Raw genomic sequence first — 72089 nt, 5'->3', positions numbered from 1 at the left:
CTGAGCTTGCTTAAGCTGGTTCTTACAGCACAATAGAGATGCTTAACTTCTTATTTTTTATGACTTCAGAATTAATGTTAAACTGATGAGGGCAGTATGCGTTGTTCAGCAATGAGAAGAAATGTGATTTAAATTATGTTAGTGTTGGTGCAGTAATGTAAATACACTACTGGTGTCCTGGTCTGCTATGAATCAGCCTCTTAAGGTGTCATAGCTGCAAAGCAAGTGCCTGATATTGACAGACGATTGCTGAGATTACCCTGAGGATGACATCCAAGAATACTCAGTGCAAACATGCCACAGTGTTCCAAAACAGATGTACTCCGTAGCTTTTCCCATCTTTCTGTTAACACACTTGCACTTCTATCCCAGCTTGGTTGTCACAAGCAGCTTCTTGTTTGAACCTCTGGTAAATAATTTTCTTCCACGTTTGTACAATAAATTGCCCTGTAGTGAAGTTTCATGCAGTACTTCAACAAGAAAAACTTGTTAGGGTGTGCAAAACAATGCTTCTCTGGGCCAGTTCTGGCATACACTTGCTGTGTCCATAATGTCAATAAGGAGAAATTTCTTGCCTGCTACAAAGTACTCCAGTACAACTGTGATGCAAATGTAGAACGTCGAAGTTGACTCTGCCCATTGGTCAGCCTGTCCAAACTCAAATAACAACCCACTTTGCCATCCTGTAGCAGTAATTTAAGAAGATTAAATAACATTGACTTCAACAGGGCATGATTAACTCTGAAAAATATAAAAGCTAAAAGTTCATAAAAATGTGAGCTTACACTTAGTTATTATGTCTCACAAGTATTAGGTGCCTTGGAGAAAATTATTAAGAAGGTGTAAAGTGGAGTTATTTCAGCTTTTCTAAAAGCCTCAATCTGTCATCCCATTTAGTGTCCAAATGTTTTACTCGCATACAATGGCAGCATAACAGTTACTGAGATTTTCTGTTTCTGGCCGTACACATTTACAATGCCAACTGTAATTTATATCCTTGCATTTTGCATATTTAAGAGAAAATTAAGTTGACAAAGCCTATGAAAAAAAACTTCAAATTTCATTCCTATGTTGATAGAATAGCTCTTGAGGAGACAGAATGTTCCCAGAAGATGCTAAAACAAACATGCAAACAGAACTCTAAATTAGGACCAAGACAAGAGTTCAAGTGCTTTATTTTCCTTCTGAGACAGGCAGCTTAACTATTTGCTTCAAAGATACAGATCAAATAAATCTGGAATGTTATATTGACTTGATGAATCATTGTCTGAAAGGGTACACTAAATACATTGGAATACAAATAACTGAACACACTTGAAGTACCATTCAGAGTAACGTGGAGATGAAAGAGAAGGCTAACCCTTGTGTCTAAGCAGAAATAAACTGGAGAAGTTTCAGTATGGGAGAAAGAAGTGTCAATATTATCTGACACCAACTGGCATAGCTTCAGCTTTATTGATGTTAAGCCAATTTTTATTACCTAAGGATGACGGTATCATTTTAAATGATGTTGGCTGAGTTGGCTTTGCTGCAGCAGCTCTTGAAAATGCAGTTTCTGTACATTTTGCATGCGCATGTATGTACGCACGTGAGCACTTTAGAGAGAAGGGACTGTAGATTAAGTTCAACACAGAAGCAGTTTTCATGGCTTGGTTTAGAAATTAGGGATATACTAAATGGGGTTTAAATTGCTGCATAAATGTACATCTGAACTGAACGGCACCTTACAAGCTTTGCACATATATATGGGAAAAAAGGGTTTAAATAAAATTGAAAGTATTCCATCGGCCTGCAAGGTCTAATGCTGCTTATAAATAATAATCATCATCATCATAAGACAGCTGCTAGCACAATCACACTTGCTGTGTATGTCCAAAAGCATGTGCACGATGATTAATCCAGGTCAGAGTCAGGCTGTCTGCAGAAAGCAGAGGGCAGTTGGCTGACTTCAGGGAGGCTATTGCTCAACATCTGTGTTTTGTGCGCATCTTGTTGAGGGTCACATACTCCTTCCTGTCTTTCTCAATGCTACTTGTGATAGAATCAGCCTCAAACTGACCTAATTAAATATCTATGGTGGGAGGCTGCTACCTCTGAGATGTATTTAGAACAATATACAGGAGGAAATGATTAATCCTGACCCTTAGAAGGCTGCTGTAAAACGTAGACTGATTTGTCAGTGCATTCCTGTCACAACCTGTGCTTGCAGCATAGCTGAAGACATAACAGGAAGCTTCTGGAGAATATTGCTGTTGGACAGGAAGATGGCTACGATCAGTTCTGGTACTTCCTCCAGCAAAATCACTGGTGCTCCCAGATCACAACACTGTCTCTAAGAATAAATCTCTGTGCTGCCCAGGATGCCTACAGCTTAGCTGCAGTAATCACAAGCAGAAGGGTGGATGCTCAGAAAGAGAGTGTCTTCAGACTCCAAGCTTTGTCCATCAAAGCTCTCATACACAACTTCCAGACAAAAATAGGATACATAAAAAGCAGACTAAACATATCCGCCTGCTTTAAAGTGAAAATAAATATTACCAGAATATTAGAATTGATTAGATTTATTCTTGTTGATATTTGGGTGAATGCTCTCTATGGAAAATAATCCTGGTTCTTGTACTTTTTAGAAACACATACAGTAGCCATTGTTTATTCTTTAAAGTAAAGATTTACTAGAAGTTCTGACAGTTATCAAAGAGATAGAATGGTGCATGGTTGTCACCAGTGGCAGCAGACCAAACCATTCTTCCATTCCCTTTCACCTACTATTCTTGTAAATCCTGAATCAACAAATGGGGTAGAAAAGAAGAGCTTAAATGGGCACTTAGCCTAATAGCTCTGTGAAGAAGACATCTAAGACCTGGCATATAGAGCATGGTTGTCCAACCTTCTGGCTCACCTGCTTCATGGTGAGGTGGAATTAACTTGGGCCTTACACACAATGAATGTATATAAATAACAAAAGCTGTTTGTATGGCAACTGCTGAGTCACAGCCTGAACCACTGACTGAGTGCTTGGAGAGAAGATCCGGTCAGCCCTGGGAGCACAGGTGAAGGCAATTCACCTGTATGACCAGAAGCTCCACCCCCTCTTAGTCCTCATTTAAGGGCTGACTGCCACTGAGAAAGGGTCTCATGTTGGAGGTTCCTCCTTTGTGTTTTTCTCTGTAGGCCTTGATCCTTAGAGATGGGTAAGCCTTCCATTTTATTATTTCTTTGTTCTATCTTCTTGCTGCACTGGTTTTGTTGCTGTTATATCAGTATATTTGGTTGGTTTTTTTTTTAATTTTTTTTAAGCATTTTAAAAAAGAGGGCAACAAAAGCATAAAATGAGTGGGATATTTGGCCTTGTTTCATGAAGTGAATGCACTGATATCTGGTTTGATGTGAGTGGTTGCTATTCATAGTGAGTACTCAAAGTGTGCATTAGGGATTTTAAAGACTAATATATTGCAAATTATTTTATACTTTCTGTGAGGTTTTTTTTTGTGAGATATTGAAAATTATGGAATTTGTACTGCACAAGTATTTAGGGTATGTCTTCTGCAGAGTCGAACATTCCTTATGTGATGTCATTTTGTTCTTGAATTGCTGTGCTACTTAAGTGGCAATTCACTTTTTCAAGAAGGAGAAAGGAAAAACAAATTTACAGAGTTGGAGGAACCAAAGAAAAGAGCTAACGCTATTGTAGACGTTGAGGCACTTGTTGAATAGCATTTCCTAGGAAGACACCTGAGGATGTAGGTGTAGTTGAGGGTCACTAACTGCTTTTGTTGGGTGTAGCTTGTTCCCCTTCCTTCCTTCCTCTTTTTTTTATTCCTAATGTTTTCTCTTTTGAGATGGATTTGAGGGAGTTTTGCCTGGAAGTAAAGATAAGATTAATTTTTATTAAAATAATGCGTCAGTTAAATTAAACTTGTTTGTTTTGCATGTTGGTCATGTCGCTTTCCAGTTCAGCTCTTGAGCTTGGTTTGCAAGTCTCTATCTCATTCCTATTTCTGAAATGTTTTCATCCATCCTTTCTCCCTGAGCCCGTTTATTCCATTATGCTATATTTCTCGTGGACTGGAGTGAGGAAGCTGTTCCTAGCATTTTTCTCTCCAATGACTTTGCTCCTGCTCTGATGCATCCCATTCCTGATCTTGGGTTTCCTTTCTCCTCTGAGCCAAGTGTAGCAAGTTTCAGCCCTCTGAAGTAGCAGAAATCTTTTGCTCTGCCACACAGGTGGTGCAGTCTTACTGTGCAAAGGCCTACTCAGTGCCAAAGCAACTGCAAGTGAAGGTTGGTCAGGGACACCAATTGCTGTCTCTGTATACTACTGACTTAATCCATAGCTGACGAATTGCTGCATGCATCTGATTAACTTAGTTGTTTATTTCAGATGTGTTATGTGCATTCAGTGTGGTAAGCCAGTCATGAAAATCTTTCCCAAACATCCTGCTTACAAACTCTGTTTAGAAAAGATGAATACTGTATTATTTTTCTTCAGAAGCTTTAGAGATACATTAGGAAACATTCCTCTGGGGAGGAGGATTAGAAAAAGTCTTTTGTGATGAGTTGGAATGCGTTAGCAATATCATAATTTCAAAGGAAAATAAACCAATGAGCTTCATAAAAAGGATTTATCTGTGGGCATGATACACAGACAATATATAATTGCGAACTCCACTGACACTAATACATATCAGCTAAATATTTGTGCTGCATGGAAGTGTAAAACCCAAGAGTAAACTGCTAAACTCCTCGAATTCTTCACAAGTTTTGTGCAACAGCTATATATGGTATATTTCTAGCCAACTGCTTAATGCTAAATGTAATTCAACCTTTTGTGCTCTTTTTAGCCAGGCTTGTAAGAAGTGACTTACACTCCAAGCATGTGGTTAATAGAGAATCCTTCCAGTAGATTTCTTTGTCCTAATACAGCTTTTATATACACCTTAGTGGGTGGCCGTGAAGTATGTGTTTGTTAGAAGATAATGTAACATAAGTGTTTAATTTTGGAAGCTTCATAACTATTACTGAAAACAGTTGAAATTACTGGAGTCAACGTTATACGTAAGTGCTGGTTACAGTGGTGTAATGAGTATTATCAAAGACAGGTCATTAACAAAGGTAAGCAATACCAGTTCAAGTAACTGTATGCATGATAAAGGAGTCTGTATTTTTGTGCTTTGTGCTATTCTTACTGTTTCCGAAGGTTTTGGTTTTGTTTACACAGCTTGCTGAAGTTCTCATGAAGGTGAGACTTTTCTTTCAATGCAGAACTAAGAACTGCAGCTATGAGCCTATTTTCCCCTCTTCTCAACTGCTCATGACTCTCTAAATATGTCAATCAATTTATTTAGCTGTTTTTCTGTACCTTTAAAATGTGGTTAGTGTTTCTGAAGTACTGTAAAGCGTTGCACTGAAATACTGCAAAATATAATTAATTACTTTGTGCTTCTGGAGTTTAAAAATAAAAATATGAAAATTAAAATAAGAAAAAGATATAAAAAAGGGAACATCCCAATTAAAGAATTATACTTATGAGCAAAATTCCAATTCTTAAATACAGAAGATATCTAGTTTAAACTGCTTTGCTATGGGCAGGGACACCTTCCACTAATCCAGGAGGAAGGCTCAAAGATTCACCTAACCTAGCCTTGAGCACTTCCAGGGATGGGTCCCCCACAACTTCAGGACAAATTGTTTAAGTGCCTTGCCATCCTTATTTGTGAAGAATTTTTTTCTATTGTCTAATTATAAGCATATCAGACAGGTTGTGGAGTCTCCTTCTCTGGAGATGTTAAAGACCTGCTAGGATGCCTGCCTGTGCAACCTGGTCTAGGGACCCTGCTTTGGCAGGGGGGTTTGCACAGATGATCTCTAGAGTTCCTTTCCAACCCCTACAATTCTGGGATGCCCCTTGTCATGTCACTATATTCCCTGATGAGGGGTCACTCTCTGTATGTAAGTCTCCTTCAGATATTGGAAGGCTGCTATAAGATCTCTCCAGAGCCGTCTCTTCTCCAGGCTGAACAAGCCCATCTCCCTCAGTCTTTCTTCACGAGAGATGCTCCAGCTTTCTGAATCATCATTGCAGCTTCTTCTAGACCCACTCCACACCTTTCTCTTGCTGGATGTCCCAGGCCTGGATGAAGGACTTCAGATGGGTCTGCGTAAGGGTTGAGTAGAGAGGAACCCTCATCCGGCTGCCCAGCCTTCTTTTGATGCCACCCAGGGTACAGTTGATATTTTAGGCTGCAAGCACACATTTTTTGGCTCATCAACAAAAACCTTCTCCTCAGGGCTGCTCTCTATCTTTTCTCTGCCCAGCCTGAGTTTGTGCTTGGAATTGCTCAACCGAGGTGCAGCAGCTAGCACTTGGCTTTTTTGAACTTCATGAGGTTGTATCAGCCTACCTCTCCAGCTTGGAAAGGTCCTTCTTGGGTGGTATCCTTTTCCTGCAGCTTGATGTATGGTTTGTCAGGAAAAATCTCCATCATCTTATGACAATTCTACTAAAGCATTCTTCCTCCCATTCCAGATGTTAAACTGTTTTGTGAGTATTTACTCCCAATGCTCTATAAAAACAAATGAACAAATGCAGGCCAGCTGGCTAGCACTTAAACACCTGAAGTATTTCTCTTGACCTTCATAATTGTCATGACATGGCCACAAATCTACAGTTTTTGAGGACAGCCCCAAACTGTACTTTTTTCTTTTCAAACAGAACATGCAAACAGAGCTTAGTTGTGTTGATAAGATCAAACTCTTATTGACTGTTTGAAGAGGAGTTGGGTTCCTGGTCCATATTAGCAATACCTTACCTCCAAAGCAGGAGCTCCTGGCCCAGGATAGTTTTCTACTCCATTTTGGCATTAGAAATACTAAACATTACTCATTGGTGATGTTATTACTAATTCATACTGGTATCTCAGATGAATTACTGGTTTGCAGGGCATTTGACAAGGAAATTAGGGAAACATGGTAGTGTTTCTCTTTTATGCAATGTCATATGGTAAACCTAGATAGCTGGAAATGTCTTGAAGTGCTGTGATGTTGGAGTTATATGCTTATCTGTCAAGCTGTCTGTCAATATGTAGGAATACTAAACAACTCTGTTTATAAAGAGCTGACTTTCAACCCCAGAAACTTTGGGATAACAAGTGTCATATTGAATACTTACAGTTTACAAGGAGGTAGCATGCTTATGATTAATTTAATGCTGGCTTTAATGAGAGCTGGCTTGATATAAATGACAGTCTCTATGATGAGGTCTTTGAGATTATTATGGCAGACCAGTGCAGCCTGTGAATGATAGAATCCTGCTGTTTCAGAGAGGGCTGCTGTACTGCAGGTGATATTTAACCAACTCTAATAGACAGTTCTTTCAACAGCTTTCTTTAGTGAGTTTTCAGTTTATAAAGGATGATGGCAAATGACATGCATTTCTGCTTTTTCATGCTAAAAGGTGAGTTTCTGGTCATTTCTGATGACTGATGTAAAGAACGTAAAATGCACTTGTTCTGACTTTCTATTAAATCCATTGGAACAGACACCTTTCATTTGTGATTTGCCAAAACAGATTTTTGAGTTCACTGGAGAATGAACTTTTGAAGGCTTGTTTGGCACAAGCCTGGCGAGTAGGGCAGCAGAGAGCTGCTTTTTTGAGCTAGGTGTTACCCTGCCAGGATGAGTATGTGAATTGCTGCACACTCTGTGAGTTGCTCATCTGTAACTTCTGTAGCAGATATTTGTTTATAGATTCACTTGAGCACAGTAGAAGAGTGATTGTAATCTGATAGATTAGAAGTAGCCTTGTTTAGTTGTCTCGTTAGCCTTTGTGCTTCTCTATGTGTTATGTAATTGAAGAAAAGCTGCACAAGTAACCTTCATCCTTACTAGACGTGGTTACATGTAGTAAGGTCTGATGTTCTTCTGTACATGAACAAAGAAGGCAGTTCTTCTAAACTGTGTGGGTGCAAGTAATCTCTCCTAATGTTTCATGACACCAGGGTTACTGAGGACTGAGTTCACAACTGTGAGCGTGGCCATTAGATGAGGTAACCAGAGCCTCTTCAAGATTTTGTCTTACTTTATTTCTGCTGTGTACAGGACTAAAAATAATATGAAGGACTGCTTTTCTTAGATTCAGAGAAGGAAGAAAGAATGTACCTTTGTTTATGAATAAGTTTGTAACACAAGAAATCAATGCTCACACACAGTTACCTATTATATTTCCTTATCTTGTTAACTGGAGATACGTGGTAGCACAAAATTTCTCAATCAAATTAAAATAAAGCTAGACTTGATTAAAATGACTGTCTTCTACATAAACTCCACTGTATGTGGTTTAAGTGATGGAAAAACTAGGCATGCTGAAAATAAACCAATGATTTATAGGGAAAAATGCATTGAAAATTATGTACTTAATTAACTTTCCACCAGTGACTATTGTGACAACACAGCTGACAATGAAATGAAATAGTGCTGACAGTTAAAAGGGTGAAGTCCTTTGCTGTTTAGATACTCCTTACTAATTCTTTTTGCCAGAGATAACTGCCTTTGACACCTGATGCATGTGAAAATTATTTAAAGTGACTAAACTGCAACATAGTTTTAATGTAAAGAAGTTTTGCTGTTAATACCAATTGATTCATTAATGTTGTTTTCCTATATTTTCTCCCTTTCACTTTTTTCCTACTACATGTCACCTTAGAACCCTGTGTGCATTTTTAATATTCAGTATTTAGAGGAATTATACATACACTTCTGATTTAGTACTTGCAAAGATTATTCTGATTAGTAAAGCTAGATCCAGCTACAACAGACCTACCTTTTTTCTTGTCTTGTTGTGTCTGTATTTATTTTTCTATTACTGTGCCTTTCTTTAGTTGCTTATACCATAACCTTGCATTTTGGAAGTTTTCATCAGCTGTTGCTAGTTCTCCACATTAGTACCCACTGGTGATGCTGTTGAGGATGGTCTACCTCTATTTTATCTCTTCTTACCATAGAGTAAAACTAATGCTTCTCATTCTAGAAGTTCCTCCTGATATTCTCTGACAGTTACTTGCAACTGTTTCTGTTCTATGCAATTTTAAAACCACCACCTCCAGAGTGCTCAAGGCACGAAAAGAGTTCTCAGGGTTGGTTGGTTGGTTGTGTTTTTGGTTTGTTTTTTTTTCTACCAGAAGTAGATCATGACAATTCCACTCTAAGGAACCCAGAGCCCCTTTGGAGTTCTGTTGCCCCTGGGTCTATGGGTCCAGTAGCACCTCTGCAAACTCACTTCTGCACTGCTCCTCAGAAGAGAGCTGGTTTCTGTCAGGGACACCTTTGATACCATAGTGTTATTGATTAAAACAAAAAACAATGAATGAACTAAATGTTTTGCTTTGTTTACGCTTTTCTGTGAAAACAAATTGTTCAGAGTACTGCAGACAGGACAATGATTAACAGTTCTGCCTGTGTGCAGCCATGCTGGGAGTGGCTGTAAAGTGCCAGGATGTATGTAAATGCAGCCTTGAGCAGAGAGAGGCAATGATGGTCCTGTCCTATGAATGCCTACAGAAGGCGTTTCCTCTGGAAATGCTGTCTTGACAAATTGGTGACTGATTTGTACAAATTACCAATGCTCAGAAGATTAACTTGAGAAAATGTAAATCCCTAACCAAACCTGGATAGAGCAGTTGCTACTTCTAGATATTTCTGGTGAGTGTGCTCACTGCTGAGCTCTCTTAAAGAAGAGTGGTGATACATAAACTTCATTCTCTCAGGACTATATAGACCTGATGTACTCTGTAAAGTGCTTTGGAAGCTTGGCCGAGCTTTCACAGCTTTGGATATCAGTGGGACTCTGGCATTCCTGCCAGAGTGGTGAATGGTGTGACTTAGTATTGCTGGGAAGGTTTTAGGCTATCTTTTGGATAGTTTAGACCCTTTTCTACTCAGCCCAATAGCTTCTCTGAACCATGGTCTATGATTGTGCAGCCTCTCTGTGCTTCCCAAAAGGAAGCCTATCTTGATTTCTCAGGCAGTGAGGCTCTTATCACTTTGGTTGCTCTTTTCTAAACCTAGATTAGACATCTGGAGACAAATGCAATTTTCAGAGAATCACAGAATTGGGAGGTTTGGAAGGGACCTCCAGAGACTATCTAGTCCAACCCCCTGCTAATGTAAGTTCCTTATGGCAAGTTACACAGGAAAGCATCCAGGTGGGTCTTGAATACCTCCAGAGAAAGTGACTCCACAACTCTCTGGGCAGCTTGTTCCAGTGCTCTGTTGCCCTCAAAGTAAGTTCTTTTTCATGTTCAGACAGAACTTTGTGTTCCTGTTTGTGCTCACTGTCCCTTGTCCCTGCCACTAGGAAATGCAATTTCTTGTGGACCAGAAATGCAGCTGGCTGCTTCACCATCTGAGCAGAAGGGAAGAGAAACAGGAATCATGTTAAGCCTCAGTTTCTCTTTAATAGTTTTGGCAACGTTAAATTGCTGTTGTAGTCCATATTGTAGCTGAATTTCTACCCTTGACCATTTTTGTCATCCCAAACAACTTTAAGTTCAGCAGTTAAAACCAATAAGACATGTAAAAAATTGATAATAATGTTAAATTCTGCTAGAGTACCTTCTCAGCAGCAAGCAGACCTGTTCTGTGGGGAGTGGTGGAGGTAGCTGATGGGGGAGAGAAGCCGCTGAGGGCCGTGCACATCCCAAGTTTGCTTCTGAACGCAGCGTGAAACAAATCTGCAAAGCAATTAGCACAGCCAGCCTGCACCCACCCGGCCTCAAGAGTGAGGGCAGCTCGTTCGGGTCCCGGGCAGTGCTGGGGGAGCAAGGCCGGCTGCAGGAGCGGGGTTACAGGCGAGTGGCTGTAGACAAGAGCAGTGCCATCTAGTGGGGGCTGGCAGGACGGGCTCGTGGTCTCCTGTCTCTGTTGGGAAGGCAGCCGGCAGAAATCCTGCTAAATCCCTCTTTGGATAAACCTTGCGGGTTTGGATTGTTTTCAGAAAACGTATTAAACGAGAATAAAAGCGGCTAATCCTGGATAATTTCAGCTGGGTTTTTAATTTCACTGTGAACCCGGTGAGGAAATACTGGAGCTGGATCTGTCTCTGCAGCTCTCCAGCATATACTGGCACATGCGTACTCTTTATGTGAAAATGGCCCCCAGGGAGTTTTCTTATGGAAGCTCCTCCCTGTCACCTGTGTGGAGTGGGTTGTACATTGAGCCCTGTCCTGTGTTTGGGCCTCCTGGCACTGCCTGCTCTGTAGCTCCAAGCTGAGTGCCTTTCCAGAGGCAGAACCAGAGGGCCTTCATCTAAAGTTGCCCTTCTCTGACTGGTAGATATTTCCTTTTCACAGCTGAGGAGCTGGAATGTGCACCTATCCTAAAAAACTAACATGTATTTCACCAAGCCTTTTGCACAGGAAAGGCATGTCTATGATGTAACTCCTGGGTATTGATGGTATGCTGCAGATCTGCAAGGTTGGCAGTGTGCTTTCCAGCCCAATATATAGCATAGATACAATGTAATCTGTATGAATTATCCAGCAGCACAGAAGCAAATTGCAAAGTTAGCTCTCTGGATAATTCAATAATGCTGTCACAACTCTTCATTCTCTTCCTGTAGCCCCAGTATGGTCCACACATTTGTTTTTTCAGGAAACGTGTGCGGTTTGTTACTGCAGAAGAGATATAACTAAGCCAAGTGGATCTTTTTGGGAGTACCAGGACACGTTTCCATGAAATGAAGCTTCCTTTTTTGTTGTGAGTTAGGTTCTTAAGTCAAAATCAAGTGGAGAATCTGAACATCCCAGAGGAAAGGTTCACGTGTCTTCATTGACTGTTTTGATTTGAACAGTGGGCCTGGTGAAACTCATGAGGTTCAACAAATCCCAGTGCAAGGTCTTGCATGTGGGTTGAGGCAACCCCCATTACCAATACAAACTGAGGGATGGAAGGATTGAGAGCAGCCCTGCTGAAAAAGACCTGGGGGCAATGATGGATGGCAGCAACATGCCTCTGCAAATCAGGAAGCCAACCATATCCTGGGCTGCATCAAAAGATAGGTGATCAGGAGGTCAAGGGAGGTGATCCTGTCTCTGTGCTGGTGTGGCCTCACCCAGAGTACTGTGTCCAGATGAGTCCTCAGTACAGGAGAGACATAGACCTGTTGGAGCATGTCATGAGAAGGGCCACAAAAATGATCTGTAGAATGGACCACTTGTGAGGACAGGATGATAGAGCTGGGGATCTCCAGCCTGGAAAAGAGAAGGCTGCAAGGTGACTTGATAGCAGCCTTTCAGTATTTAAAGAAAAGCTACAGGAAAGAAGGGGATACCCTCTTTAGCAGGGTCTGTGGTGATAGAACATGGGGAACTGGCTTCAAGCTCAGGAAGGGTAGATTTACGTTAGATATAAGGAAAAAGTCTTTTGTAGTGAGGGTGGTGAGGTACTGGCATAGGTTGTCTAGTGATGTGCTTGATGCCCCATCCCTGGGGACTTTTGCAGTGATGCTGGTTAAGGCCCTGGGCAACCTGATCTAGCTGTGGATGTCCCTGTTTGTTGCAGGAGAGCTGGACTAGATGGCCCTCAGAGGTCCCTTCCACCTCTAAGGATTCTATGATTCCATCACCAGAAAATTAGGAACATGAAGAGTTAAAGAAATCCAAATGCTTAAAAACATTGAAATGTGAAATTCAGGTCACCCAGCTTAATGCTTCTCCAAGACCACGTGAGAACAGGCTGACTCCCAACAGGACTGGTGTCCTGAGTCTGGCCCTCCATCACGGGCTCACAGAGAACGTGTTGAGTTACCATTTATATTACAGATTTTATTATCAATTTCTCTATTACTTGAGGAAAGTACTATTCCTCATATTAACAACCTTTTATGGCCATCTGTTTTATACCCATACATTTGTTTGGTTATGTTTTGTTTTTAACGAATTAAGAACTTGTTCTCAAAAAAATGAGTCCATGGACTCTAAGGATGTGAAAAGTTGAGTGAGCATTAATGAGTGACTTGAGCAGGAGTTAAAGCTCTCGAGTGATGTGTCTGAAGCTCAAAAAGCTTTCTGTTCCTCGATTTTACCAGATAGCTTTCTGCTTGAGTCACTTCCTCAAGTGTTTGAGACTGTACTGTACTCCTTTGCTTGCAGGGCAAGTGATCTGGAATGAGTATTTTAACAGTAAGATCTCTACCTGTGCTCATTTTAGAGGCAGGGATTGAGTGTTTCTTCATTGCTCTAGCGTGATGTGTCCTCAAAGCCTCACATAGACTGTGGCAAAAGAGGGATTCAAGGCTCCCTTATTTCAGAAATGTGGTGATTAATGCAGCCTCTCTTATGCAGAAAGTAGTAGTTCAGGTAGCACTAAAAAAAATCTGCAGTGACTGAGTTGAGCACCTACATTCTTGAATATCTTACTACAGAGGGCAGTAAAAGACTTGAAGCAGAGGCACAAGATGATAAAATGAGGTACGACATTTTATCCAGGACAGAGGTGGCGTTTGTAAGGCATTGTGTTCAAGCTAATAGAGGTTGTCCATACACTGAATTAGGTTGCACTGAATAAATCTGGAATGTTATGTGACATATTTTCTTGTCATTGTGGATATTTATATGGCTGTGAAATTTTCCTGCCTGGTCTTGTCTTCAAGGAGCCTCAGTAAGGACTCAGGTGAAATGTACAGGATATGGGAAGGAACATGTAATGTGGAGTGAGAATTATCCTGAATAGGGGGTACTCCACACATTCCAGTAGTTCATTAAGAAGTTTTTTTTAATTATTTATTTAATTTTAAATTGTTCTTGCATCGTACCTCTCATCTTCTAATGCTTCTATGGTTGCACTGAGCCACTTCTACCACCAAGAGGGCCTGGGAAAACACTGGCTGGGAGAGTGAAAACTTCAGTTAAGCATGCATGTGCTAAGACACTGCAGAAAAGTTATACTCTGATTTGGCATCTGCTTCACTGACAAGGTCATAGCTTTCCCTCAGTCTTGGCTTACAAACCTTCTTCCAGAAAGCCAGGAGACAAGAGCAGAAGAAAAGGGAGGATGTCTAGGTTTCATCCTTCATGTGAGTTGTGGGTCTGGAGTGTTTGCCTCTGAAGCAAAGGAGACTCATATGTTGCCTGCAAAAGCATTTACTGAAAATATGCCTGGATTTTAAAAGCCCAGGGAAAGGCTGACAACTTCCTCTCATTACATGAACTTGTCTTAGACTGAAAATTGTGACATTCAGAAATATGGCTAGTGAAATGTCAGTTAGTGGTAATAAGACAGGGTTTTTCTGTGTACTTTAAGCATGCTCTTTCTGGGAGTTCTCTCAGGACTGGGAAATGATCAAAGAACTTAGACTTATACTTCAGACTTAAGCACTGTGAGTGGTAACAGGGCACCAACTTCACTCTTCAGAAGTTAGGTCTGAACAGCATCCTCCCTCCTGCTTCCCTGGGACAAAGGTGAGCGCAGCAGCATACGATCAGAGCAGGAGACACCACTGTGCCTTGGGATAATTTAGCTTAATTGTAACAAAAGCAGGTGGTTATCTTGGAGGTGGCAGCTTAATGTGTGGGGATAACTAGAGAAATCTGAAAATAAAAAACAGTACCATGTTAAAGAAAAGTGCAACATCTAACAATAATAATTGGCTTACAAAAATACATATATATAAATAAATCCCTCAAGCTTCCATCCTCTTAGGCTTATTAAACAAAACTGAATTGCACTGGAGCTTGTACCATGATTATCCTGCAGTAAATCAAATGTTAGCAGCAAGGAATGGATCTGACCATCTGGTTCATTTTCACAGTGATGTATCCCAGGCAATCATGTTATGCATGCTCTTTAAAATACTGATAAAACTTTAACACCGTAACTTTTCCCCACTTGGGTTCCTGGCTCTCCTGGAAGCCTTGCCATCACAAAGCAGCAGCCTTCTGGATTCCACTTTGTGGCCGTGAAAAATTTGCTTTCTTCTGTTTGTGAATCAAATGTAGTCTCTTGACTTAGAGCTGCTTTCTTACCTCCTCCATGATCTGCAAAGATATGAGCAGTTCATTCTTGTAGCCCTTCCTGGCTCCTATTCAAACTGGATTTCATCTATCACAAGTGTAGGTCAACTGAATTGTGCAGAATATTACTGTGTTTATGTTCAGACCTCTGTAGCTGGTGGCACTGACTAGGAAATACCAATCTGACATAACTTTTGTTCCAACTATTCATTGTTATCACATTTATTTCTTACTACTACTCTAAAGTGAAAACAGTTTCAGAATTGACTCTTGTGCATTTACTGCTGGAGAAATAAATAATTCAGTTGGTATTTCTAAATATATAATTAGTTGATGAGTCAGAGCAGAGTTTCATTTTCCTAAATGTTGAGGGGAGAAGATTGGGATTATTGTGATTGCCATGCCTGATCTATAACTATGTTGTGCTTTAAGGCTCTGTCTGGTAATTCTTGCATCACTTTGTAATTAAGCTAGAACACTGCTTAGGCAAGACTGAATAAAGGGCCTGAACCACATTGGCACAATTTGCTCAATGTTATTTCACACAACAAAAATAAAAGGTAAGCTCACAGACATGGCTGTATTTGGTGATCCATCATTTTCATTAGAAAAAAAATTAAGGATAGTTATTAGTGGGCTAATTTCTAATAGTTCAGTGCACATTTTTAGAGCATCATATGTAACTGTGGACTTCTATAAGTGTATGCATGTGGTCTCTCTCGACTCCTCTATTGTTATTTATTTCTATTTATGGGAATCCAAGTCTTACTAGGAACTTGTGTCAGCTATGTGCAATGTGGAAATAGAGCAGGAAGTTGCTGAGTTTAAGTGAAAGGGCAGAAATTAATTGAATTCCAAACTCTAATAAAATCTTTCAGAAAATAAGAAACTGAAAAAAAACAACCACATAGCAGAAGATTAATACTTTATTGATTGGGAAACAGACTGCTGTGTACTTACTGATTTTATGCCACTGACAAGCATAGGCAAGCCAGAGCTGCTTACAGGTTTTTGGTTTCCCCCCCTCCCCCCCTTTTCCACCTGAAGCAGCATCTACATAAGGCAGTACAAATAAAGCACTCTTAAGTCAGCCAAATAACTGTAAGCAGTCAATGTCATAGTCTAAAGGAGAATGACTTTCAAGCATGTGAGAGGAGGAATAAACCACTCTTAAGAGGCTCAGAACCATGGCACCCTACACCATGGCCTGGTAAATTTACTGTGGCATGAGTCAGGCTATTGTAACATACAGTCTACATATAGAGTTTCATAAGGAAAGAAACTAATACCTTGTACAACACATGAGCACTGCTTACCTTGTGATGGAAACATCACAAGTTCTTGGTACAATAATGGCAAATTTATGTGGCATGTGACAAAATGAAACAGGTATTACTCTGAACAGCTTGTAGCCTGCTATAGACAAGCAGACATTTACGAGAAAAGGAGTAGACTGCAAATCAAAGACTGCAGTGCAGGAATGGGGAAGCCATTAACAGCATTTTGATTGCTGGCAAATGCATGTTGAAGAGAGGAAAAAGGTAAGTTTAAAGGGACAACTGTGAGTTGGATCTCACTTCTAATAATAGAAACTATATTTTGAGTGCACTTGAAGATCTAGTGAAGGTAACAGAGACAGAGTTTTATGTCATATTAGCTATTGGAAACTATACATTACTACTATTTGACCTCTTACAGCAGACTTAAGAAAATAAAAATGGGTTTGTTCTAAAACATTTATACCTGAAATTAAAAAAAGCAATTTATTACTTTTGGGAAAGGACCTGTCATTCAGTTTTTTAGAGAAGTAAATTTACAGGAAATTTTATCTTTCTGAGGAACAATCTCAACCATTTCACTAAGGAGAGGAAGACAACCTTTTATCCCTTTCTCTGGCCTTGAAATTGGCTTCTCTGACTTGGTGTCTCTGCTACACATACCTTTACTCTCACTTGCAATGCAATGCCTCCTAATAAGTCATACATCACATAGACTCTCTATACACCACTTTGGTTCATGGGATATGAAAGGTAAAGTTTCTAACAGCAGAGTGCAGTGTGTTACTAGGAGAAACACTGCAGTTCTATTTAAAATACATACTGATCTTTTCTGCACTCTCTTCCGAGCCAGTATATGGCTATTCATTTATCTATTTTTATAACTAGCAGTTCAGAACTATGATGGAATTAAACTGCTGTTGCAAAGTTACTTGAAATACTAAATAGGCAATACACATTTTAGATATTTTCTTACTGTGGAGTAACAAAGTATGTAGTTGTATTGTGAGAATAATGCATGTTTTTAGCTCTCCACAGAACTATGAAGAACCACATTCATGGCAAAGGACTGCATCCTGCTTGGTGAGGAATCCTTGGCCCACCAGTGAGACAAAGCATCTTGCACAGTTAAAGCATTCCTCATGCCACTGACGCTCTTCAAATGAGACAAATTTGGCACCTCCTAGAGCTGAAAGAGATTATGAGATGTAAATCCAGTATTTCTGGACATGGTTCAGAAACACAACTACTTGTTTCCTGAAGTATGATCTTATTGTAATTTGTATAAATGAACAAAAATCCATATTGTGATGTGTCCTTTGTTAGCTGAACTAAAAAAATAAAAAGCACTTAAGGTATTGAGACAAAACACAAAAGATAATGAGAAATAATTTAACTAAAGCTACATGTGACTTACTTGGTTTCATACCCCATTATGGATTTGGAACAGAAAGGGTTTACCAGAATGCCCATTTAGGTTTGCAGACCTTCCCAAAATCTCTCATGAAAATTATTTACAATACACAGGTATACAGTCACGATATAGTGAAAAAAGCTAAATTTCAGTGCTAAGTTTCTTAATGTCTCTGAGAAATTACCAGATCATTAAGCTCCTACAATGAGCATCTGAAATAAAACTGTACTTTCCACCCCCCCACACCCCCTTGGGGCTAGGGAGGAGAGTAAAATCATGCCCATTTGATTGGGGATTCATGATTGTCTTTGTGCATTTGCAAATGCAACATGCAGCTGTATCAGTCACGCAGTACTTTTCAAGAGCTGACCTCACACATAGTAGAATTGCAATGGAGAACAGCAGCTAAGGGTCACAGATAACTTCAGCTCCTATAGACTAGTGACCCGTACATCTAATTACAAATCATTTTGGGACACAGGGATGCATACAATAAATCTTTGTTGTTTGGCAAGCTCTCCACCAGAACAGCTGTGCCTTATCAGCAGACAATTAATTCACATTCAGTTTTATCACATTTGTATTTAAAAACAAAGCTAAACCAATTACAGCCATAAGGGAATTTTGTGTATTACTGTCTCAAGAGAAGTCTTTTGAAATCAAAAGAAAGTATTATCAGAGATGATTTTTAGTGCAGAAAGTGGTAAATTGAAGAATGTTTGGCACAAAAAAAACTCAGTAGTCAGGAAACACATGTGATTGATATGTCATAGGTTCCTTAGGTTGGAAAGGACCTACAAGATCATCTAGTCCAACCATCCTCCTATCACTATCCCTACCCACTGCACTACAAAATCAAATCCCTAGATTTGATTCTGAGCAAGACATGTTACGTTTTATGGGGTGGGGCCTCTGCAGTACCTAACTCAGTCTTTAATTACGATAGGACTACTTATAATGCAGTTCTTAAAAGTAAACATCTGATTTGAGAGGAAACTATGATTCCACAGGTAACACTCACCTGTAATAGGCTTCTTGCAAGCAGCACACCTCTTGGCATAAAATTTGCTGAAACAGGCTACACAGTATGGATACTCATCTTTGGAAACAAACCTTTGCCCAGACAACTGAATTTTACATCCAGCACACACAAAGCACTCCTTATGCCAAGGCTGGTCATGGTAGGCCACTCCCCCAGAAGTTATTACCTAATATAGTGATAAAAAAAGAACAGAGTAATGAAACAAAGGCATGACTCATGAAGGATTATCAAGTATTTCATAAGTCCTTCCACTTGTTTTTCTCTTACAATATACATAAGAGACAGTACAGTCACCTCAACTCGCTGCAGCTGATCTGAACATACCAGTGCACAAACATTATAGCTTGTAATAAACAGGTTATCTTGTTATGAAATTATGGGTAAAGGTTGAGCATAAAGTACTCTTCCTACAATGCTCAGTGACAGACAGTGGCTGATAGAACTGATGTTGAGATGAGGATTAATCTCAAACTGGAGTTGACATTTTCCTGTCTTGAAACCTCGAACAGCACTTCATGTAGGAGGAAAGAGGTAGCAAAGAAGCAGGCAGAAAGGAGTGCTACACTGTCAGATGGAAAAAAAACAACACCATTTTTCAGTGTCATCAGGTTTATCATTCCCTGCAACTCAATCACAGCTCCCTATTGGTTATATCTGAAGGGGGAAATTTCCAGCTGCTCTGTGGCTTCCGTAAGTGTGATTAAGAGTAGGTTTCACTGAAGTTGTCAGAGACTGTATGAAGGAATTTTTCTAGAAATAAAGTGAGATGTAAGGTTATATTTCTACCACCAAGACATGTATGAGAGTGAATGAATGAGTGTAGTTTGAAAGGTGGAGAAAGAATTGTAAACAATAAACTAAAAATAAAGGCACCACCAAACTTCCCTGGAAAAAACAGGGTTTCAAGAAAATGAAGAATAATACTGGACAGGGTCAGACAATAAGAAATGTGAATGGTTACTGGTATTAGTATTCTAGTATTACATTACCTCTAACTCAAGATTGCCTTTCCATTAAAATATCAAAATCTCAAATAATCTTTCTCTGGCACAATATTCAGGATTCCAGTTTAGCAATTCTACCTCTTTGACTTCAGTTCTTACTTATGGGACAGGTACAATTTCATATAGTAAAGTTGTTTTAGCTAGCATGCACGTGGTATGTTTGCATCCCTAGATTTTTTTAGGAGGCAAATTTAGATTTTTTTCCATACAAGTGTTTCTAACCTGAATTTCTCAAACAAACATGGATAAGAATTACTGTATTTGTCATATGATCATTTAATGCAAATTAATGCCTAGATATAGAAGCTTGGGAATATTTACAGGCACTCTCTGAAGTTTAACTACCTAAGGGAAAAAACAAATGAACAAACAAGAAGCAGTCAGTTTTGCTTAAATTAAGACCTTTTGTTAGAGGAAGATGTTTACAGCTGAATATTAAATAAATTTAGCAATAAGTAATTTGATGAAGAGAACTAAATTATTTCTCTTTTCACCATAGTGTTAGAAATACTAAAAAATAAACAAAATTCTTTCATAATTCTGTCATAAAGAGCAGCTTAAATCGACTCCCTAGAGAACAGAATCGCGCCAGAGTAGAGGGCATTTTCATCAACTGGAGACAATGCTAAAACACAAGAAATTGAGGGAGAGATGAATGGATTTACCTGTACTTGGAAGAAGAACGATAAACTCATTTGAAATCAAGCTTTCTGGTACCCAAAGGAGAAGCTTTATGCTCTAAAATATCCTCTCTTCCTACCAGCTCACCATACATTTTGCATGATGTTGTTTAAGAATATTGCTCTTGGTGGAAGGAGCAGCAAGTACCTTTGTTTGGTATTTGAAGTTAGATGGTGTGAAACCCTTGTTGTAGTCTATTTCTCCAGCATTAAGAAACCTAGCATCTTGTTATAACTTTGCTCTCACAGGAAGAGTTAATGGCTTCTACAGAGGGGGCCATTGCTTAGAAATACAGCACCTTCACACAATAAATTGTTCATAGCAATACACGTTCTAACTAGAGATGTACATTAGTAGCAAAAATGATTTCTCTCTTTTCTGTTGATTACCTAAACTATTGCCAGTGCTTGTCTTACTGAGCTACCTAGGCACACAATTTCTGGTGTATTTATCCCCGTAACTTACATCCAACATTTCCATGAATAAGTTAACTGATAATTCCATTCTATTATTGAAAACTGAAAAAGAAGGGGAATTATTAAAGCTTTCATACTTCATCCATACAACTCAGGAAGCAGACAGGGGAGCTCAAGTTCTTTATATCCTCACAGGTGTTCTCCTAACTGCATTGAGAGTGCTACTGATGGAAAGAGAGACTACAGGCTTCATCCACATTAAATACCTTAAAACATGTGGTATGAATACCTGCTAGAGAGGCAATACAGCCCGCAGGTGCTCCTGAAAAGAAGCTAACAGCAGTTACAAGTAGTTGTAGTTTAGAAGTTCTGTTGATTTCAAGATCAGTTTCCCTGCTACAGTTCTATTTACAAAAAAAACCAACGCATTTAAAAACACTAAAAATACACTATGATGACAAAAACTGTAAGTAAAGAGGAGTAAAATGTTGCATTCTTACTCAGAGTTCATTATGCATGCAGTCTGAACTTTCAGTTAGCCCTGAAATTTGTCTTCAAGAGCTCCAGTGGGTAACTCCTCCTCCTCTCCCTCCCCCCCTTTTTTTTCTTTAAATCCACAGTCCTTTTATAGAATATTTGAAAGGAGTTGACCTAAGAATTCATGTGTTCTGATGATATCCTCTTTTTTACCTGTTGTGTGATGCAGATCTAGATTTCAGACTTCCAGATGAGGATGTAAACATGAGTTTGCAGAGGTTATTTCAAACCTATACCACATAGATGGCAGAAAGTGGCTTCATTGGCATACTTTTGCTATTGGACAACTTGGTTGTGCCTTGACCAAAAATAACACGGTACTATATTGAAATCTGTCTTTTTTTCTATTGCTGTTACCTTTTTGCAAGAGTAGCAATGATGAGCAAATTGTTTCTCAAAACAGGGCATGCAGTAATTCTCATTGTCTTTGGTGATCAGTGGTTTTGTTCCCAGTGGTTGCTGGCAATACTGACAAACAAAACAGGATTCATGCCAGGAACTTCCCTTAAATTCCATTTTACGGGAACCTGCAAAAGTCAATACAAATAACACTCCCAGGTACAGTCTTGCAACAAAGATTTTAAGTGTTGGGCAGACTTTCATTTTTTGTCTTCTATCTTAGTATTTTATTACCCCCTGTATTGTTAACAGATGCACAGTTAACAGAATAATCAGTTCAAATAGGTAGTCAGGCTGCATAACAAGAAAGATCATTGCAGTAGGAAGGAAATAATCAAAAAGAGATGGAATGCTCACAGTAGAAACTCCAAAGGAGAAACTCCAACAAGAGATCCTTCCCCAATCCTGGTCAGCCCTTAAATGGGGTCTGGGAGAGGTGGAGCCAGACTCCACCCCTTCCGGTCACACAGTGCATTGCCTTCACCTGTGCTTCCATTTCTGACTCTGCTCGCCTCTGGTGATCAATCAGTGGTTCAGGCCATGATTCAACAGTTCCCATTCACCCCCCAAAATACTTACTTTCAATGTCATAGTTTTTAATTATGTAGTTAGTCTTAAGAACACATTCAGTACTCTATGACTGATATATGATCACCAGACAATGGACATGCTAAGTGGCCTAAAATGTGATCTTTATTTCCTACTTATTTGACTCTTTCAGGGTTACTGCTTTGTTACACACTCCAGTTGCTCAGAGTTTCTCTCAGACCAGACAAATCAGTGATGATGTGATGTTCAGGTACATAGCACTTCCACAAATTAAATATGAATTTGCTTGGATGTTTAGTACAAATATTAATGTATTTTATCTTCTTTAAACTGTTTCCTTCCTTTATAATTGCACTATTTATCTTATCCAGTCTGATCTGGAATTTTTAAAGTATCTCTATGATTAACTACCTTGTCTCTTCTTAAAACTCATCATTTTCATCGTAGTTCAGCAAATTTTTCTTTTTTAATCATATTCAGCTACAACTGATGCAGTCCCAAAAGGAAGTCTCTTAAATGTCTGCTAGAGAAGCTCTTAAATTGTGTACAGGTGCACTGTACTCCTCAACACAGATCTGTTAAGCCTAAGATATGCACATATGCATGAGAGTGGTGCTTAAATGATTCTCCACCTCAGCTTCCTCCCCTGCCAGTAGCGTCAGCCTGTGCAAAGGGGTGCCAGGTGCTTTTACCATCCATTCCATAGGAAGAAAATAATTACTGCTATAACTGATTATTCCTGGATAAATTCTTTCCTACATGGGGGTTTAAAAGAAAGAGAACAAACTGTTTGCACTTCAGCATAAATAGTATGCAACTTTCTCATATCAATCTGAAGGCTAAATGCACTATCTTTGCCTACAGAATCTCTTTGACACAGAGCTAGCAAGCTGAAGAGTCCGTGGCTAAGGAAGTAGGAGCTGGTTAGCATCTCTTCAGTTCTGTTTGCATTCTTATTCTTGCACTCAATGCTTGCTGTGAAGATTTAGTCTCCTAGACTCTGAAACAAAATCTGCAAAGTGGATATACACCAGAGGACAATAATGCAAAAAAACCCCTCTATACTCTGGTGTTATTCCTGTTACATCTAATATGACGCATCTATTAGACAACATTCTTCTAACAGTATATCACATTTAAGCAGTATATCACCCCTACATTGAACACAACCATATTTCTACAACATTTATTGCCACTAATATAACTTTTACCTGTGATGAAGAAAAGAAATACAAGTGTTAAATTATATACTTACATCAGTGCTACGGGTTGAACCAGTAACCTAGTTTTTATATAAAGATGGTAATTCTTCATTGCCCTGTATATTTTGTTTTGTTTTGTTGTTCATTTATCTACTGAAAAATAAATTTGATACTTTGCATATATATTTACTGCTGTCCTTGGACAGAGGCTCCTAAACTACTAATCATAAGGTCATGGCACACAGTTTGCTGCTGGTATTTGGAGTTATATGAATAACCTGCATAAAGGTTTATGGATTTAGGGTAGTCCAATGCTTCAGTAGTTTGAGACCCACACTCCTTAGCAAGCTACTCCATTTTGGCATTGTTACTTCTCTCAGAAGCTTTCAAGAGGCAGCTTTAAGCAGCATCTCTGCTGCATTAGCTTTTCTGGTGTAGATGCAATGAAAGTCCTAGAGGATGTCCTGAACAGACATCATCAAAAGCTGAGAAGTGGTTCAGAGGAAAGTGTAGAATTTTCAAAGTTGCTGATGTCAGGAAATAAACCTGCTGTAAATACATCCGCATGTGTTTTTTAGTAAAAGTACTGATAATTATTTGAACACAGAACATAGTGTTTTGACAACTGAAGTGAAAAGTACTTCTGAGTAAAATAAATAGTTTATAAGGAAAGTGAGCTAGGTCTGGTTCTCAAGGCCTTGCCTATGTGACAGACAAAATGCAGATCTCTTGTCTAGCTCAGCACTCCTGCTAGTCATAGCTATTTGTCCACCTATACTCACAGTGGGATGCACTTCCTAAGAACTGCAGGCGGAATCAAGGGAACAGCATGAACATGTTTTATTCTATTTTGAACTCATATTCTTTCTAAGGACTCATAAGTCCTGCCTGTGCTAGACCAGAGGGGCCTGTCTTTGCTGCCAGCAGGGTACTGCAGGAGGGAGCAGCAGTCCTGCAGGCTGCATGGACTTTATAGCTAGGTTATTTGAGGATGTGATTTTAACTGAAAATGCAGTTCCATTTTCCAAACTAGGGCCCCTGTTGTCTTACCAGGCATAATGGTCTTCTGGCAGTGGAAACACTTTGATGAATACTCAGTGGAGTAGCATTCAGTACAGAGCAAGAGCTCATCCTTTGCAGCAAATGGTTTCTCCACCAACGAGCGACTGCATTTGGTGCACTTGAAGCACCCCTCGTGCCAGTGGCGTCCTTTATAGGCCAGATCCTTGGAGAAAGTGAATGCATGTTAATGAGGGCATTTCTTTACAGTTTTCTTTTCCTTCATCTCCACCCAGAACTAAAAAAATAACAATGCAGAGCACTGCAATGGCAACTTCATGAGTTGCATCCAGCAGAAGGTGTACTCAAAGGCAGTATTAGTGCTCAAAGTGTCTGTGTCAGTGTGTTTTGCAACTCTCTTGCTAGGCTGTTAGGAGCTGCTTTGGCAGAGGCAATTGAGGCAATTGTCCCTCAGCATGCAACATCAGAGAGATGTTTATATTGGACGACCCATCATATATTTTTTACTGTTGGCCTTCAAGGAGAAGCAAGTAATTAACATTTTTAATGTGCAGAGACCTCCTGACAAGAAGGGTATTCTCTACAGGCTTCTAAGTAGAACTTCATGTATTTTTTAACGTTGCTGCTTTTCCTTCCAGCTGACTCTACATAACACTAAAGAAAGATCATATTATTGCAGAGAACAAGCAATTAAAATCTCATTAATTGAGAACAAAATGGTTCTTAGGAAGCATATTAAAAAATCATTGCTTTTGTTTACACCTACTATAACTCCCTGTAAAAGAACTGGCAGAAGTATGTTAAAGACTCAGCAGGCTTAAGAGATGAAACAGATAGCCATATAACTACGAGGCCTCCAATAATAATTAAACAAAAAAAAAGCAAACACCGGATTTATTTTTTCCAAGGTTAGACAATACAAGGGAAAAATGCAACACCAAAAAATAATAATAATCCTTAAAAAATTAACCAGGCTTTTCCAGGTCTTCTTTATAAGAAAGAAGCACAAAAAGGCACAAAGCCAACCTCATTTTTCTATTTTGTCAGTTCCCCACCCCTTAAAATGATAAGATGAGAAGTAAAATACATAGCAGAGTTCATTTGGGGCATTGCTGGGTGATGAGCACTTCCATTTCTTTTAGCTGGCACTCTGAACATTTCTAGAAAATGGTCTCTTGCTTGAAGCAAGAAATTGGTAAGGAGAGGAAGAGAACCAAGCTCTAACAGCTTGACAGAGGTTGGACAACCTGCTGTAGACCTCTGTGGGTCACTTCTTAAGCTGTGACACTACTTTCTTGTTACCCTTGTTTTTTCTCTCAGTTTTTAGTTCTGCTCAGTTCAAATATGTTATTTTTTTTTAGTTTCCTTTTAGTGCTGCCACATTCAAAAGTTTAAATTGTAAAAGTGGGGTTAGTGAGCTCAGAGCACTTGTTCTCCACCTGACACTGACTTGGAGCTGCGCATACAAGTTTGCAACTTAAAAACATTGGTGAGCATTTGTGAATAGTCATCATCCATACCTTTGACTACTCCTTTGTGGAACTGAGCTATACTCAGACAATGTACTCTGAGAGCCAGAAGTATATGGGCTAGGTAGATCTCCTGAGAGATTTACTTGAATAACTTTATAATCTAGCATTCATTGTGGCACTAAAGGACATGGTTTAGAGGTGGGATTCAGTAGGTTCTTTTATTTCAAAAGAACATAAGCAAAATGAGCATGGGAGAAGGTGAGCAGTACAAACTGAACCCAGATAAACCAGAGGGTTTTGGCAGGTTTCATCTTTTAAAATTAAAAGTGTAAAGGGCTGTAAATGGAGCTAAAGCATGCTGAAAAGCCTGTCAAAGATCACAGAGGAATTCATGTTATTAATACTTATTCTCAAAAAGAGTAGAAGTAAATGGAAAGCCAAGCCCAGAAACACTGCCAGTCATATTTCATCTGAGAAGCAAACAAGTTGACATGACATTAATTTAAAAAGAAAATGTACTTCGTTTCCAGAAGTAGAAGAAAAAGATATAAACATTGTTTCTGTATGTCAGCATTTGCAGATGAAGTAATTTGCAGAATAGCCGAATACAATTTTTTTTTCCCAATAGTTCTCTCTCAGAAATTCCAAAACTTCCCTCAACCTGATCCACTGAACTCTGTCAGCACCCCAGAGTCCTTCAAGCACTGTGCAGCTTCTGCTGCTGGTGAGCGAGCAGAGGTGAGGGATAGAATCCAGATGTGGTCTGTGCATTTCATATACCACATCCCTAGAAGTTACTTGAGGTGCATGTACAAGCAGATTTCCTCATCTGGATTTCCTGTTGTGGAAAAATAGCTCTGCTATACACAGGTGCACAGCTACTATGCTCTGGTTCCTTCACCAGCTCAGGAGAACACAGTAGGCCTGATAAAGAATCCATCATTAAAATAATGGTATTGATGTATAACTGAAAAAAAGGACAAGAAAATTAATTCCTTACCTTAGAGTCGCACTCAATAGGTTGTTTGCACTCCTCACAGGGGTTGGCAAATAGGCTGTCATAGCATCTAACACAATAAGCATTTTCTTCCCTTAATGCATACTTCCTTCCACGGAGAGACTGCAGGCAGTAATGGCAGTCTGAGTGATTGCTGGTCATTCTGGTGGAGTTCTCCAGGTGGTTTGGAAAGATGGAAAAATCATGTAATTGAATGGGTGACAATTTTCTTGCCCAGAAAATAAGCAAATGTGTATTACCTATGAAAGTTAGGATGGGTATTTTTCAGTCCTTGGCACTGCTCTGTATTTCTAATGCTGAGTTGTTCTATAATAAATGAAAACGAAGGTGTTTTCACAGTTGTTCTGTATATGCAATTACTGTTATCATTAGCACTGTGTACTGGATTGTGAGGTATGGTTTATCCAGAAATCAGGGAATGGAAGGAGAAATAAGAGTTCAAAAATTAATCTAACTGTGGAGTTAAAAGGCCATAAAGAAGAGGCAAGAATTTTGCGGTGTTTCCTTGTCTCTTCTTTGCCTTTCTTGTTATTCTGTTCACCCTTTTATTTTCAAAACAGCCACATCTCTACCTAAGCAAGCAGCAAGCAGGAAGACAGTGGACTCCAAGCTTTACAGCCTTTGGTTGTTGTTTTTTTTGCATAATCTGACTGTCCCGATAACATTCTGTGGCAATGTAGAGCAATGCAAACACTCCCAGGTAGCAAAGAACAAAATATAAAGATAAATAAACAAACTAAAGTCCAAATAAAATCATAACTGCAAGAAAATTCCTCTTGTTTTTATTGGAAAAGATTACTTTTTTTTACATGTTTCTGTAGGGTTCATAGTTGGAAAAGACAAAATACTGTGAGACAGATGATATTTCTGTGCCAGACAAATGCAGTAAATATCACAAATCTACTGAGAACCAATTGTGTGAGTTTCATGTCCTTCATTTTTCCAGGCTGAAGAGGCTTGGATAAGCATCTAAACTACAGCAGTTTAGATCTGCAGTGCTGACTGTTCTGAGGATTGTAGAGATGAGAACTTACTTATTTCAGTCATTTTGTTGTTGGTTGGATCATCAGCACGTTACTAAAATTGGGCCTAGATTCCTGGGAATGAAGGGAGAAGAAACCAGAACGTTCCCAGTGAAGCAAACCCAGAAACATCTGCCGGACTCATTGGATTGCAATCTTCATTAAACTCATCAGCAAGTGTCACTACAGTCAGTGCCAGCAACCATAAATTTTTGAACATCTGAGAACAGCTGGGGAAGGCTTCCTAAAATACTGACATATCAGTGACTTTGGGTAGCGGAAGTCTTTGCACACTGAATAATGGTGCAAGTTTATCTTAACCAGCTGCAAAGGAAGAGAAGCATATTAACTAGAAACAGGAGCACTTAGCACCACAGAGCTTACATCTACAGCCCATTTAGGGTAAGTTGCTCGTTCTTGGTTTTATACCAACTGGCTGCTTTATAACCATGCTTCAGCTTTTAAAAAGCATTTAACTTCTAGATTTCTGCTTAGATGTTTTCCAGAATGATAATTTGAACTATAAGAAGTTCAGTTACTGGAGGTCTCTACTGGTACTAATGCACAGGACAAGGAATTTATCAACCTATTCCTGGAGGGGCTGCAGTAAAACTATGAAAAAGTGGCAGGGGGAGAAGCTACAATGTAAAAGTAGTGACTTGTTCATTTGGCACAAGTTATGGAAAACTTGTTCCTGTAAGTTGAAAATCTTTGGAGCCGAACTGATTTATTGTTTTTCTGACTGCCCTAAATCTTAGTGCTAACCTAGTCAGGTATAGTAAGAAAGTCAAATTATCTGTAACTCGGATCAGTGCTTGCTTAAAAATATTACAGATATATTTTATGCTATATCCTCAGGATAATAGTTAACAGGGCTTGGATCTGGATTCCCATTTCCTTAAGATCAAATAGAGCTTTGAGCATGCAAAGAATTAACCAACTTATAAGAGAAAACAACATCTATCAGCTCATATATAAAAACCAGGCACAGTATAGTAATTCAGTGCATGATCACTACTTAGTTGTCACTAGAATCATGGTTAAGTTTTGCTCATTTCCATATTGGAGAATTCTTGTAAATTGGTGTTTACAGAGGCAGTGAAGGCTTGTGGTTAACTGGGGCTCTGTGTTGAAAGTCACGGGACAGGCTTGAAACTGGACTTCAGAGGAACTTTAATTCCTCATTCTCATGGGAATTAATGCTATACTGCCTTTCCACTTAGCTGAATCAGTACCTCAGCTTCCTGATGGAGTTCCATCTCAGCCTAAAAGTGATAAAAACAAAATCCTAACAGAGTATGTATGAATAACTGACCTGTTACTTGTTTGTTTGCTTCACAAAGCTTACCAGCAAATAGTTTCAGATATCTGATGACACATCTCTAGGTTTTCATTGTGATGAGTAGCAATAGGATTTCACATTATTGAAAAGCATGTAAACTGAAAAATGTTATTTTTTTTTTTCCCTAGGCCAATCTGTTCCAGGGTGCATAGATTATGTGCTCATATAAGATGTTCTTTTCTAATACATAAGCATTTCTGAATCTGTAATGTAGTTATCCTCCATAAAACCTATACTGATATGGGAACAAAGTCCTACTAATGTTGTTTTATATATCACAGTGGTTACTAGGGAACATTAAAAGAGTATCCCCAAGACTAGGACCAAGGGCTGAGGTACGATTAGGCTGCTCCTCTGGTAAAGCACTCAAGTCCAGAAAAGATTTCTTCAGAAAAATTCTTCAGAGTTTGACCATGATGAAATAGGACTATGTTTGGGTATGAAGTAGAGATGGTATGAAAAAGAATGACTATTTTTGCAGATCCTTTGGCAAAGTTCTGGGTAATCTTAATCTCTGCTTGCTACTTTTACCCATGGACAATGCAACAACAAAAAATCTCATCTCCCTAGCTCCTCTTTTCCTTGCTCCAATAAATAAATAATGTTACAAGCACCACGTAGTTAAGTAGAATGTTTTTCTTGCGCTTTGATCCTAATCTCTAGAGAAATATGTTTACTTTAAGTTCGCTGGAAGCTAAACTTCTTGTTTTGAAGGTCAGTTAAGAAATCTCTGGAGGTCTGGTGCTATTCACTCTCATGGAATGAAAAGCTGACTCCAGCATTCCAGCTACCCTCTCATGTCCCAGGCATAGGGAAAGACTGTGATTTCTTCATTCCTTGGGAAAAGATGATTTTGTTATCTAGATTGGAGCAAAGCTAAATACAGCTGATTCTTATGTAGATAGTAGGCACAGATATGTGATTAAAGTGCAACATACAGTTGGGAACCCGCTTTAGCAGGGGGTTGGGCTAGATGGTGTCCAGAGGTCTCTTCCAACTCCTACAGTTCTGTGATTCTGTGATTTGTAGCACTAGGGTAGTCCTAGAGACATAGAGGATGTTGCCACTGTTGTGAAGATATTGCAGCTGGTGTCCCTGGGGTCAGATCTGAGAATGCAGCAGTCCGATGGTATAAATTATAAAGCACGTTAAAATAAAACAATAGAGCTGGCTCATCTGCCCACTGTTCCAACATATGTAGATAGAATTTAGCTACATAAAAATTAGGAAAGGGAGTTTCTGTAGACTCACATGGTTTTCTATAAGATAAGGGGCACTGGAATTCTTCCAGCAAAGAAAACATTATGAAAATTGTTTCCAGGTCCACGAAAAGCAGTTAAACATGGGATCATTAGGAAAAGAATGATGGTTTTCTCATTGGAGCCAAAAAGCACAGCCATAATGTTAATATATGTCTTAATAAATTATCTTAATATTCTCCATGAATTTATATCAATACATCTTAGATTATAGAAACAAAACAAAAGAACAGAAATGTTGATCATACACTTAGGTACATCTATTCATACATATAAAGATTTTCTTGGTGGAAATTCTAACGCACTGTTTACTGAGCTAATTCAACTACATCATATTTTTTTTCCTTAAGAGTATGTGAGGGCTCTGAGACAGTCATAAAGAAGGAAAAATGATGGCAAAATAAATCATTGTCACAACACTGAAGGATAAGAAAAACAAATCAATCCCTTATGAGGGTTACACCCCTGCAAGTTAACTCAGGCCCTGTTTTATTTTCATCTTGAAACATGTTTTTGCTTACTAACATGTATTTTTTGATTTCATTTTCCCTGTGCTTTTTTTTTCTTCTGTTGTTTAGTATTGTTTTTTGAAAGCTGATGGATAATTCATCACATACATTTGCAAAATATATTAGTGACTCGAGGGTACAACTGCATTATAAAGCCAACAACATCATTATAAGGAAAAGTTTATAACAAGACCATTATTTCGTAAATGAAAGTTACTAACAATGTTCTCCTAGATGTAATAAAAGTCCTGATCCCTCAAAAAACAATCACGTAAACAAAAAATACCCCCAAAATCCACAACCAACCAACCAACACCCTCCAAAGGACAAATAATGGATGCTGTATGTTCAGAGCCTTAGCAATACCCTTTCTTTGTTTCCTCTGTCCCCAAGAACATCTGTTATTTTCACAGTGTTGCCCAGAAGTTATGCTGGAGTGTTTAAGCATGCCAGAATATCTGCTCTTCTAAAAATGGGTACAGAAGCAAAAGAAACCAGGGGCACACAACACAAATCATGTCAAAACATGTACGTACGGGAAAGCAGAGGCACAGGCATTAACTTTGCACAAGCTATTTTGTCACTGTGCCACAGCACAGAAACACAAAGTCAGGTTCTAGAAGCACTGAAGCGAGTGCAGAGCAATTACTGATGAAGTTTTGCTGTCAGCGGCCAAGACAGGCACGCTGACCAGGGCTGTGCTGTACTAGTGTGACTACAGTGCTTCATGGGTCAATATCTCCACAAATCAGCTCATTGAGAGACTGATCTAGTAACAATACCATATTGCATTATACCATACTGCATTACACTGTGTTTATACTAAGTTTATCCTATGACCACGGGTGAAAAGGGCGAGAGCTTTGTCTTAACAGAGGGATTGAGCATCACAAATATTCTCCAATTTTCTCCTTAATTGGTATTGCTGTCTGCTTTGTTTACACCATACAAACTCAAACACTGGTGTTAGTTATATAAATTTGTCCTTTAGTAACGTAATTCACAACTTTCTCAAACTTCAAACAAGCAGACCAGAACAGTGGAAATGCTAAGGGTGTGGCATTGCACAGACTTACAGAAATTTTGTTGCAGAAGAGGCATGACCAGCTTGTCTCTCTCAAGCTCTCCTTGCTAGCTATGCAGAGGTTGGAATGGCTTTGCCCCAGTGTTTCTACACCAAACCAGGTATTTCCTCAAATTCAGCCACAGAACTTTCACCAACAGCACTCAACTTCTCCAGTGAAGGTGACAGAAAAGTAGCCAACTGGCCACGGAATTAAACCTAGATGTTTTGCTGGATTGCTATTTATTATTTTAGCTCATCATAGAATGGCTTAGGTTCCAAGGGAATTAAAGGTCACCCAGCCCCAACCCTCTGCCATGGACAGAGCTGCCTCCTCCAGCTCAGGCTGCCCAGGACCCCACCCAACCTGGCCTTGAGCACCTCCAGGGCTGGGGCACCCATAGCTTCCCTGGGCAGCTGTGCCAGTGCCTCACTGCCCTCTGAGTAAAGGAATTATTCTTATCAACTAACAAATCAGCATAGGAGAGTCTGAAAGTAAAATTCCTCATGTAATACCATTATTAGATGCAGCCATTCCAGTCAGAATGCCACTGTTCTGAACACAGCACCTCAGCTCATTGTTACTATTGCTGTTCAGTAGTGCTGCTCTGTGTTTAAGGAAAGACAAGCCATCTGTGGAGTGCTCAGTATTGATTCCAGCCTCTCCAAGGCTGTTACTCAGGAACATAAATCCTTTCCATCTGCCCAGATTCCTGAGCACTGTCAATATCAACGACAGCCATTCAAGTATGGAAGTGAAGTTAATGCTAAGATTTAGATCACTGCTTTTATTTTTCTGAAATAATTCTCACATATACTTTTTTCACAGATGTCTAGTACAGCCAGAACATAGTCTCTTATGTTCACTGTGAATCTCATCCCATTATGACTACTGTCAGATTTACAGAATCAAATGAAGCAAGAAATATTTCAGTCACATATTGGTGTGCCTTTTCGTGTAAAATCCTGGCAGCATTCTCAGGCATACTGTACATATTTAGCCACAAAGCAGGTCTGAAGACTGCATCTGGCACAAAAGGGCCATGTAAAGAATTGTATGCAAATTAGCTCATGAATCATATACTTAATAAACATTTAGACTGTTTTAAATTAACTGGCTTGTGCTCCCCAGCTTCCAAGAGCAGTCATGACCTAAGATGTGGATAAAAAATCACTGGTGAATCTCATGTAGAACATTAAAGGAGCAAGTTTAAAATTAAATGGCATGTACTAGGGGCTGACACTGGGACCAGTACTGCTTAACATCTGTATTAGTGACCTGGATGATGGGACAGAGTGCACCTGAAGCAAATTTACAGAATAGTGGGAGAAGTGGCTGTTAAACCAAGTAGTACTGCTACCTTCTAGAGGTCCAGAGGGAACTGGAAAGGCTGGAGAAATGGGGTGACAAGAAACTCATGAAATTTGACATAGAGAAGTGCTAAGTCCTGCACCTGGGGATGTATTCCTCCATGCACTAGGATGTGCTGGGGCACCCAGCTGGGAAGCAGCTCTGCAGAGAAAGATCTGTGGGCCCTGGCTGACAACAGGTTGAATCTGACCTGGCAGTGTGTCCTTGCAGGCAAGAACAACAGCAGCATCTTGTGCAATATGAAGAATAGTATTGCTACCATGTAAGGGGAGGGGATCCTTAATGTCAGTTCAGCAATACTGAGACCACACTTGGAACATTATGTCCAGTTCTGGGCACCAAGAGAGACATGGATGTACTGGAAAGAGTCCAGTAAAAGGCCAAGAAGATAACTGAAGTACTGGGACATTGCTATGATGCAAACAGACTGAGAACTGTGACTGTTCAGCCTGGTTACGAGGAGGCTCAGGAGAGATCTTTACAAGGCTTATTAATACCTGAAAGGAGAGTGCAAAGAGGATGGAGCCAGGATCTTTCCAGGATGCCTGGTGTTAGCACAAGAGGTTCCCTCTGAATACCAGGAGCACTCCTATGCCGTGTTGGTGACACAGCACTGGTACTGGATGCTCAGAGAAGCTGTGGGGTCTCCCTCATTGGAAACGTTCAAAATCCAATATAACGTGGTCCTGGGCCACCTACTCCAGGGGACCCTGCTCTAATAATGGGGCTGAACCAGATGAACTCTAGAGGTCTCTTCCCACCTCAAAGATTCTGTGATGGAAAACAGTAAGGTTTATCACTGCTAAATGATAAAAGAGGGAAGGCAAAATAGTCCTCAGAACTTCAGTGTTCTCTTCTGAGTGTTTGGGAAGGAGAGAGGTCATTCCCATAAAAGGAATAAAGGTCTCCTGTAGATGACTTGTTGTGATTCTATGTATAAGCCAGACATGCATGTAGTCTAAACACAAGAGAAATGCAATTGCTTTCAGCTGGAATGCTTGAATTTGAATGTATGTTTAGAGTTTTGCCGCTCATATCCTTGAAGCATAGATTTTGTAAAACATTTCAAAGATAAGCAAGAAGTAGGATTAATAAAGAGAAGCAATTAGGTTCTTAATTGCCACTACTGTTAATATTTTTCATATTTCAAATCTGCAAAACAGAGTCTCTAAATCCATCCAAATTAAAACCCATTCAGTGGAATTGCATAAATTTGGTTAGAGAGGAAATGGGAAAGGAACCTAGTGATTCTGAACAATTTCTGTCAAAACAAACAAAATAGCAGTAATCATTTCTAGTAGATTCAGCATTTCTGCACAGAAATAGCACTTCCAGTATCCATAAGTCCTAGTCATATGTGAAGTTAAGAAAGACTGACACTTCTTTGTACTGTCACTGTAAAATGTGGTCAGCACGCCCTTTGTCAAGAAGCTTGATATTTAGCTCTGAATATGGCCCAAAACCTTAGTCCTTTTTGATGGGAAGAAGTTACTGGCTTGTCTGTGGTATCTTGTTTGCAACAGTAATTTGAGTGTTGCAGGCTGGTGGAAGACAAAACTCCTTTTCTTCACTGATTATTTTAAATTTCAGCTGATGCTAATGCAGACCTGGCTACAGAAGAGACATAGAGGTCTGGATGCCTTCAGTCATCATGACTGCATCAAAAACTTGTCTCAGAAGGAAATGTAGGGAGAGCAGCACTGCTCAGCCCCTGCCCTGAATGAAACAATGCAAAACGAAGGAGTGTTTGGAGCACTAACACTTACACTACTCCTTAGCAGAATTTAGCAGGGGAAGAAGATCTAAAAATAATTTTGCAATGTGAAATCACTATAAGGACACATATCTTTTGTCAGTTCAGCAGGCAAAATCATCCTAAGGAAGATGCAAGAAACCCTGTGCAAGATGGCAGCAACCCATTCATGATTTCTAATCCCTTTTAGAGGATTAAATTCATGCTCTGAATATTGAGCATTTATAAGCTCCCAAAACTAATACCAATTAAGAATTCATTGCACTGGGTTATTTTTTAAGAAAAAAAAAAAAAGGATTTTTTTTGCATTGAGTTCGGTTGAAAATGCTCTACTAGTTTTATTTTATTTCAAACTTTGATATGTTTTAGTTGTAGATATTGTGAATAAAAAAACAATGGAAAATGTCAGTTTTCTGTAGAAAAGCACTGAATGAAGTGAAATTTGAGTGAGAGATTTGATCAAAAATGCATCAAATTCTCAGCAGAAAATTTTTACTGCAAGTATATATTTTTTTTAAATTGAAATTTAGATTTTCATTGGGAGGAGAAATGTTATAGCTAGCTATGTGTAAACAGTTTGAGATAAGAAATCTGGCAGTAAAACAGGATCTTTGCACTGGGTGAGATTTTCTTCAGTTAAAATGGTGGAAACAGAGAGAGAAACATATTGTACTTACATGGAATTAGTAATGTATAAAAGCACTACATGTATTTGAAAAAGAAACATTAATAATTTGGGGCTGAAGCAGACAGGGTAAGAACTGGGGTCACAGCTGGTCTCTAGCAGCAAATACAAATTCTTCCCCCCACCCTTCCAGCCTGGCTTTCTCCAGCCCCCCTTCCTGCCTTCCTCTCACCATTTCTGCTGATTGCAGAAATGGCTTGAAAAGTGCTCGAATAAAACGGGCAGTTGAAAATGAAGAGCCACGCTGAAGTCCTGAACTGAGACTTTTGCCACTTAGTTCATCTGCAGTGTGCTAATGAGAGCAGCACTTCTCAGTGATCCGTGCCAGATACCTGCCTCTGCTGGAAGCGCATCTGCACTCCCAAATCCTCTTCCCAGCTCCGCTTTGGTCCATGCAGAGCAGAGGAGCTGAGGGCAGGCCTGCTGGCGGCTGCAGCTCTCAGGGAGTGGAGGGGCAGCACTGAGCTCTGCTCTCTGTGACAGCGACAGAGCCCGAGGGAACGGCATGGAGCTGTCAGGAGACATGGTTGGGCAGGAACAAGCTTACCCACAAATACAAGTCTTGCCTTTGGGACTTTCCTCGGGAAAGCAGTGACTGTAGACAGCGATGCCTGTGCTACAGCAGCAGTGAGGCGCACACAGCCCATGAAATGAAACAGCGTGGTTACTAGCAAGAGGTAGCAGAGCTTCAGTAGGCAGTGCTGCTGCTGACTGCACCTTGAGACCCGAGAAATAGACGGGCCACATCTCTCCTTCGCAGATGCATCAACTGCAGGGAATGGAGCTCCTCGACCTCATGTTGTTCAGGGACAGAAGGGAGGATGGAGCGTATCTTGTGAAAACAGGATCATCACAAGAATTAAAATCCTCATAAAACTGTAACAACAACCCACCACTCACTAACACTTCACCTAGCTGGGCTCCTTAAAACCTTGTGACCTACTTTAGAACTGCTTTAAGAAATAAAATGAGCAATAAGGACAAGCAGCAGCAGCAATGCTTTAAAGGAAGCTAAAATTGTAAAAGATATTCATTGCTCAGTTTGAAAAATACCAAAAAAACAAGGACCTCCTCCCTCCAAAAACCAAACATAGAGCCCCCAAACTGCCATGAGCTAGGTGGCATTACAGCTCAGGAAGAGCAAGCTCGACAGGAAAGGATCATTGGTAGATATGATTCCTACCTCCGTTACCATTATTCCTGGGTATGTACACTTTTAGGCCCAGTGAATAGCCTGAAAACAGAGATGACATGGTTCTGCAGATATGCTCAGGACTGCTGACCATAGATAAGTTTGTGAGGCTGCTGTTGTGCCCAGCCTAAGAAATGCTGGCAACGGCAGGCATAGCATATGCAGCTTCCCTTCGTGTTACATAGGTGCTGTTCAGGGTGACCACAAAGGCAGTCCCCTCTCTGCAGAGAGGAGCTCAATGATGCACCTCCATGGACCTTCCCATGTGAAAGGGGCAGGATCAGGAAGAGAAGTGTGCTGAGTGCAGCCACCAACAGCTTAATCTCACATCAAGGAGTGCCTGTGTGCTCTTTATTACTGACAACTAACACAGAGGCATCGCTATGAACACCAGTGGTAATAATTCTCTACAATTCAATCTCTTTGAAATGCATAGATGCCTACTAGGTGCATAGATGATAAACGGTCTGTTTTGCTGGGGAATATCTGAAAGATGTGTATACTTTGCATTCTGTTGCTTTTATAGCAGTGAATTGGTGACAGAATGTAACAGAGAGAGGGTGAGAAAGAGTGCCAGAAAAAAAAACCCTGAGGATATTCTTAAGTCTCTTTCTCCCAAGTGTTACATGGAAGTGGGCTTTGTCTTCTCTTAGAACAGGTCCCTGGGAGCACTTGCATATGTATATAAATTACCATAGTTGAACAATTCCACACAGTTCCTGGATGTGAAATTGGGTGATTTAATGTTTTTGGATTAAGTTTTTTAACTCTCTATGCTATGGTTGGTGTTCTCACGTCTAATGGCACAAGAGATTGGCACAATTCACTTACGAAGATTCAACATTTGCATCGAGGTGGCCAAGACAAAGTACTACACTATGGCTGTGCATGCACTTCACTAACAGTGTGGGATTATGGCACAGTACTTTGTTGCTTTTCTTATGATTCATTTTTGCTCCGCCCTTCATTTGTTTTAAACGTGCTGTAGAGCTGGAAATCCTTACCAGTTTATATCTATGAACGTGCACCAAGTGCAGGCTGCAGCTCTTCAGGCTTGAGAAATAAAAAATATTTTCTTCTATGACATATTCACTGCTGATTGTAAGCCAGCACATTTCATTTCAACACAGCAAAAGGGAAAACGACTCTGCAGGTAAAAGCACAGCTCCAGAAAACAGCTCACTACAGCCTTCCATGGAAGCATGCATGTGTGGCTTCTTGTTCTACATTTTAGAGAGGAAAAACAAAGGAGTGCTTCTAGGACTGGACTGGGATTATCTTTTTTTTTTTTTTTCTTTTTAAATACGTGTTTTTGTGTGTTAGACATTAACCAGAAAAAATATATAATTGAAGACTTTCTGAAGACTTGAGTAGTTGAATAGATAACACTGTGCCAAACAAGACACAGTATATCATGGCATCAACTCTATCTTCAGCTCACACACCCTGTGAGCACCAACACTGACTGATCTCAGCTCTGGGTTTTGTTCACGTCCTGTGACCTACTGCAAGGTCTTTCCTATGCACTCCAAATCTTTGTGCCTCTTTCTTTACCTGTTCTGTCTTCTTAGCAGATAAGGTCTTCAGAGCAGTGATGTGACTGGTTATCCTAACAATCCCCTTAAGCCCTCCGATCTCCGTGCCAGACTTTAGACATATTTCTTCCTATTTTAATATAGCCTGTCTTCCTAAAAGTGGCAATGATTTAAAATTAGACCCTGAAATGAATAGATCTCAGTATTCTGTCTTTCTTCATTATGAAGTGAGGTTATTGACCTTTCAGTTACTGCTCTGCTGGGATTTTTGTAATGTTCTGGCATATGAAAAGATTTTTTTTTTCTTTTCCATTTTTTTGGCACAATGACTTTCACATTTCTTTCTATGATTATAAATACATTCTATCCAAAATCTGGATCCACTGTGGGATTGCCCTATATTGACTGAAGGAAAAATTAAAGCTAAAGATTATCAGAACACCTCAGACAGTCAACATTTGACTCAAATAATAAGGAATAAAAATCCATCACTTAATCCTCAGATCACTGGAGGAAATCTGTTAAAAAATAAGAAATTCCTCCCTAGCATTTAGGAACATTTCAAGAACATGCAATTTAACTCAAGGATATTGTGGAACAATGAATCCACTGAAGATATTCGAGTGACAACCTGAAGCCTTACACTTGGCAATAGCAAAGCAACCATCTTAGCAAACTAGGAATGGAAATGCTGGGTTTCAATGGAGGATAATGCTCAGAACCTGTAACCAACCAGCAATGGGGAATAAGGTGGCTCCGAGACAGTTGAGTGGCAAAAAGAGCAGAAGCCTTTAAGGAACAAATCCAGTTCCAGCCCTTTTCTCTAACTTACAGTAAATGTAGTAAATGTTTTCAGTAAAAAGTGAAAGCCGATGAATAGATGCACCTAAGAATTTTGTTGCTGCATTTAAAATTATCATCTTTAGCTTTTAATTTGAAATGCTTCATAATGCTTTTCATTTCCAAGCACAAAATCAAAGACCATTTTCCTTCAATCTTTTCCCTTTTTTTTGCATGCAAACAGTATCCTCAATCCAGATATTCACACAACTGTAATTGTGCCACAATTTCATGTCTTATAATACACAAATGAATTGTGGTGTGGCTGAATTAGAAACTGCAGAGGTCACTTGAGAAAGACTTGTCTCCTTGTATGTACATTTCTAACCTAACACTGTTCTGGGCTTCTGATAAATAGAACTTACCTCTCTGAACTGAAATTTTTAAGTCTTCCTTTCAGAGACTTCAGAATACTTTTCTAACTCAGAGATTTCAGAATACTTTTCTAATGACAATAAAGTAACTCTAAAACACGGTTGTGAAGCCTGCTCAAGGTCAGAGAGAAGGCCTGCAGGTATGGGAAGTTATACATTTGCCATGAGGCAAATCTGGTCATCAGGCTGCAGGTCATGGCATGGATCTGGGATGATGAAAACACCATATGAATGTTGCCAGGTGGTCAGCCTCCAGTGCCAGCTATGACTTAAGGGATGTGAACAGGATGCCTCACTTAGATTATGTCGTGATGTGATGTGCAAGAATTTACCAGTCCTAATAAGTGGACTTTGGCTGAGAGGGAAAGTAATCTGCTGTTATGAAAGAAGTAAAATAAAATTAAAAATAAAATAACCACCTTAATAGGAGAAAGGGAAACAGGAGGGGATAACAGCTGACATATGCATAGTTCAATATGAGGAGAATGGAGGTATTAGAAAAGCTAAGCTACGCCTATTGAGGCTAATTCACAAGGCACTTCTTATAGTTTAGGGAGAGAGAAAAATTCCTCTCCAGGGTGATTCCCAGCAGAAACTTAATTTAGCCATTATCATGGAAGCAACCAAGGGAGATAAGTTAAGTCTTTGTAATAATCTGTTCCCTCACTGCATCTCTGTTACAGAATCTTATGCCATGGGTTTTTTTATGTCATGGGCTTTTATTCTTATTTTTAGCTATCAGCTCATTGTTTTTTTGAGCAGTGAGTAATGTCTGCGTATTTCTACAAAACTGTCCTTATTCATCCCTCTTACACTTTACTGGAAAATATAAATGTATAAAATGGGAAGTTCACAGCCTCTTATCTAAAACTAGGACATTCCCATAAGAGTGAATTCTACTGCAGGACCACAAATGGAATACCAGCAGCATTTTCTTATTCCAATTCCTCAACTTTGGCTCTAGAGATTTAAATAGAAAAAGCTGAGCTGGAAATCATTATCCTCATAAACATCCTAGAGTTAAATGTAAGACATCATCTTACATTTAATTGGCAGGGAAACATGCAGAAAAACTCATCAGTTTACTTCCTAGGCAACATAAAAGCCTGACAGAGTCCAGAGATTGTTTATCTGACAGGAGTACTGCCCATCTGAGCAGGGTCAAGACTTCATCCTCTGATTCTATCCCAGACATTAGGAAACATGCTGGTGAAGATTTTCACACTTCTGTCTGTTCGTGGTAAGGCAATATGAAAAGTTTCAAACATTTTTGAGAAGTAAAACTCAGGCGTGGAAAAAAGATATGTAGAAAGCTGGGCTTACTGCTTTATGGCAGAACTTGCATCTTGCCAAGCTGGTCAAACACATACACTTAGCAATATATGATTGCCTGCAAATAACCTGGAGATACCACAGGTCACAATAGATCAGAATCTCTTTTGAGCAGCTTTTGTTTTCATTCAGCTCTAATGTTGCAAGAAGGTTAGTATGTCATCTCAAGTTTCTACTAATTACACAAGTGTGAATCAAAGTGACTTTTGAGATACTGCAATCAAATTGCATGGCAAGTCCATCAGCTATCTGTTGTAACATTAATACATCAAATCCGTCCTGTCCTGTTAAAGCACTTCAGAAATGTCAACTCCTCGCAGAAGAAAAATATTAAACACAACAAAAGCATCTGAAACTTGTTTTCTAAATATGAGTGTGTCCAGCTCCAGGTGTAAAAACAGATCTCTTGAAAACAGACAAAAATACTTTCAACATTCCTACTGCTGAAATGGAAATAATGCCTGATGGTTTCTTCCAAAGTTAATTTTATGAAAAAGGTTGCCATTGTGAAATCAGGTATCAGTGCAGTTAATACATGTTTTTCTATAACCCTTATTACCCATATTCCTTTTTAAATTCTGTAATATAGGCACGTTTCCAGCAAAATTTCAGTAGGCAGTGGTACAGCCTTTTAATTCTCTTTCCCTTTAAATTCCAAACCAAGATTATGATCATAAAAATGTGACAGAAAAAAGAAAATGTCTTACTGATACAGAATTTTGCTACATGATTTCCACAAGTTAAAACACCGATAGAAATACTGGCCTGGAAACTGGTTTTTACTTCAAAGAAAAAACCAAGAACACTCCATGTTAGGCAATGCTGTTATTTGTGACTTATCAGGCACTAATTTAAACATTCGCAAATGGATTTTAAAAGTCACTGCTTTGTGACTTTTCTTGTGATTGCAAATAGCTAAAAGGTAAAAATGATTCAAATATCACAGGAAACAGCATATACACTTTTCTTGTCTTGTTCTATGGAGTAAACAGAACTAACCCCCATCTCATGACAAAGGAAACAATGTTCTCCTACATTAATGAGTGAGCTAGTTCATAAAGCAAAAACTGTTTCATCTGAAAAGTGTGCTTTCTCTTCTGGTACACAAAGTTAAACATTTCTTATAAATGTATAGGCTCTGCATATAATTTAAAGAAGCAGTAGCCATTCAAATTAGCAGTTCTATCACGTAAAGGGTGCAAGGAAAATGAGCTTCAATACTCACATTTGGTTTTAAGCTGCTTCTCCTGGTAACTTCTGCAGCAAAATAGAGGAAGAAATAATTACACGTCTTCACAGAAACAAGCATTCATCAAGTCCAAAAGAAACAGAACACTTTGCCAGAGCTATTTGAGGGTCCCATCAGAATTTGGCTGGATGGAAGAAGGCTGAGGGTCAGTTTGTTTCCCTGAGACCTCATGACATGCAAATAGCTCACTGCCTCACCAGTGAATCATTTTTTGACATAGGGCATTTACAAATTACAAATACGTACCGTGTAGGAGGATCTTAAAGGAACGTATTTCAGAAAGTTGTCAAAAAGAGAAAGGTACTTCTGTTAAAAACTCAAGAATCGAAACTCTTAAACCATTTTGTAGAAAGAAAAAATAAAATGATGGATCATCATTCATCCCCAGCTACGCTGTGGCCCACAGAGAAGGAATCCAAAAGACCTCACTTGGGCTTGCAATTCAGGGAAGGGAAAAAGCAGTGATTACTAACCTATGACTGCTGCGTACAGGAAATGGGGGTGGGTGGGCAGGAGGAAGATTTCTCCAATTAAAGGAAAGACTTCTGGGGACTGAGCTGAATTCCTCTGACACTACTAAAGCAATTTCTGGGCTGGAACAACTTGCCTCCCTTCCCCTGCACAGGAAGTGGCTTGTAAGGCATTACCATCCATAGCATTAACAGCCCCATCCAGGTTCACCCTCAGTATCCCGCAGTTCCAGCCTACTTCAAATCACAGTCATCTCTTGTTCGGGCAGAGGGACCAGACAGCTTTTGCAGACAGTCCACCACACACATGAAGCACACTGAGCTTGTACTTTGCGTAAGAGTCTCTAACCAACTTCAGCCAAGAGAAAGAATATTGCGTCCATTTAAAAGAGTAAGCTGAAATTAAGCAGTAAAAAAAAAACAAACAAAAAAGGCTGGCTGCTTGTCCTATGAACTACTTTAACCTCCAGGCAGATTGTTCCACCACCAAGAACCAATGCGTATAAATCATTTAGTCTATAACGTCAAGTGGGTGGGAACTGCTTCGTACCACAGGCAGAAGAAAGAAGGAAACATTTTAGGGTTATGTCATGAAGATTTAGGTAGAGTTGGCAAATCTGGACAATGGCTTCTGGTGGTTACAAGTGCCTAGGTAGAATCTTGCAATTAAGGCTCACCATTTGATTGTTACTGCCAAGCTCTGCACACCCTCACTTTGTTTTCTACACAAACTAGACCGAACTCTTTTCTCCTACTGTTGTACAAACTATAAGCTTTGTTTATGCCAAAGACTTCTAATGCTGGCTTTTCAAGCTTGCTAGTTTCATGGATTGGGAAGGGAGAAGACAAGTTAGGTCCAAATGTGAGTCCAGAAAGTGAATCATCCTTTTGCTTTTACTTCCAAAAAAAAAAAGAAAAAGAAAAAGAAAAAAAAGCTGAGAGCACAATTCTCGATCAAGTACCTTTTGAAGCCCACAAGTCAAAGCAAGCAAATATTAACCAAACTGACCTGTCAAGAAAAGCTAATGACATAGTTCCAACACAGTATGTTGGAAAAAAACATATTTGCCATTTACTGCTCATGTTGTAATTTGGGGCAGCAGAGAAAGAATCCTGTCTACCAGCATCCTGTTTACACAAAAGCTTCAGATCAATACCATTTTCTATGTTTAAAGTACAGCCATGATTCAGAATGTTTGAGTAGCACGTATGTGGGGGCTCCAAAAGAACTCAAGGTAAAAATCACAATGTACCTCATTCTTCTGTTCCTACCTAGGCATCCACTTCTGGACAAATGATCCTGGGGTACACAGACATTTGATCTGAGCTTGTACAGACACACTTTTGTTTTCTGCAAGAGTACTAAACTTCCCATTATAAAAAATAAAAAATCAAGGAGCAACCATTTCTTACGAAGCCACTCAAGAGCCTACAGAGCCTGTAGCTTTATATGAGCAAGGATTCATCCAAACATCAAATCCCAATGCTATCATTTGAAAACTTGAGGTCCTTCCTCCCTTCCTTTCTCTTTTCCTTCTGTTTCCTTCCTTCCTTCAATTTCCTTCCTTCCTTCCCTTTCTTTTCTCTTTCTTTTTCTTTCCTTTCTTAAAAAAACAAACCAAACCAAAAAAAAAAAAAAAAAACAAAAAAAAAAACCCCAAACCAAAACAAAAAAAAAATACAACAATTGCCAAAGAGGAGAATTAGAAAGAAAGATGTAAGATCTAACAAAGCAACAGTTTGCTGTACTAGTAGACCTGGAAATAAACAGCTACAAAAGTCAGATTTTGCCAACTTAATACCAGGGAAAAGAAAGGTTGCTGCTGAATTTTTTTACTACTTACATTTAACGCATCAATTTCAATTTGTTGACTGTAGAGTAGGTGAGATTGAGAAGGTTTTCCAACCTTTATCTCCTAGAATTCTTAGTAGTCAGAAGACACCTCTGAATTCTAGAGTATCTTTCTCACATAATTAAAATGATACATAAATATGTTTATCATCCCTATAACAATGGCTACCATATAGCAACTCTAATGCATGATACAGTGGATTGTATAAGTTATTCTTATGATATGTAACAGTATCAGTCAAAAATAGAGGAACACTGAAAGCAACATGTTAAATCAAAAAGTGCATATCACCATTTTTAAGTTGTACACTGAAGACTAACAACCACTGATTAAGTTAATATTGCATTTTAAATATTCCATCATTTAATGTTATTAAAATAATTTCACATTTTCATATAGAATATCACATAGTATATTATTTACAAAATAGACTCATGTCTTACAAAATTGTTTATGTTCAGTATAGGAGCACGGTAATTATTCTGGCCATTCTGGCCAAGGAAATCAAACTTATTCTCCATATGCAAACTCTTTCTTAAACAAAGGTAAACAGAGTACTTCTCACTTTACTCTTCAGTGTTCTTCACTGATAGCTAAGATATCCTCCAGCCAAAGAGAAAAACTATCTTTCCTTCTGCCTTACCACTGGTACAGTTTTTGCCTTACACTGGATAAAAGATGAGAATTATGAAGGGAATGTTGTAAGACATTACATAGGTACCCCTATATATGGTTAAAATTCATCACAACTAATCCATCACTGAGTTTTAATACTAGACCTCATCAACTTTTAGTTTTTATTTTTTTCAATTTGCAGATATTTTTGATTAACCATATAGGATATGCAAAGTGAAGGGAAACAAATACTTAAACAAAAATAAAACAATGAAAATAAAAAAATATATTTAAACAAAGATTCTGTGCAAATCCTATTTGCTTTCTTTCAGTATCAAAGAATTTTGACAAAAATGGGTGAATGGCATTTTCAGATTTCTTCTCTTGGAACTGCATGAAATCAATGGGCATTACTGAAGTAATACAAGGTCAAGAAGGATCTGTTAGAACTAAAATATTTCTGGTTTCAAAACTAACATAAATACCAATTAGAAGTGCATTTGATGTACAGTAATTATGTCGGTAACAGTGGCAGAACTCAAAAGATTTTATTTAAACTTTTTTTTTTTTTTACCTTCCTCAAGACAAAGTAGCTGTGAAAATGAGGCAAGTTAAAAACTTGAGGGAAACTTTCAACATTTAGCTATTTCATATTAGACAAACTGTCTATAAAGTTTATGCAGAAAGATCTCAGAAGTTAATATTTAAATTCTCTTCCAGAAACTCAGGGTAAACAGAATACCAGGAGTTCCCTCAAGGCAGCTGACAGAATGCAAGCATGTGATTTGAGCAGCTAAGGGAACTGGACTAAGAATTCAAAAAGACTGCTGAATGAAGACATAGAATGTTAAATATGGCAAGTGAAATAGTATTTACTTACACTCAAATTATCAATGGAAAAGGGTATCACCTCCTCTGTCCCAATTATAAGTTTTAAATGAGCTGCTATTACTGACATTAACAGAATATATCAGTAGCACAGGTATGCCGATTTTTGAAAGATTTCAGTACGTTTAGAAACTCACAAAGATATTAGGCCACTTCTTTTGAGTTTAGGAATATAAACTTGTACTCAATGGTTTCACTCTTTAGTGGAAAACATCCACTAATTCTACCAAAATGTAAAAATGGCCTTTCATTTGTATACCATTTAGGTTTGAAATGAGAGTTATTATCATCATTTAAATAAAGGCTTATACACACTTATATGCAACTCTTATACCATTATATTCTAAATCAGAAGAGCAAATCTATAAACCTGTGCATGTAACAGAATACACTGTTATCTCAAGAAAAAGCATTTCTTGAGGCTACAAGTGCCAGTTAAAAAAAACCCATTGATTTTATACCCAAAGCATCCTCTTCATCTAATGTATTATTATGTATCTTATACGCGTGCTGTAGTAGTAGATAACCAAAACTTCATTTGTCATCATCACATGATGACTGTGTTCCTTGGCTATTGTTCGCTAGAAGCCAAATATTAAAGTTTTTCAAGCGTTTTCAACCTGTATCGGAGACATGGACACACTCAGTAATCATTTTATTCCTCTGTTACAGAAGATTTTCTAGGTCTGAGAACAAGATCTTTGATAGAGGCAGTGATTTCCTGGAGCTCCTTCCGGATGGTATCTTCTTCTTCTTCCTCTGTTTTATTGTCATCCTCCTGTTCTGCTTTCTTTGACTGACTGATCAACTGTTTCACTACTAATCCCTGGTATTTGATTAATAGAGAATGCTGATCCTGAGGAGAAAAAAAACAAAAAGCAATCAAACAAAAAAAAATGTCAGTGTAATGGAAGAGGTAACACAGGCCTTTAATTGACTGAAGAGAAAGTATTAAAAAAAGCATTCTCTCATTCTTGTCTTAAGAGGGAAAGCAATAGGTGAATACATTTCCATCAGAGTATTTTGCAACCTAAATTCTGAGAAACAGTCAGAGAGGGAGAAAAATGAGAAGTGCACTCATGCTGCAGAAACAAGACAATTAACTGAAGCAGTAAAGCAAAGAAGTCAGTAAAAACAATCAGTTTTGGTAGACTGGATATAAAATTTGAATCTTTCAATTTTTGAAGAGGTACATCTTTTCTAAAACTGAATTAGAAAAGTTCAAAGTAATCTAGGCAAGGAGAAAATCTAGAGAGTTGCAAGAATTGTCAGTGATTTTTAACACCCCACAATATGTAGCTGATTACAGATAAAGGCAAATGCTTAAGTACGAATGACAGATGTATTTTATTAACAATATTGAAAATAGACTTAAAATACAACATAGATCAGGCAAACTACATATTCTGCACATACAGTAATGATTAGACATGAAACACAAGTGTGCCAGTCTTATATAGCAGCATTAGTATCATCCATTTGGTCCTAGAAAAACAGAAAGTACTTTGATGCAAAAAATCAAGAAAGGAATACCTCAGGGATCTTGCCACTTAAGAAACTAATGATCTGTGGTACAGATCTTCCTGGTGCATGAAGCATACAGTGGGTTGAAAACTGAAATAACAGTACTGATGTCAGGTGCAGAACAAGAGCTGGATCTTCTGTTACTTTTAGCTGTTCGACCAGAGCTTGCCTATGCTGAAATAGGACTTGCCTAAGGAACAAGAACAGATTATAGTAAAATATGTTTCTCATTCTGTCATGATTGATCATAGACTCAAAAACTTATCTAACATTAAGAATGTTGCTTTTTTTCTCTGATCAATTATTTATGTGATACTTGTGATATCCCTGATATAAAGGTAAAAAACAAAACAAAAACAGAAGCACTGGTATAGCTCAGATATTGAAAAGCACCCTAGCAAACTTAAAATGTCATCAGTCAGCCAGATTAGCTAAATACAAACCCTCCTGTCTGCCTTCTCCCACAGAATTAGGACTGCCCACCTTTGTATTTTTCAGACAGTTTGGAAAGAACAACTGACTCTTACTTGCACATTCTATGTGACTGCTAGCAAATGAATCATCTGACATTTGTGCAGCAACAGAGCTAATTTGCACAGTGTACATAGAATAAATACGATTAAGATACCTTTCCTTCTTTTTGTCTCCTTTTTTCACCATGATATCACAAATATCTGCTGCAGTATCAAGGTACGAAAGGAAGTCCTCTAAACTCTATTAAAAAATAACAGATGTAAGAACCTATGTTATCAGGCTACAAAATGAACTAACTACTGTTCACAGCCAAATACAACTAGAATAAACTATAAGAAAGAAAGGAAAAAAACTATTTTAAAATGTTTTTTCATATTCCAACAGTTCATATATTTAAATGTTCATATATTAAAATGAAAACTATAATATAAGGCAACAGTACTACAAACGGAATACTAAAAAGAACCAAGTTCTGTAATTCCCTACAGATTTTTCTACTGAAGAAACATAAAGTAATGCATTTTTGCATATAAGAAGTAATAAATCACACTTCTTTATACTTGCACTCCTATAATGTTTTGTTTTTTTTAAATACTCAAGAATAATTTTTAAAAAATACAGGAGAAAACAATCTTTAGAAAGAAATGACAAGAACCAACAACTGCTATACTGCAGATTCTCTCTCAGATTTCATTTTTCTCATTTAAAAATAAAACACAGACTAGATTCCATCTGGAAGCAAACAGCGAGCTGACTACCAGTTTTAACACATTAGATCAAATGTCACCTCTTAAAACTCATATATGAAGAAGTACTGTGACTTAGACAAATTCAAAAGATGACTTCAGTGTTCACAGCAGCATCAGTTACGTACTATAGCATACCATGCATCTCAGCTGTTTATTAGCATAATACCACCAGAACAGAAATATGAACTCAAAGATTCTGGAACACTTTACCTTGCCATTCAGAGATGTATGGAGTTTAGTTAAAGGACCTTTGGTACCTTCTGGCAATTTACTTAAAATCTTGGTCCTCACCTGCATGAGAGAGGAATGGAAATAATCTGTAATAGTGATTAAAAGTGATTAAAATTTTAGCTGTGGGCGTATCAAGAAGATAATTAAATAAATATCACTCATCTACTTGAAACTGCTGAAAAGAAACTGATAGCTCTGTACCTCACTTGTAATGGCAGAATAATTTTCCGTTGTCATCATCGAATCAGATGCTAGGAAGTTGAAAATAAGATTTGTAATGTCAGTACAGACGGTCTTCAACAGGTGCTTAGCAAGGTTACTCTGAGTCTCATCTGTTAAAAAAAATAGAATAAAAATGAAAAAAATGGGAAAATACCTTACCACAGCTCTTTGTTTCTTTTGAACAGTTATCACAACACTTTCTAAAACATAGGCTCTATCAACCATAAATACTAGAAATTCATTTGAATGCATGAAGCAAACATCTCTCATTTGCAATTTCTTACAGAGTATTATTAAGCAAAAATGTGAGCTTTTAAAGTCTGTAATTGTAATGCACTGTCAGTGCTCCAAAGGTATACGAGTCCCAATGCAATCCTCTTGAACTACTAACACAGCACTGATTCTACCCATCAACAAGTAAAAAGTACATAAAGACAATGGGACAAGCAGTGAAACTAAGTTGAATTAAGCAGACACATGATGTAAAACTGAAAGCGAATTTTGGAAAAAAGCAGCAGCATACAAGAAGAGAAGTTAGTGGGAAGTAATCCCACTTATTCCAAACCACAGGAATCTAGATTTTGTGTTTGGTATTTCCTTTTGCTGTACATTTTTTACAGAGAAAGTTCTCAAAGAAAACTGAATATAGCACAGAATCTTGGAAAAGTCTACAGGTAGCCAAAGACAACACATTACAGAGTAACCTACTGAAAAATCAATCCACAGCTTTTTGAAAAACTACCCTCAAGGAGCAGTTACTTTGAATACCAAACCAAAGGAAGGTTGAGATGGGGGTTCTTCAGAGTCAGGAAGTATTCAGTGTTTTCATTAATTACAAAGGTGACAGAATGAAGCAAGTTTACTATACATTTTAAAGAAATAATAAAAACTGTAAAGGGCTATAAACACTTGAGAAGAAAGGACAAGAACGCACAATAACTTGGGACACAATGAACACCATGGATATGAAATAAAGAGAATGTATTTCAGTAAGTGTACAAAGCACTGCACATCAGCATTAGGTCAGTTTTAAACACTGTAAATACATCCTTAAGTTTTCTCATTTTCTGAAAACTGTTGTTCTTCTCTGACTCTGCATATAGATTCTGAAATAAATTCAACGTGTCTGAATAAATAGTTTTGAAGTTTGTATTTATTATACCTGTAAAATATTTTGTTCCCTTTTCAAATAATCGAATATTGTTGTACAAGTTTGAGAACTCCTCCTGCAAGTCCTTCATAGTCTGTCTTCTGCTTGCTCCAGAGGAAGATGTTGAAGATGTAAAAACGGAACGCACAACTTCCTGGTAACTTTTTGTTAGAGGTCTTAGCACAGGGGAGAAAAAAAAAACAAGGGTAAAGATGTTGAAGGTTTTTCCATACATGCAGGCAGAGAAATCTATCTCATGACCCAGTAAGTGAGTGGGATGTGGAAGCCACAGAATTAAGAGATAAATAAAAAGTAAAAGAGAGAGGGAAAAAAAGCATTAGGAAATTTGAATATACTTCTGTAATTGCTGAAGTACTATCAGTTAAGTATGCATGGTATGCAAGTGCTTAACAAGGCTTTAACTTTATAACAACTCTTAGATGGGAACAAGAAAAAACAAAAATATTTACTGCAGCAATGCTATTCTCAAATTCTTTAAAGGATCTGTACACAGGTTTCAGAAGAATGAGCCATGATGGTGAGCTGAAGATGCATTAAAATAGCCCTTTTTAAGGCACAGTTATTATTCCATTCCAAGTTTATCCAAGGTAGAGCTGTTATGGTCCTCTCGTGTCCTTTTTGCCTTGAATATATATATTCATATCTGTCTCTTGCATGGAATATCTTTTAAAATAAATTATTCATCTTTTATTAGATTAGTTTGTAACTATTCAGTTACACAGATGCCAGCAGTAACAGAATGAATATGGGATGTGAATATACCAAGATAGGTATGTACAGAAGACAGGACTGGTGAAATCTCAACACAGAAAAAAGAATGAACTTTCTAACTCTATTTGTATCATGGAAATTACCTCATTAGATGTTCTGCAAGTTCTATAATAAGTTCTTCAGGGCAGTCCTGCATGTGCGTCCTTAAAACAACCTGCATTTCCTCTTGTGACATGAAATGGAACTCCAGCTGCTTATTCCTACCTGCAGTGGCCATAAACCAAAATCACTAACCTGAGTTTATACTTAACAACTTATACTTACCATCTATACTTAACAACTATACTTACCAACAACGCATAAGAAAGCATGACTACAGACAACAGTTAAACTTTGTGCACACAAAGAAAAAAAGATTAAATTTCATTTTTGATCTCCTAAAAATTATTCTTTGTCACAGACAACTCAAGAAATATACTAAAACATACTTCTGGTGAGAGATTTCAAAGCTGTCTGGCCCGTATTTGTTTGGGAAGGATGACAAGACCAAAAAGATACTTTTAAATTCCAAAATTCCTGTAGTAAGAATTCCTTATATGCTGCTTGTAAATGCGCATAAAATACTGCATCTGTACTTTGGTTTTGACAAAATATTGAGTTCATCAGCACGCAGCAGAAGTTAGTTTGTATGTTAGGAGAATGAGATCAGGATGATGACAGCAAATCAGAAAGGGCAGGCATTTCATGTACCAGCTGCAGCACAAAGAAGGGTTATTTTGCACCTACAGAAACGGAATGAATGGAAATAATGATTTTCTTTGCCATGCTGCAGCAGTTAATTATCAACATAAAATACTTCATGAAAGAGGTGGAAAGGGAACTTAAATTCAGATTTGAAGAATGTTACTTATATTTGAATGGTTACAGCTGCATTTATCCTGGGATTTTAGTTTATGAATATGACGACTGTTACTGTTTAATGTAGTGTAACAGCATAGGTATCTACTTCTCACGAAGCTATCCATGCTGTTCCTAAGTTACTGGGAAGAAATGGGAATGAACAGGGAGTGATGCAGACTCATCCTACATAAAACACATCAAAACCAGTCAGACAGATGGGCCTTCAAAGTACTTACCTCTCCACACTAAAATGTAAAGTTACAAAGGTGACTAGCTCAGACATAAAAATCTGAGTAAAAAGCAAGACACATCTTATTTAAAATATTAAATGTAATAAACCTAGATGAGAACTGCTCTATTTACCATATACTAGTCAGCAAATGTTAAGAAACCAACTATAATATCCATATCAAAGAATCACAGCATAGTTGAGGTTGGAAGGGATCTTTAGAGGGTCATCTAGTTCAAACTCCCTGCTGAAGCAAGGCTACCCAGAGCTGCTTTCCTCGTACCTTGCTCAGGCAGCTTCTGAGTATCTCCAGGGAGAAAGGCTTCACCATCTCTCTGGGCAGTCTGTGCACAGAACTAAGCAATTCCTCATATTCAGATGGAACATCTTTTGTTCTGATTTGTGCCTTTTGCCTCTTGCCTGGCACTGATCACCACCAAGAAAAGCCTAGCTCCAAACCCACTGCAGCCTCTCTTCATATGCTGACATACATTTTCATCCTAAAATCTCAAGTATTTCCTACATAAAATCAAAAATTTCAAGTATCTGCTCTAAATTCCTTTACTTAGGTTACTTTTTTAAAGGCTAATTTATACAATTCCATAAATATGATAAGAGCATTTCATTTAAATAACAGTATTACATCCACTGGTACAATTCTAACAGCATAGTACTCTTAAATTCTTTTCCACCTGAACTCAATAATACAATGGAGAAATCACATGTGTTGAAAAGCAAGTGATAAAAAACATGTAGCCATGAGTAGACACTACCCAAACATACCTGTGCTGGTGGCTTGTGACTCTTCATCACTATCAGCATCCTTCCTTCCTTTCTTCTTGGTTTTCTTAATCTTGATTTCTCTAGCATTACCACCTCCTCCTCCTCTCACGCTTCCACTGCCCTCTGGTGGAGAATTATTTGCTTATTTCATAGTGAAGTTCTAGCACTTAAAAGTTTATAATATTATGGTAATTTATCTGCAGTACTTGTTATATCTAAATTTAAAAAAATAAATCAAGCAGTATGCTTGTCTCATAACAGTTCCATTCTTAAAATAAAAAGAAGCACACCAAGTAAAATCCTCATTTAAACTACAGTCATAAATAACCACATATGCCAGCCATATCAAATTAAAATTCTCATTAAAATAACCAAAGCTGTAATACCTTTTTGCAAATGAAAACAGATGCAATAATATTTCCCATTATGGAATAGGAGATTTTCTTTTGGCTGAAAATAGTATTTTAGTAAGCATTTTGCATTTTGTTCAGTAATGTCAAATAACCAAGCGACTCAAAAATATTCTAGACAATGTAACTTTGTTAACTTTCAGAAAAATAATCCTCCATGGTAAACATTTATCCAAAGTATTCTTGCAAGTGTACATTCAATTAGCTATCGAGCTAATTCTCATTCAGCTATTCCTCAATGACAGTAAAGCAGTGAGATGATTCTGTTCTGACAAATACAACAAATCACTTAGTTAATAGGTTCCATGATCCATGTATTTGCACTGCAGACACCATCTCAATTCAAAATACAGTCCCTTTGCAAAATGTAAGCTGCTTATCTGTTTGTTCTTTTCCTTGTTCCTTTTTTTCCTTTGTTTTGACTAGGAAGACATTTAAAATCCAGAAAAATCAGTTCTGTACATTCCCTAAGTCATGAGAGACTAACTATTTTTGCATATACGTATAAGATCCTAACTACTACAATTTCAAGAAAGGAAACACAAAGGCAAGATGCTACTACTTAGAAACATATCTTAGAAACAATTTCTTTGCTGGAACAACAAGTTTGTTCAGCTGTGGATAACAAAACATGGTAAAATTTGATCTCTAAAACAAAAAAAAGAATGGACGTTTTTCAGGCCCATTTGAAATATAAAACTACATTTTTAGCAGATAGAAACTGGCAAATATGCAATATATTAGCTACTTTGCCAAAAAAGCTCCTTTCATCCTGTATTTCACTTTAATAGCACTACAGAATAAGCAACAATCTGCAGTCAAGATCTTATCCAGAAAGCAAACAAACAAGAGAAGACGCCAGCCAGAAAAGAGGACATGCTGTATGATTTCAGTCCACAGGAAGAATCATTTCTGCACTCTTGTTTGTAAAAGGCTGTTATAAACAGAAAACTGACAATTTATCTTGCAATTTTCATTACTGAAATACATGGGAGAATCTACATTGTATAAGTGGAATTAACACTATGCCATGTCAGGTAACATTTACACAGCTTATAGTCACACATAGACTTTGAAGTAGGCAATGTGATGTGTCTCATTTTACCATTACAAAATAAAACTAATCCTTAAACCATGGTTTTGACTGTAATACAGCTGAGACAATACAAAAAACCCTTCAAGTTAGTGCTTGCTGACAACACAGCTGACAACTACATGTTACATCTGTACATGTGAATGCACCTACAAAAACAAGGTACATGCACAGAACAGTCTTTAATCCTTAGAAGGCTGGAAACTGAAGTCATTCTACTTATGACAGTTCAACTTAAGTTCAAGCTTTTCTGCTTCAGCTACCGGCCTAGAAAAATCTGCTGTCTCTTGTGGCAAGAATTTCCATGCCAATTCAGTCATGGCCTTTTTAAGAGCTGAATCTTATGTTTCATTTTTTCAGATGAATAGATACAATTAAAATAAATGCATCAGCGCTCTGTTACCTTCTGTAGCACCTAAAACTGTACATGTGTGTTCAAAATAGATTCCTCAGCTGAGCTGTAGCAACATAGTTTTTGGAATTGAAAATTGAGTGTTTGTTCTGAAAAATGTTTTAAATACATAAAGATTTCTAAGGCTTAAAACCACACATTTCTATTCTGCCTTGAATTAAAATCTACTCCAAAAAGCTGCGACAGAAATGTAGTAAGGCATGGGATGATTTTAACACATAATATACCTTAAAGTAACTGTGTGAACACTCAGATCACTGTTACACACAAAAAAACCCAGAAAATTATTGGCAAGGGATTCTCAAAAAACAAGTACAGTATTCTCAAATACAGTACAGAGGTCCCTGAGCTAACACTGGTTTGAACAGATCTCAGGCACAACTAATTCTTATGAGAATATACCATATACACTAATAAGTGAGCATGCATTCCCTGTTTCTATAGTCAGATGCCTTGTACTGGACTAATACAGGATATCTTTATGGTACCCTGAAATCTCAAATAAGTTCTCATGTACATAGCTCTACGCCTATAGTATAATCACAAGAAGTAGCTGGATTGTTTCCTAAATATTTTCAGCAGTGGACTAGAGGGAGCTATTGTACTACAAAATAGAAGAATTTGAAATATTTCTAAGGCTAATATTTTTTTTTATTTTATGCCTTACCTGTTGCCTTCTTTCTTCTTTCATCTTTTTTGTCCTTTTTATTAGCGTATGCATTTTCTAAAACATATGACTGCTTTAAATCTTCTTCGGTGATTAAATGAACAGGGTTATTTTTCATTTCCTATAACAAAGAGCATGCAGTCAATACCAAAAAGACAAAGGGAAGCCAAAATATGTATAGAGGAACATTTAAGCTATTTAGCCACATTGAAGTATACTAATCTAACACGTTTTCCACGAGCAACATACAAAGAAGCATTTACTCTTCTCTTAAAAGTTCAGGAACCAATCATGTTGTTAATGTGATAGTTGTCACTGTGCAAAAATTGAATATACACTGCATTACACTAACACAAACTCTTTTGCTTGTTTTTATAACCTCTATTTCAGACAAGCAAAGTGATGGGAACAGCAAACAGAAAGCCAAATAAACTACACTCCAAAACTGAATGTAACATTTGGACCAATGAATAACCATACCTTTTCAGCTTTCTGTTTCATCAAATCAGAAAACAGATCAGTACAGCTGCTTAGAAACTTCTCACTGACCACGATGGTATCACTGAAGACTAAACTCGAAGAATTTTTGTTCAAAGATCTCATCACTTGCTGAAGCAAAATTCCAATATCTTCTACTGACAATGAACTTGGCAGAAGAGTCTACGGTAAAGGACATCCAAGTCATTTGTATACAGTAGTATATTCCAGAAGGAACAAATATTTGTGTGTGGATAAATAGGATCCACAGATACCCCATTTCATAGCTGTTAACTATTTAGAATATATTGCAGTTATAAAATTTAAGCAGTAATTTAAGTGTAAACAAAATTTTAAATCTTTTTCCCCAGTGAACACTGCTCAAGTTTGTCAGTGCTACCTCTGGGAAACAGACAACTTCTTCAAAGCATCTCAGCAGATACAGAATAACATCAGATCCAAAACAACATCTGACCTCCTCATGAGTGACACAGTAATGCTTCTAAGGCCTAAAATAAGAATTTACTAGAACAAAGTGGCTAACAATGCTCTACTTACAGAAACCCTGATACGAGTTCAGTTTATTTTTTTTTTCAAAAGCATACTACAAAACCATCTTGCTCTCTAGCTGAATACTGACATGGCCTTTCCTTGTTTTTGTTCTTACAACTTAAAGACAAAGTTATTTTACGTATTATATCTTAGTCTGAATATTCTTCTCCTGTAACCTGAGATGTACGCTAAACACATGGAGCTTCAATAACATAACATCTGACACACAATTAAGTCAAAATAAATAAATCTTAACAACAGAAAGAATCACTTACTGCTACATCTATCCAACTTCCAGAGCTGATGACTTCATCTACAGAAGCTTCGACTCGATCCACAATCTCTTGACCAACACAAGCTGCTCTCAGAAATAAGAGTTTTGTGGACTTGTATCTTTTTTTGATGTAGCCTGCTGGGTCAGGGATGCCAAGTCTGTACAGCGCATCAAATTCTATAAAATAGTTCAAAGCACATTAAATTTAAGTACTTTCAGATACTCACTGGATCCTAAGAAGTAATTGAAAAAGCCTGAAAAACTGGAAAAGAAGAATTACATTCCTGTACAGAAACTCGTAAGTACAACTTCACACTGATGCTCACCTAAAACTTAGTTCAGTACAAGCTACAGCTAGATACAATCAATATAAATATGAAAATTAAGTCAGGAACATTATCATTTGAAGTCATGGAAAAAACGTCATAAAATTTATCTGTGCAATGACATATTTTCAAGGTATTCTAATATAAACAGAATATTTACAATACATAAGATGGCAAATTTTTGTTTTCTCCAATATAGTTGTAGAATCATTCAATGCCTCACAAGCAAAGCATCTGAAGCATTTGCTAGTTTAAACTTAGATATTCTGAAAATATTCAAGGACTGTATTAGTCAAGCAATACTACAGAAATGCATAATAGTACTACAGTAAACTATGACAACCCTTTTCAGAATGCAAGACAAACTGTTATTTAGGGACTGGCCTTTTGGGACCATAAGGGTACATTCCTCTGTGTATTCAGCTCCACATTTTCCCACATCTCTTGTTTTAAATGGCTATCATTAGTCATCACTCAGCTTCAACTTAAACATACATATTAGGACTCAAATTAGGACACTAAATATTATCCACTCCAGCTTTGCAAATCTCGTGGAAAAATTTCTTCCTGTGCACGACATTCTTGGCTATCTGGACAGTTAAAAGTCAAAAGTTTGGTTGTAATCTGGATGCCTGAACTGACATTCCCAGCTATTTGGGTCTAATACAATCATGTGGAAAATCCACAAGAACTTCAAAGAAAAGTTTTCAAAAGAGTAATAAAAATGGCATTTTTAACATCCTTGGTAAGAAATAATGTTATTATTTAGCAACATGGTTCTGTATGCTGAAATATGGCTGTGATGAAGTAACAATTAGAAGACAGTCTTCAAAAAGGAGAATCAACTACTTTATTAATTTCCACTTATTCTTGTGAAGCTTTATGCTATAGAGTGCCTATATTAGAGTGAGACTAATTACCTAAACTACTTTTTAAGAAAGACATTTTATATAAGGGGAAAAAGATTAATTACCTAAGTAACCATTTTGTTTGAAAAAGGAATCGACCCAGTTGCTCTGTGTTCTGGCATAGATGTCAGGAACAAACACAGCCTTATCCTGCCTCCCACCAACCACAGTGCCTTTTAGACGACCAGTGTTAACAAGTTCTTCTAGCACAGCTAAAAGAAAGAAAAAACAAATGAAACAGTATTTCTCATTTTGATGTACCCATTTAATAAAAAATAGCAATTTCCCCATTATATTTTCCCCTTCATTAGTTGTTTTTCCTTTTTACTACTGCTTGAAAGAAACCAAAGTCCAAGCTACAAGTGTTTGTTCTGCTGAAACATTTCTGAATCGTACCAATTATTTTTAATGCTTCCGAGAATCTTCTTGACAAAAGCTCAGGAAATCGTACGAAGTTCTAAAAGACTGAGCCACTATGGCAGGATCAAAACTCTTCTTACACAATACATATCTGGTCAGTTTCATGTTTTAATTTAGAAAATGCACTCAAAAGGCGCTGTCTCTGATCAGACAATACAAGTACGTTTCATAAATAGTGCTCTTTTTGCATTCACTGTTGAATATGTTACCCAAGAAAGAATAAAGAGAGGTCTGAACACACTAAAACAATGTAAGACACTGTTACTTAAACTGCACAAATGTTAGCACCTTGCCTACTGGTTGCCATCTTCATGGTTTGCAATATTCACAGTTGCCAGTAATAAACTTCTTACAAAGCACAAATTATGCCAACAAGGAATGTCTTGGTAACTGCTAGAAATAAAGTATTAAGCCTCTCTTGATGCTAGCTAAGGTATTTTCAGTCCTTTAATGGTAGACACAAATGTATGATTTGACACAAATGTATGATTTGCCTGTTATGCTATGCTTTGCCTTTTCCTAAGTCACTAGGTATACAGATAAACAGACCTCAACTGTAAAAATCTGCAGCACTTCTTTTCTGGAAGAGCCACAGAAGTATAAGTAACATCATTAAAAAGATATTTTCAATATTTATGAAACTGAAATAGTATCCCTGAAAAATGGATTTAATGCGTAACAAAGTAGTAGGAAAAAAAGGAAACCTTAAACTGATTATATGAAAGCAGAGTATTTATACAATTTTAATGCTAAAATTTTCATTTATAATGAATTTGCTTGTCACAAAATAAGAAGGTGAGCAGGGATTTTAATGGAGCTCAAGTATGCAGTGCCCTGAAGGCAAAAAGACCCAGTCAAACAGAAGAGAGATATTAACTTCCATGAGGAGAGATGAAAAACCATTAAAAGATTCTCAACAACAGCAGTATGTGGTCAGCCAGCATACAAGACTAATGATGCTTTAAGTTGAATTTTGAACAGCTGGGAAGGGAATCCTAGTAATCAAAGAAAAGCTGAAATATCAGAAGTGATGTTAGAAAAGTTGAAATATTAGCAGTTGTTAGGAAATCTTTATGGATTTCCATTTAAAGAGTTGCAGAAAATAAAAGTAAACAGTTTAAGAGTATGCGTTGTCTCTCAGCACACAAAGACATTGAACTGTGACCACACCAAAAGCTTTGCATCTACAATCACAGAGCAAAGTCAGTAAATAAAATCCAGAGCAGTTAATGCTGTTTGGCTACATAAAATCTGTCCCCTTCTGTGTGCTTCACTGATAAAACTGCCAGTAGCTAAAGGCAAATAACATAACAGATGTCAAAAAAAGTACTGCACTTCTTGCATCACCCCACACCCAAGGGCATTTCATCACTATATGCTCTCACTGCTTTAGATACAGGAAACATCCCTTTAGTTATGGATAGTACAGAAATGTTAAAGACTTCTTACACTACACAGAAACATACTGCCTTATTCCAGAACTGGTAGTGTATACTAAAACGTTTCTTTGAAAGTGTACTTCTGTAATGAAGAATCTATGAATGAACAAAAACACACAAAACAGACTGAATGAAAACTCACAGTAAAGTAAATGTTCTTGAAATCCATACCGTGTGATCAAGTTACTTACAGGTGTAGGCCTTGCAAAAAGAGAAAAACGAAACAATGCATTTACTTAAATTGAAACAGAGAACCTAGAAACAATAAGTTATTCTAGATGAGCAAAACTGCATATCTTAGCCCAGCTCCGCTAGACTGGAGTTTAACACACCTTACAAAGCTTCAATTTTAAATAATGATGGAATTATAAAATATAACAGAGCTATGATAATTATCATATGGAAACTTTTCTTGTTTGTGGAAGTTGAAGATTATAAGTACAATAAGAAAAAATCTCTTAAGATTTTTGTATGAGTAGATGTCAATACATAACTGACTGGGGAAGAGCACAATGATAGCAAGGATAGATATTCTCTGAACACATTAAAAAACTACTCATCAACATCATAAGCCCAAAAACCTAAAACCATTTTAGTTGTACTTTCCTTGCTCTCCTGACCCCCATTAAAAAAAAATAAAAAATCTAACATCACAGAATTTGTCACTCCAGGAACTGAACTGTACTTAAAATAAATGCATCCACCAGCCTCTCTTTTCTTTTTTTAGTCACAAGCGAATCTGGTCTGTAAAGAACTAGGAAAAAGATCTTTTAATATGTGGTTGCAGGTGCTGCAGTTTACCGAGTGATGGCACTGAAGAGACCACGAATGCGTGCTCGGTGCCGGGAAACAAAGGCCTCTGTGAAAATCACCCCACGGTTTTCCTGGTCTAGTTGTCCATGAACAATTCTTCCCAAACGCTTGGATAAAGCCTGGAAATAGAAGCTGGGATGACTACTAGTATCACGTATTCGCAATACCAAACCAAAATGAACACAAAAATCTGGATTAACAGATAAGCTCTGTTTTATTAAGAGAGTCAACATGGTTTTACTCAGTAAGACTGCTCGCCTAACGTGTCTCAGAATTACCCTTTGGAAAAAAAAAAACCCTTTAAAAAAAAATTATTCATCTCAACTGAAAGTGATGACTTTGAAGACAATTCTATTACGAATCTTGACTTCAGTTCTAAAAAAATACATTTATTTTACCATTCCTGGATAGCCAGTCAGTGAAACCAATGAAGTTACCCTTCTATCGAATATGCCAAAAAGAAATTTTCACATTTTTGCTAATATAATGCTTCCTCGTGCTCCTAGCATTCATAAAGATGCTGAAGAAATTTTGCACAGTAATGAGAAGGCAAACATCAGCAAACACCAACCCCAATCTGTCAACAGCTGTCATGCTGCAACCTTTAATATATTAATTCTTTTCTGACTAGAACTGCAACCGGCCCATTACATTTAAAGCCATGCATATGGTAAAGATGACAAAGAAGGTGAACGCAACTGATTCTACACTAGTCAGGTTGGTGGGTTACATCACCTGTGTCAGGAATTCTCCTGGAAGGTCATACGCCTTGCAGAGTTCTGATATTGTCACCTGGCCAGTTTCCTGGAGTTTATCATTTACTTCTTCTGCTAACTGATCTAGGTAACTCCTTATTTGAAAATAAGGAGAAGAAAAAAGAAAAAAAAAGGTTAAATATGAAATCTAAAGACAACACGTGTCTGACATGCACTTCCTCTGCTGAATTATGAATCGACCTGACACTGTATATAAATCTTTCTGCTAAAAATTTTCAAAAATAAACTAAGTTACTGTAACTGAATAAAGGAGAACTACCAGCCAGTGAGTGTTGGCGTTTTAAAAGCCTGGTAACCTGGCAGCTAGTGTTCAAATATGTTATTTACCTGCTTGTATGAATCTGTCAAGAAAGCAAGAACAGAAAAACATCTTAGTAAAATGAGACTTAACAAAGGACTTTAGTGAGCAAAGTAGGTCTTAATTACTTCAAGAGAGCCAGGAGCTACACATCCCTTGCCAAGAATAAATCCTGCAACACAATCAGTAAAAGAGACAGCCCCAATACAGCATTACTTCAGGGTTTGTTGGTGTGCTGAAAGCCATGAAATAACTTACTCATACATCTTAGACTTCCAAGGTAAGAAAAGAGGTAGGTGAAAATGAGAGGGTTTGTCAACAGCTGAGGCAGACAGTGAAGTCACAGAGCAAATGCAATCTGTCTCCTGTACGCAAAGACGTGAAGAAGTGAGAAGTAAAGCCCCTGAGACAGACATTCAAAATGCCTTTGCATCATGGCTTCAGAGGATGATTTCAGACAAGCTTCACTAGCCACGTGTAAAAAAACTGGCCACCAAGCAGCTGTTGTAGCAATCAGGAACAACGTATTCCACCTCAGAAGCACCAAAGACTAACCATCACTACTGGCATGCATTTTAAAAACAGAGAAGTGAGTTTTGCATGTTGCTCCTGAAAGTACTCACTCATTTATAAGCTGTCCCAGCACAAGCTGAACAGCCTTGTCTGATTTAACGATGTCATTAGCTCTATTTTCAATGTGCAGAAGGTCCACATTTATTATCTAAAAAAAAAAAAAATAAAAATATGTATATGAAATTAATTCTCAAACATTGAGCTATTACATATTTGTGTCTTGAAAAAAGCTGTTTTTTTTCCTAATACTGCACACATATACAGTAAATCTGTAATTTGGAACAAAGTCTGAGAGAGGAAAAAAATAATAATTATAAAAAAAACAACTTTGCAACCATGACAAGGTTAAAAGAAAGCTGCACAGTAAATAAAAGTGCAGAAAGCTATGAACAGATAATACTAAACTGTGTTTCAGAAAGGTTTTCTGATTCTAAGTAATTCTGCTCTAGCCAGAAGGGAAAATTAGTCATAGAGGAAGACTACTGGAAGATAAAGGTTAGTGGAGACAAGAGATTAATGAAGGAAATGGGAAGATCCAAAGAGGCGTGCAAAGTTAATTATGCATGCTCCCTTTGCTTTAGGTTTAAATGGGAAACATTTCTTTTCTGTTTGTCTCCTTAGTTTACAAAGGAAGAGTCCAACAAGAAAATCTATTTAATTTAGTGCTGATTTCATAGATCATGGAATATCGTTAAGCAGGGAAGATCTCTAAATAATACAGTAAACAGACGCATAAAATAATCTGCATAAAATAATAGATGAAATCCACATTTACAATACATACAGTAATGAAAAAGAATATACTTTTTTATTACTAAAAAGTTACCTGTTGTAAGTCAACAACGTTTATTCGACCTTCAAAAGAAATAAAAAGTACAAACATTCTTTTAGTACATAAACCATGCTTGAAAAGGTTGAATACAGTGTAGTTCATTGTATTCAAAATACTTCAATACTTCTATGTAGACCAGTTAAACTGATTTCATCTTTAAGTATTGACAAACGAAAGAAATCACAGGTGGTTAAGTGCAGAACATCCCATCCCTGGGCTGTATCAAGAGAAGCATGACCAGCAGGCTGAGGGAGGTGATTCTGCCCCTCTACTCTGCTCTTGTGAGGCCATACCTGAAGTACCGAGACCAGTTCTGGGGCCCCTAACACAAGAAGGACATGGAGCTGTTGGAGCAGCTCCAGAGAAGGGCCATGAAGATGATGAGGGCTGGAGTACCTCCTCTACGAGGAATATAACACAGCAGATAGGGAACAGTACTGGAGGTTCCTAGAGTGTGTGGGAGATAACTTCCTGACACAGCTGGTGAAGGAGTCAACAAGGGGAAGCAAAATCCTGGACCTGCTGTTTGTTAACAGAGAAGGTCTTGTGGGGGATGTAAAGGTCGGAAGCCACCTGGGGCACAGTGATCATGAGATGCTAGATTTCTTGACCCTTGTTGAATCATGGAGTGGAGTCAGCAGAACTGCCACCTTGGACTTCTGGAAGGCAGACTTTAACCTCTTTAGACCATGGTTGAGAGGATCCCCTGGGAGGTAGTTTTGGAAAGAGTGGGAGCCCAGGAAGGGGCTGGAATACTTTAAAGAAGTTATTTTAAAGGTGCAGGAGCTGACCGTCCCCAAGTCATGGAAGACGAGCTGACGGGCAAGGAGGCCGAGCTGGCTGAACAGCTGGAACTCAAGAACAAAAGGAAAGTTTATGGTCTGTGGAAGAGTGGGCAAGCTACTTATGATGATAACAGGTATGTAGTGAAGCTGTGCAGGGAGAAAATTAGAAGATTTAAAGCCCAGCTAGAACTAAACTTGGCCACTAGGGTAAACAATAAATATTTCTATAAATACATCAACAGCAAGAGGAAGGTTAGGAGGAATCTCCATCCCTTGCTGGATGCTGAGGGCAACTTGGTGGCCAAGGACCAGGATAAGGCCAAGGTGCTTAATGCCTTCTTTGCCCCAGTCTTTAATAGTAAGACTTGCTACTCCCTGGGAATGCAGCCCCTCGCACTGGAAGATAGGGATGGGGAACAGAATAGGGCCAGCATAATCCATGAGGAAGTGGTTTTGGACCTGCTCCAAAAGCTGGACACTCACAATTCTGAGGGGCCAGATGGATTGCACCCTAGGACACTGAGGGTGTTGGCAGATGTGATTACCAAGCCACTCTCCATCATTCTCCTGGCTAACCAGGGATGTCCTGGAGGACTGGAGGCAAATGTGACACTCCCCTTCAAAAAGGGCCAGAATTATCCTGGTAACTACAGATCTATCAGTCTCATCTTGGTGCCTGGGAAGGTTATGGAACGAATCATCTCAGGAGCCATCATGAACCAGTTAAAGGTCAACCAGGGGATCAGGACCAGTCAGCATAGATTTACGAATGGTAGAACCTGTCTGACAAACCTGATTTCATTCTACAACAAGGTGACCTGCTTAGTGGATGAAGGTAAGGCTGTCGATGTGGTCTACCTGGATTTCAGTAAAGCCTTTGACACTGTCTCCCACAACATCCTCACAGAGAAGCTGGCTGCTCATGGTTTGGATGAGCATATGCTAGGCTGGATGGCCAGTCCCAAAGAGCTGTGGTCAATGGAGGAATAACCAGTTGGCAGCCAGTCATGAATGGTGTCCTCAAGGGCTTGGTACTGGGGCCGCTTCTATTTAACATTTTTATTAACGATCTTGATGGGGGGATTGAGTGCATGCGCATTAAGTTTGCAGATGACAAGAAGCTGGGAGGGAGCACTGATGTGCCTGTGGGGAGAAGGGCACTGCAGAGAGACGTGGATAGACTGGATCAATGAGCCAAGGTTAACTGCATGAGTTTCAATAGGGCCAAGTTTCAGGTCCTGCATTTTGGTCCTAACAACCCCAGGCAATCCTAGAAGCTTGGGGAGGAAAGGCTGGAAAGCTGCCTGACGGAAAGGGACCTTGGTGTGCTGATGGAAAGTCAGTTGAATATGAGCCAGCAGTGTGCCCAGGTGGCCAACAAGGCCAATGGCACCCTGGCGTGTATCAGGAATGGTGTGGTGATCAGGACTAAGGAAGTAATCCTGCCCCTATACTCAGCATTGGTGAGGCCTCACCTCGAGTACTGTGTTCAGTTTTGGGCACCTCAGTACAGAAAGGACACTGAGATGCTGGAGCAGGCCCAAAGGACAACAAGGCTTGTGAAGGGCTTGGAGAATATGCCCTATGAGGAGAGACTGAAGGAACTGGGGCTGTTTAGTTTGGGGAAAAGGAGGGTGAGGAGAGATCTTATTGCTCTTGCAGCATCTGAAATGTGCTTACAGGGAGAGTGGGGTTGGTCTCTTCTCACTGGTGACGGGTGACATAATGAGGGGAAATGGCCTTAAGTTGTGCCACGGTAAATTTAGTTTGGATATCAGGAAACACTTCTTCAAAGAAAGGGTTGTTAAGCACTGGAATAGGCTCCTCAGGGAGGGAGTGGTTGAGTCACTATCCCTGGATGTGTTTAAAAACCATTTGGATGTGGTGCTCAGGGACATTTAGTGGAGGGTTGTTAGAGTTAGGGTAGTACGGTTAGGTCATGGTTGGACAATGACCTTTGAGGTCTTTTCCAACCTGAGTGATTCTATGATTCTATGAAGCTGAGAGAGTGGGGTGTTTCAGCATGGAGAACATAAGGTTCTGAGGAGACCTTATAGCGGCCTTCCAGTATCTGAAGGAGACCTACAGGAAAGATGGGGAGGGACTTTTCATAAGGGCATGTAGTGACAGAAGAAGTGGAAATGGCTCTAAACTGGAAGGGGGTTGATTTATACTAGATATAAGGAAGAAATTCTTTACTGTGAGGGTGGTGAGGCACTGGAACAGGTTGCCCAGTGAGGTTGCTGATGCACCCTCCCAGGAGGCATTCAAGGCCAGGCTGGATGGGCTTTGAGCAACATGATCTAGATGGAGGTGGCTCTACTTATAGCAGTGGGGTTGGAACTAGATTATCTTAAAGGTCCCTTCCAACTCAACCAATTCTATGATCTTATTCTACACTATAGCCTTTCTGGAAATCTAGTAGAGAAACCCAAAAGAAAAAACAAAAAAAAAAAAAACACTCCCTCAGGAACTTTAAAAACAAATTATCATAATGGCACAATACACAGTGGTTTGTCACAAACTGAAACGAACTTGTAATAGTAGCAAAACAATAGATACTATGTATGACCATTGTGTGGAAGTTCATTTTCCAAAACATATAATATTGTGAACAAAATACATACACAACCAAAGTATAATAAAGTCTCCTCATTACAATCATCAACAGATGTTGAAGTTTGAAGCATTATTTAACTCCTCGTACATCTAAGTCAGGTAATACAAAGCACATGGCTTTTCATACTGCTGAAATAAAAGACCTATCAATGATATTTTTAAAATGTGGTTATTGTTATTATTAACAACAACATGAACAGAGAATGGTTTTGAAATTCTGAATTGATGCTAAACACCCTGGCTGGGAATTTAACTAAATTTAAAATGGATTCCTAGACCACTTCTACCTCAGAAATTCCACACAGGTTTAAGAAAATTAATTAATATTCCTGATATAACTAATTAAAAGCCTAACACAGACTTGAAGCAAAAAATTAGATAATCAATTTAATGTATGAATACTCATTGTTTTTTTTAAACATGATGGGTACTGAAAAAACTTTCAGATCCATCCCTGGTCTTCAAAATTAATTTCCACAGGAAGAAAGCACGCCGGATGCTTACCACCACAAACACTGAGCTCATCCCAGATCTCCTTACTGATCTGTGCTGGAGTGACATACTCTTTTCCATCCAATGTATGCACCACTTCCAACTGCTTTTCCGCAATTAGTTTAGTGACAATTTCTATACAGTTCCGCTCCGACAATCTAGCAACAACACAAAGATCAACCAGTTATTCTATGCACTTGCTAACTTCAATTCATGTTTTGAAAATCCTACACATGACGAAGAAAACGGCTGCTTTGTATTCTTTTATTAAATTCATGTATGATCCAAAAGAAATATTTCATGACCTTATTTTTCTCATTCCCCACAAAAGAGGCACTCAGCTTTCCTCAGGACACTCATTGCCGATATGGGATTTCCAGTCCTGTCCTTAACAGCTGTCAGCTCCTCCTGCAGTAGTGCTGCACATTCCTGTGCAGAGAGGCATCACTGTGTTTACAGAATTTGTATTTGACACTTGCAAGCTCCTTCAACACTTCGTATTTTTTAATATATTTTATTTCGTAGTGCACACAGGCTCTTTCAACAACCCCTATTACAATGAAGTGAGGGTGAGTGCTGTGAGGATGTTCGCCACCTCAGACATAAGGCCATAAGACACCTGTGCTATTTCCTGAACACGGGCAGATGTGTGACCCCAGAGGTGCGGCTGGCACAACATCCCAGCGACATTCCAAGGGGCAGGGCCTGCTGAATACCCCCACAACACACACACATCTCCCCGCGCTCGGCCCCGCTCGGGGGACAGACAGGGGAAGCTGCGGGCGCAAGGACGGGCTCCAAAACCCGACACAAGCCCGACGCGACCCCGACGCACCCTGCTCACCTGTGGGCCGCCTCAGCAAACTGAGCCCGCTGGAAATCGGCCGCTAAACGCCGGATCTCCTCCCAGTCGGCCGCCATGGCCGCCATCCACGTCAGCCCCGCCGAGCGGCTACGGGCAGCCAGAGCGGACACACCTCCTCGGCGCGCCCTCCGCGCACAGCGCCCCCTGTCGGCTCGGAGGCCTCCGGCCCGCGGGTCAGCCCAGCCTCACTCGAGGAGCGGATGCGGGGCTGGCGGGGTGCTCGTGGAAACGCCGTCCGAGCTAGTTTGATAGCGCTGAAAACTCCTGCGTGAAGCCACGAGCTGGAGTCGATGATGCTCACGGGTCCCTTCCAGCTTGTCAGGGTTCCATGAACTGTACAGCAGCTGTTCCTGTCGGGAAAAAAGAACGGGGAAGTTAGCTGAGTTCTTCCTTCCTAACCATTTTTATAGCTTTAATCTAAGTAAAGGATTAAATAAAACTTTACGTAGCTGTCATAGTATGGACTGATTGCCACAAACAAAGCAAATAATGTCTTATGATGTCCATGCACAATATTGCATTGACTCACTCTGTCTTAAATGTGAGCAATAAAAATAAAATGATGATGTTAATGGTGTCAAAATGAATCAGTGCTGTACATCTTACATAAAATGCATTATAAAAGTGGATATTCTAACGTGCATTTAATTTTTTTGAAAACTCAACTTTCAACACAAGAAGCTTTCTTTTATAAAGGCAGGAAATCTGAAAAAAATCTATTTTTAATTTCCCATTCAGATTTCTGTTTTCACATGTACTTTATTGTTCATTGCTTTGTAGTATTGTACTGGAATACACATTAATTATTTTAAAAAAAGAAAGGAAAGAAAGGAAAGAAAGGAAAGAAAGGAAAGAAAGGAAAGAAAGGAAAGAAAAGAAGGGAAGGAAGGAAGGAAGGAAGGAAGGAAGGAAGGAAGGAAGGAAGGAAGGAAGGAAGGAAGGAAGGAAGGAAGGAAGGAAGGAAGGAAGGAAGGAAGGAAGGAAGGAAGGAAGGAAGGAAGGAAGGAAGGAAGGAAGGAAGGAAGGAAGGAAGGAAGGAAGGAAGGAAGGAAGGAAGGAAGGAAGGGAGGGAGGGAGGGAGGGAGGGAGGGAGGGAGGGAGGGAGGGAGGGAGGGAGGGAGGGAGGGAGGGAGGGAGGGAGGGAGGGAGGGAGAGGGAAGGTGGAAAGGAAGGAAAGGAAGGAAAAGGAAGGAAGGAAAAAGAAAAAAGACGTTAGTGCAAGGCTTATTTGCGATAATTAGTGATCTCTAAAAATGCCCTTGGTGTAACCTCCTTTGCTGAAAAGCGAGCTCTTCAAATATTAAAGATTCTGAGCCTTGGAGAAGATGCCACAAATGTGTTTTCTGTGCTTTACAGAATGTGTTTTCTATGAGGATATTGGTAACAATGATACACAACAGCTAAATCATGCAGTCTCACTTGTAGACCCAACAATTTCAGTCTGCAAGGCCTATGTTTTTTGGAACTTTTAGTAATTTTTCAGGGAAAGGAGAGTATAAAAACGTGGCTGGGCCTCCCATAGTAAGTCTGTCATGAAAAAAGTTTTACTATTAATGTCACTGAAGTCTGGGTAGCTAGGGATAATAGGTTAAATGACTTGTATGTCATTTGATGTGGCTGCTGAAGATAGATTAGGAAATAAATCTATTAATAAAGGACAATCCACAGGACAATAGTGCAATGCTATAATGTTACATTACTGTGCATAGATTATTCAATTTCTTAAAAAAGTACTGTCTACATAACAAGGTTTGTTTGCCTGTTTGTTTTTGTCTACATAAAGATTTATTTTACCCCTATAGTATAGAGATTATATGGTTGACAAGACTGTGTGCAGAGTAAGTTTTTGATATGGGGTATTTTGCTAAAGTAATCTGCAAAGACAGGAGATAATGTAACCACTATAACAATTAAAAAAAAAAAAGTAGAAATGATGTAAGTGCAAATTAATAAGTATTTGTACAACAGGATGCAGAGAACTCTTTCACATTCTCAGTCCTTCTTCAATGCAGAGTTATAAATAACATTGTTTTGTTTTCCACTGCACTCTTTTCTTGTCTTGTACAGTGGTTGTGCTGTATGCCAATTGGAAAGTGCTTAGGTCAACCTCAGGCAGCCTTTTCTATATATTCACTTTAGTTATGAAACTCCATACTGTCAGTTAATTAGTGTGATCATCTATCTAATTGTAGATTGAATAAATTTGGTATTCCTTTAGTTCTTTCTTTGCACTGAATGTTCATATCAAGAAGAAAGCCCTTTCTCTCTGAATAAAATATTTATAAATGTACAGAGCATGAAACAGCACCTGCATGTGGATAATTTCACTACTGAAAGGGAATATGAAATGCACAAGTGGCTGTCTTGTTCATAATTTTTATGTAAGTGGTTTGGGCATATTCAGAAAATCAGTCATATAGAAACCATTTTTACTCTTTTAAGTAATTTTATTTTGTTGCTGTATGCATAGAGTTAATGAAATGTTCTGTATTTCAAATTATTAAATAAATTTTGTATTTCTGTTTGATAAGGGTGTTTTTCGTATTTGGGTTAGAGACTAAATATACTGAAGTTTTTTAATTCCATTACTATGTTAGACAAAAGCCCCTTCGGTGTTTTTTTTTTTTTTTTTTTTTTTTGAGGAATGGTTAAATATAACACACAGAATTCAGAGTAGCTATTTGATTTATCCAATATTTGGTAATACTTAGTGGAAGAGATGCATTTCCACAGGTTTTCAGCAGTGTGTCCAATTAAAAATCAAACATACTGTTGCATTTGTAGAATAAATGGTGCTGTAAATACCTGTATTCTGCCACTCAACTAAATATTTTGATTAATGACAAATAGAAGACCAACTTGTCATTTATGGCATTGTATGTCATCATGAAGTACTGCAAACATCAAGTATATCTTACTCTGATATACTGAGCTTTCATAGAACAGAACACTAAAGTAGTATATAAAATTTTTATTCATAGTAAATCAGAAGCACTTGTAAAATATTACAAAAGACATAAAATACATGTTGTTGCATAAATATACAAGTATTCATGCAACAAAGAAACTCTTCCGCAGCAGGATATGCTCACGGTGTTTCCTGGTGCTTCATCTGTATTAAGCTTATGTTACAGCTGAGATGTTATCAATCCTATCTCAAAGCAGCCATGAATTGAGGTTTTGATAATTCTCAGTAGGCACTGAATTATCAGCCGAGGTGCAAGCTCAGGGCATATTATGGGTTCAGGTATTAAAGGTGCCTGAAGTCACCATAAAATGGAAGAGTAAATTATACATACATGAAAATTTTAATGAGAAGGAAGGAAACAGGTTTCAAGTCTATCTGCCTTTCTGTCACTTCACTTTCAAAATTGACCCTTTGGACTGTGTGGTTTCCATCACTTTAAAAGGGGTAGGCTCTTGACTGCACATTTTCTTTCCCAACAACCTCTGGCTGCTTTTCAGCCCTGAATGAAAAGGAGGACTGTGAATCATTGGTTCTTTCTCTCATGTCAGAGGTTACCATATTATATTTTTCAGTTCAAACTAAGAATTGTCATTGGACTGTTACTGCATGTCGTCTTCCCTCTGGAAATTTGTTTTGGACTCAATCTATGTGGATGATAAGAAATCTTCTAATTCCCATACTGAATTAATTCTCAAACATTAGTGTTT

General features: G+C 38.4%; 2 protein-coding genes across 5 annotated transcripts; both read right to left on the bottom strand.

The window, feature by feature from the left end:
• Window positions 1–16380: 16380 nt before the first annotated feature.
• FHL5 (four and a half LIM domains 5) lies at window positions 16381–42991 on the bottom strand. Of its 4 annotated transcripts, XM_065731039.1 has the most exons (8): window positions 42810–42991; window positions 42540–42571; window positions 28071–28133; window positions 27019–27189; window positions 24577–24751; window positions 21734–21903; window positions 18718–18904; window positions 16381–17471 (listed from the first exon to the last, which is right to left on the bottom strand). In XM_065731039.1, exons 4-8 carry the CDS (start codon window positions 27175–27177, stop codon window positions 17323–17325), a joined length of 840 nt encoding a protein of 279 aa, XP_065587111.1. In that variant the 5' UTR covers window positions 27178–27189; window positions 28071–28133; window positions 42540–42571; window positions 42810–42991; the 3' UTR covers window positions 16381–17322. The 4 variants fall into 4 exon arrangements, with proteins under 4 accessions (XP_065587111.1, XP_065587110.1, XP_065587112.1 ...); XM_065731038.1 differs by lacking the exon at window positions 28071–28133; XM_065731040.1 differs by lacking the exons at window positions 28071–28133; window positions 42540–42571 and having other exon boundaries at window positions 42810–42818.
• A 4040-nt stretch (window positions 42992–47031) lies between these two features.
• On the bottom strand, window positions 47032–68497 carry UFL1 (UFM1 specific ligase 1). The gene is made up of 19 exons (XM_065731035.1): window positions 68394–68497; window positions 67562–67707; window positions 63648–63676; window positions 62872–62969; window positions 61910–62024; window positions 61163–61293; window positions 60504–60562; window positions 58568–58714; window positions 57270–57445; window positions 56446–56625; window positions 55966–56086; window positions 53384–53506; window positions 51615–51735; window positions 50752–50915; window positions 49569–49699; window positions 49347–49427; window positions 48542–48627; window positions 47923–48103; window positions 47032–47245 (listed from the first exon to the last, which is right to left on the bottom strand). The coding sequence occupies exons 1-19, from the start codon at window positions 68477–68479 to the stop codon at window positions 47045–47047; spliced, it is 2376 nt and encodes a 791-aa protein (XP_065587107.1). The 5' UTR covers window positions 68480–68497; the 3' UTR covers window positions 47032–47044.
• Window positions 68498–72089: the final 3592 nt, after the last annotated feature.

The sequence above is a fragment of the Cyrtonyx montezumae genome, unplaced genomic scaffold (assembly GCF_038088225.1).
Source record: "Cyrtonyx montezumae isolate F1298 unplaced genomic scaffold, pur_monq_1.0 scaffold_13, whole genome shotgun sequence".
Classification (NCBI taxonomy): Eukaryota; Metazoa; Chordata; class Aves; order Galliformes; family Odontophoridae; genus Cyrtonyx; species Cyrtonyx montezumae.
Note: the sequence above shows the minus strand (reverse complement) of the source record. Positions and strands in the feature narration are given on the sequence as shown.

What these genes read in the sequence shown, in the direction of transcription:
- UFL1 (XM_065731035.1), bottom strand. Translation starts at nt 68,479, where the DNA reads ATGGCGGCCATGGCGGCCGACTGGGAGGAGATCCGGCGTTTAGCGGCC. An exon ending in GTCACAAGCCACCAGCACAG is followed by an intron (nt 51,736 to 53,383) that starts GTATGTTTGGGT and finishes TGGCCACTGCAG; the next exon opens with GTAGGAATAAGCAGCTGGAG. An exon ending in GGGAACAAAATATTTTACAG is followed by an intron (nt 49,700 to 50,751) that starts GTATAATAAATA and finishes TTTTTTTAACAG; the next exon opens with ATGAGACTCAGAGTAACCTT.
- FHL5 (XM_065731037.1), bottom strand. Translation starts at nt 42,623, where the DNA reads ATGCTTGTTTCTGTGAAGACGTGTAATTATTTCTTCCTCTATTTTGCT. An exon ending in GAAGCAGCTTAAAACCAAAT is followed by an intron (nt 27,190 to 42,539) that starts GTGAGTATTGAA and finishes AACCACCTGGAG; the next exon opens with AACTCCACCAGAATGACCAG. An exon ending in TTGCAAGAAGCCTATTACAG is followed by an intron (nt 17,472 to 18,717) that starts GTGAGTGTTACC and finishes AATCTCTTTCAG; the next exon opens with CTCTAGGAGGTGCCAAATTT.